Source organism: Sinohyriopsis cumingii, chromosome 2 (genome assembly GCF_028554795.1).
Source record: "Sinohyriopsis cumingii isolate HCF-2022 chromosome 2, ASM2855479v2, whole genome shotgun sequence".
Classification (NCBI taxonomy): domain Eukaryota; kingdom Metazoa; phylum Mollusca; class Bivalvia; order Unionida; family Unionidae; genus Sinohyriopsis; species Sinohyriopsis cumingii.
In genome coordinates, this window is record NC_142962.1 from 48,315,162 (window position 1) to 48,387,250 (window position 72,089).

The following is a 72,089-nucleotide window of genomic DNA, read 5'->3' on the forward strand; positions in this document are numbered from 1 at the left end:
AAATGAGAAAAGTGGGGATGTTTTCCTTCACGTACGCGCGTTGATGGGTCATGATCTAGGTAAGATTAATTTTATGTTTTTAGGGGATGTTTTCCATCACGTCCGCGCTTTCACTATAAGAACCCACCACGTTCGTCGTTCGAACCATTCTACGGAATAATAAAAACGAAGATGGTGGTTGCAAGTGGCTTGTTCAACAATTTGGTACATATATACAACTGGATAATAGAAGGTATCTATGTAGTGGAGAGACTGGAAAAAGAATGGAAGATAGCAGAGTACCTGGACTACGCTAAATGTCTAAACATAGCAAAAGAAGTGATAGCAGGAATGATTGAAGAGGAGGAAAAAAGATTGAGAGGTATGATAAATCCCACCTATGTCAGAGTGGGAAGCCTAAAGGAAGCACTTGACAATGCAAGCAAAGTCAGGTGCTTTCTTGAAAAAATGTCACATGGGACAGAGTGCTCTTATGTGGAAAGAGGCCAGGAAAGACTGAGGAAAGGAGAGGAGTTGATGAGAAAAGTGATGGAGGTAGAAGTCAAGAAGATTAAAGAGAGATGGTATAAAGAAAGAAAAGATCAGGAAAACAAAAAGAAACAGGCTGATTTTGAAAGGCTAAATCAAAATTGGATCAAAGTCCAGGAAAAGTTTAGAGCCTTGGGCCATCCAGACTGGATGCCAGAAAAGGAGAAAAAGAAGACAGGAATAGTGACAAAAGTGAGAAGATGGTTGAAGAAGTGGAAGTGTTAGAAGAAACCCAAAGGCCCTTTTCAGGGCCAGCCATATTTCTAGAAAAGAGATAGCCTTTCCATTGCCTACCCCCTTTTTTTTTTTTTTTTTTTTTTTTTTTAAAAATCCCATGTTCAATTTCCCTTGACGCTATAAAGGCCCACTTTAGTGAAAGCCCTTGACGCTATAAAGGCCCACCCTGTTTAATTTCCTTTGACGCTAAACTTTCCCACGATTTTTTCTTTCTCCATGTTAATTTCCCTTGACGGTAATCTTACCCACGATTTTTCTCCATGTTAAATTTCCCTTGACGGTAATCTTGCCCAGGGGTGTTTTTAATGCTAATTCCCATTGACCGTAAAGTGCCCCCCTTCACTACTAGCGTCAGGAAGTCAGAGTAATTTAAAAAAAACCACTAGCTAAAGAAATTGTATGTAACATTGGGAAGTCAGAGTAACTTAAAAACGCTAGCAAAAGAAATCGTATGTAGCGTCGGGAAGTCAGAGTAATTTAAAAAACACTAGCTAAAAATTGTATGTAGCGTAGGGAAGTCGGAGTAACTTAAAACACTAGCTAAAGAAATTGTATGTAGCGTCGGGAAGTCGGAGTAACTTAAAAACACTAGCTCAGAGCGAGCTATATTATAAAAGCAGTCTCAACAAAGACGATCAAAATCATAGCTATGGAAGCGGACAATTAGTTATCTGAACAATAAAGAAATAAAAAAAAATTGTGAGGGATAAATTCGTAAATATTTCGTTTATTCTCATCTAATACGGATGAGAGAGCATGTGACTGGGAGATAACTCGTCAAAGTCTTATGGGGTCCTAAAGAGTAATTTCCCATGCAGTCCCTGTCGAGAAATTGGGAGAACCGGTAACCTTTAATCAACAATTTTAATCGATCAGTGCAAATATGGGTGACGGGTAAGTTCTGTGGTATACTGTGGTAAAAGATAACTTGCTCACTTATTAACCATAACGACTTTGTTTTGTTACGTTACTGCTTAGTACACCTGAAACAGCTTTTTCAGCTTCCTGAGAATTCAAGACTCAAATCATCGATAATGTTATTCATTTTGGCTGCAGTTCGTGTTTTTTACCCAACATTTCTATACACGTTATTGTATTTTCCATTTACATTAGTTGCATCTAAAATAAAAGAATTGCGAATGTTTATAACTATGTACTTTTATTGTTAAAATGAAAAAGAAGTAAATTTTTTAAATTTTTGCAAGATAACAATGAAATAATAAAATTCACAAACATACATATTAAGCGGTCCAAGTATTTACCGGAACAACCCGGAACAAACTGAAATTATCGGAACAAGCTGAACCGGAACAAAAATAAATACAATAAATAAAGAGTGGAAAACACTCACTATTTTACTGTTTCCTGACATATATGTCAAATCTAATTATAAAAGGTTCTGTAATTCTGTCTTATTGGTATATCACACGAAATAATCACAAGATACTCTTGAAGATTCATCTAAATAATCGACGTTGTTTTGCGTCGATTTAGCATTTTAAATGTTTTTGCGATTATTTTATTTTTCTACAGGAGATTATTACTAATAATTGATTATTAGCATCAAAGATAATACTGTATTTCACAGACTATTTCTTCGCATATATATTCATCTTGACCGACGCTTTTACATAAGAAAAACCGATGAGACATAATAAAAAAACGGAGCATTTCATTTTCAATCTTTTTGTAGGTGAAATGCCATTGCAGCCGAATTATAATTTACCTGACGAAAGCAAAAAATGTCAGTTACAGTGATTATTTTATCAGAGAAGAAACTGCTTTCCTTCTGTATGCCCCTTTTTCTCTCTAAACGGCACAGATAGATCTCCTACAACAGATACCACCGTTTGTAACTACATCTGAACAGAAAAATAATAAAATTGATATTCCTTGTTTAAAGAGTGCCTATCAAAACAATATTTTATTAAATAGGGGACACTCACACTATTATATAATTACAGATGTGTTTGAGATAATGCTGAATAGCAAAAAATGTCAGTGAAAGGAAAGCACCACGAGACAAAGAAGTGTGTTGTAAAAGTATGCACGGATGTGAGAGCACTGCTTATCATTTGTGAGTTTCATTTATTTATATGAAGTAAAGATTGCTGTTGAGAAAACTTCATATCTTCAAAGTAAGGATGTTATTCCTGACTGAAACGAAATTTCTATAAACTCTATACATGTTGCATTCACTTAATGTCTGCACCAGATAAAATATCTAAATATTATAATTACAGTAATCAGATCCTTGCATTTTCAACACACACACACACATACCGGGTTGGATCAGTTGCGGGGGCCTCCAGGTTGTCTGGTAACTCCGGCCTAAAAGAAATATGTACACACACAAACATACTGTCACTTGTTACTTGAAAGTTGACCATTGTTTTATTCTTGCTCATGTTTATTGGGTATTATGCATCTTCGGAGTAAAGAGACACATAGACTTTAGCTTTGTTTCCCTTTTGAGGTTTTGTTCCATTTCTTTCATCATGGCCCTTTAGAATTTTGGACCTTCCTACCCCCTCAACAATTTACCTGATCTGACCCAGCACCAGTATTGGTAGTGAATTCCATGTGAGTATCTCATTTACGTAACCCTTTTAGATTGATCTCCACACTTAGTTTCTGCTGGCACATGGTCATCATTTGTACTTAGAATTCAAAGCTAAGCGACTACAATTATTTACCTTTGCACTCCACACTTTTATTTTAGGTAAGACTAAAACTTTGCTTACCAGTAGCTTCTCGTGGGTCGGTGGTTCTTTCTGGGGTTTTCCCGGGTTCTTCCTCCACCATTAATACTGGCCGCCATGTATAGCCTATCGTGTGCTGAAAAATGGCGTTAAACCCTACAACAACAACAACTACAACTAAAACTTTGTGAGCAAGCTTTTAGTCATAAATGTTAGGCCATGCTCAGTTAGTTTCCATCTGCTTAAATTTACTTAATTATGGTTGTTTGTTCCATTTCATTCCTCACCCAAATACATTATATCTGTCCTATTCAGTAGTAGAAGTTAAAACATTTACATCATTAAAGGAGATAGATAATACCCTATGGTCTGCCAAGTTTACTCATTATAGTGCCAGTTATTTCAGGTGTCCACTGTCTTTGGAGAGACCTTCTGATTGTCACACTTAAGGAGATGCTCTGTTCTGATTTATTGTTTTGAGTTCTTTTTTAAAAGCCTATAAGATCTCAGAAAAATCAAACCGGACACATTGTCTTTCTGTGCAAAGATGAGCGAATATCCATGTATGGTTTGCACTACAGAGTGCAACAATGATACAATACAATGTAGTAACTATAAAAGATGGGTACATAGAAATTGCACTAATTTGACATAGAGCGACATGAAGAAAGGTCAGACAAGGGTTTGTGGTTTTGCTGCAGGACTTGTACATTCGATGGAAACCAGTTTGATGCCAGACAGAGCCTAAAGAGGTAGATATGTGCCTTGCAAATTACCTAGGCTTTTCTTTCCCTTATGTATTTTTTCTGATATATTTAATTAAAATTAATTAAAGGAGCAACTTGTACTTTGACATAATTTTAGTGTAATATTGTGCTAATTTTAATTTCATAATTGTGCTAATTAGATGTTAAGTATAATGCTTAAATGGCAGTCACTTAATACGTATTTGAATCATGATATTTTTGTTAATACAAAATGTCAACAGCATACTGAATGCCACATTTTTGCAACATGTAAATACAATTTCCAACCATACCTAGTTCTAGTTTTCACTTGTTGATAATATTTATTTATTTTGTTATTTCCTTATTAAGAAATAAAATTAAAATGGTAACTACATAAGCATTCCGTTTCATGTCTTATAAAAGCATCTCTATATGCATTTAAACATTATTTTACTTGTATTCATTTGATGCATATTTGCATCAATACATTAGAGCTGGTTACTGCAAACACTTTTGTACCACGGTATACTGTTACGAGTCTATGCTCTTAAAATAAGTAACAGAAAAGAGTGAAGACAACAAGCTTTGAAAATAACAAATAATTTTTTTTCCCAAGACTACAAAGTACAAAAAATAAAAAAAAAGAACTTATGTATTGCAAATTAAATCCAAATTGTAATCCAAGAATTAAAACACAAGTCCTGTCAATGAAAAGTTCTAAGTGAATCACAGTTCAAATCCCGATGAAAATCCAAAAATGGAATGGAATGACGTACAGAACAGTCAGCATTATACTAATGTGTCAACAGTCTGTTGTTGAATCACAGAAATTATTCCAGTTTTTGAATTCCATACAAATTCCAGTAAATGTCTTTGTCCAAGAATTATCAGAGCACTTTAGTATTTCCAGGGAAAACAATCACTAAAATTCAATAATTTTAAGAAAATAACAATTCAGCTGGACACAACATAAAACAACTTGATGTCTCAAGTGTTAAGGCATGACTGATAGAATTCTTATCATAACACCAGTTATAAGACTAACTAAAATGCAAAAGAGATTCCCTGATGGGGGTCAAGAGTTCATCCTTCTGGAAAAAATAGAAGTTTGTTTATGAATTAACATGTGCCTTGTGTCACATAGTCTAGGTATGACCTTGACTCAACTAAATGATTCTTACTGTGGTGTACTTCACAGGTAAACCCATGTGACATCATACACAATTGATTTTTGCATCAGTTGAAAATATTCACGTGACCTTGCACAACCAATGGGCAGCATTATTACTAATTGTCAACACATATGTAAACAAATCCTATGCAATCACAAACCTTTCTGCTCCAGTGGCCTTGGTGGTTTTAGCGTCTGCCAAGGATGCATTAGGTCACATTAGGGTTTGAATCTGAACCAAGTCATACCAAAGACTTTAAAAATGGTTCTAACAGCTGCCTCGCTTGTTGCTCAGCATTAAGAGGTTAGTGTTAAGACTGGTCGGCCTGGTGTCAGAATAACGTGACTGAGTTGGACATCAGGCTGCATGTCTGATGCATGATGCCTCAGTGCTAGGCATCACTATAAACTGCTACACTGCAGACGTCATAGCAATATGACTGAACAATTGTTAAAGCTGTGCTAAAAATCCAATCACACACACACACCAACACACAAATTATAAACTTAATTGAAGCAAACACTAATTGATTTCACATAAATTCTCATGTGTGTAATTGAATTCATTAGATAAATAAGAGAAAACTTAATAACAATTCGAGATGATGTCCTCATCATCATAAAAAAATGCTACATGTCTGCAGCATGATGCCCCAGTGCTAGGCATTCCTATAAATGGACACACTGCTAACATAATAGTGATATGACTGAATAATTGTTAAAGCTATGTTAAAAAATCCAAATCACATACACACACACAACCTAAGTAAGTATAATCACTTTTTACCCTTGATTTTCTCGCAGCCTAAAAAGAACATATGCAACTGGCATTTGTTACTCTTTTTGTATTAAATTACAATATTAGACTTATCTGTTATAGTTGTCATGTACAATTCTTTACACTATCTGTGAAATTCATTTCATGAATTTTGCAGTCCCTTTTCTGTTTCTGATATGATTAGGAGGTTGTATGTCCATAATAATTGACATATCTTTTCATTATGTAGTTAAACATATGTACATGTAAGCAAGGAGCAAAGATAAATGTTAAATAAGTTAAGGCTGTGATTATCAAACTGGTTTACACCAACATTAAAATCTTGGTTGTTTACAATGTAATTATGTATAGTTTCAGAGTGGAATTTACCAATGCTTAGTCACACTAATTTGAAAAGTTGTCATTTTCTTGGTATACTGTCAAAAATTTTCAAAAATTATTTATAATTTCTGAATGTAAACATTTTTTTGGGTTATATTTGTTAATTAAGGTTTTTATGATACACAGATTGTCAGCTTGGTCCCTTTCCGAAAGCCCTCCCCCCGCAATTGTTTGCAATAATGCAGTTCTGTGCCAAGTAGGTACTAAGCCCGTTATTTATAATGGCTGTAAATAGTAGCTCATACATGATACATCCAGAGACAGTGATTCCATGAAAGTTGTTTGGGTCTATTTTTTGGGAACCTTTTTTTTGTGTAGTTGGGGAATACCGTAATACAAAAAAAAAAACCCAAACTTCCGGAGGCATTCCATTTATTAAACTTTAATTATAAAGTTTTGTGATAACGAAACTTGATTAATTTAGCATCTCATTTGTTATCAGGTCTTATGAGCATGACTGGTTATTTTGTTGATAGGTTTTTGTACTTTATTAGTTTGACTGGGTTGATTCAGTTCAGCGATAGAACAGTGCTCAGGTATTTTTCTCTGTCATAAGGTTCAAAATTAAGTTTGTCAGAGATACTGTCTTGGTAATCAGATATATTTTTATAACTAAATTCTCCAAAAACATGTTTTCTTTTCTTTAAACGTATCATTAGGATTTTTGTCATTTATCACAATAATGTTATTTTGTTAATGGCTATCCAAAATGTGTTTCAGTCACAGTCTGGTAGCATTTTATTTGTACAAATTTAAATATAATTACTTGAGTATTCTTGTTTTTTATCATTGAGACTATGTTTCACAGTTGGGACAAAGCCCTTAGTTCAGCCTTAGCATTGCGATATACACAGTTATCAATGTTACTTCAACTTTCCTATGGACATATAAAATCATATTACCTGAGCAAGTTCACTATTTCTGGGTTGTCAAAAATTCTACCAAGATCATCTACATTTCATGAGATAAAAATATGTTCCTGGATTTGGATCTTACATAGTTACAGTTAATATCTGAAAGAACCCTTACTTATGCAAAATTATATAAACATTGATGTGAACTACAGTATTTATTTATCACATATGCTAATTTTAATTTGAAAATTTCATCACTTTATTTATATAAAGAAGGTGATGAAATTGTCATACATGTATATAGATATATATGCACATACATGCAGACACATATTGACACAAAATACACTTGTAGTTTACATATTGGGATATTTTTTATTCATTATTTTACTCATGTTTTGCAGATTTTCTCTGACATTCATAGCTGAGGTAAATTGTTCAGGTTCTCTCCTGGCTTTTGTGTTATGTTTGTTTTGTTATTAATTGGTTCCCTTGATGAAGAGTTTGATGTTAACTAGCTTCCCTGATGAAGAGTGTGATATTTATTAGCTCCCGTGATGAAGAGTTTGATATTAATTGGTTCCCCTGAGGAAGAGTTTGATATTAATTGGTTCCCCTGAGGAAGAGTTTGATATTAATTGGTTCCCCTGATGAAGAGTTTGATCTTAATTAGTTTCCATGATGAAGAGTTTGATATGAATTAGTTCCCATGATGAAGAGTTTGATATTAATTAGTTCCCCTGATGAAGAGTTTGATCTTAATTAGTTTCCATGATGAAGAGTTTGATATGAATTAGTTCCCATGATGAAGAGTTTGATATTAATTGGTTCCCCTGATGAAGAGTTTGATCTTAATTAGTTTCCATGATGAAGAGTTTGATATCAATTAGTTCCCCTGATGAAGATTTTGATATTAATTAGGTTCCTCTCATGAATGGTTTGATAGCTTGAAGTTTTAGGAAACTGTTTTTAACAGCACCAATATCAAATTTTTGGTTCTGAATAATAGAAGTTGTTCATTTCAGAAATATTTGAATGAGTACTTATTATTAATGGAATTAAGTAGCATTAACTACCCAGTAAGCTCTGTCAATGTATGGAATTCAGTAATGTTAACTATGCAGTTAGCACTTATTAATGAACTGAATTCAGTAAAATTAACTACTCAAGAACCAAATTAACGAGAAGTTCAGTTATGGGCATGAACAGGTTCAGTGCCAGTTGAATGTAGTGAGAATGACATATTAGACAAATATCCTCTGTCCATATTATACAAGTGTCCTTTATGTAGAAGTCCTGCAGTAGAAGTATTCTTAAGGAAGCTGTGAATACTTAAGCTTATATTGATATATTATTTTCTTTTTTATTTACTTCAGAGAGTTTTGGTAAGATTTTTGCATTTTTTAAGTCTGACAGTTCTTTCCATTACACACATTTGGATCTTTTGCTTATGATTTCTAAATTCATTTGATTTCTTTGATATTCAGTTTTATTTTAAGACATGTTTGGTTTCATTGATGTATGAATTGAACCAATAGGATCATGAACTATAATTAGGTTTAAGACCAGATTTAAGTTTTACAACCACAGCATTTCTTTTTTACCCCAGAGAGAGAGTCACTGACCTCAGAAATGGTTGAAAACCTATTTGGCATTTCCCACGCTTTGAAAAGTTATATCTGGGTAGCACTGGGACTCATGATAGGATTCTTGGATATTAAGTCTTGGGAAAAACTCCTGAACATGCATAATGTATTAGTTTTGTAAGTAAAGAGGATTTTAATGCTGTGCTTATTAAACTGAATTTGAAAATTAAATCCAGCTTAGGTGTCTTCATGATCCTTAGGTTGGGTTGATGGTCTTAATTAGGTGTCTTCATGATCCTTAGGTTGGGTTGATGGTCTTAATTAGGTGTCTTCATGATCCTTAGGTTGGGTTGATGATCTTAATTAGGTGTCTTCATGATCCTTAGGTTGGGTTGATGATCTTAATTAGGTGTCTTCATGATCCTTAGGTTGGGTTGATGATCTTAATTAGGTGTCTTCATGATCCTTAGGTTGGGTTGATGGTCTTAATTAGGTGTCTTCATGATCCTTAGGTTGGGTTGATGATCTTAATTAGGTGTCTTCATGATCCTTAGGTTGGGTTGATGATCTTAATTAGGTGTCTTCATGATCCTTAGGTTGGGTTGATGGTCTTAATTAGGTGTCTTCATGATCCTTAGGTTGGGTTGATGATCTTAATTAGGTGTCTTCATGATCCTAAGGTTGGGTTGATGGTCTTATAGTACAAGTCACATGGGTTAATATAGACATTCAGGTTGGGTTGATGATCCTAGGTGTCTTCGTGATCCTTAGGTTGGGTTGATGATCTTAGGTGTCTTCATGATCCTTAGGTTGATGAAATATTATTCTTGTCCTTGATTAATGCATAATATTAAATTCTTGAATATGAATATATGCTCTGACCTTTTTGTACAAGATTACAACTGTCAATGAGTGTGCACAGTGAAAAATAAAGAAATAATCAGGAAGAAAAGTGATATATATACTTTTCTTCCTGTTTATTTCTTTGGATGGTTTGACTAATAATGATACTGTTCTACTTCTTCTTTTACCAGATACTTTTTTGTACTTTTATGACCTTTCTAAGTTTAACACTGAATTTAGATTCGATCTTTAAAATCTGTCATTTGGTAGCTATGATATATGTGGATGTGTGGGTGTGTGTTATCTATTATCTAATCAGTGTAATTGTATTCCATATAATGTATGACTATACATGGGAATTTAAACTTTGTAGTTTTCTTGTCCATCATAATTATTTTCATAATTGTATTGAACATGATACCTTTCTCACTAGAGATTTAACGATACAGACATATTTGGAATGTTTCTATTGTTATGGTCATACACTATTATATCACTACCTTTACTGTGGTACACATGATTCAGCATAAGAACTAACTGTACTTAATAATAATAATAATAATAATAATAATAATAATAATAATAATAATAATAATTCTATAATGATGGCTAATAGCATGCAATTCTGCAAAATTTGTGCAATATTACAAGTAATTCACATTGTAAAACTTTTTCAAATTGTTGTATATTATAACTAGTTTTGCCCACACTTATATTGTGGTACAGTCTGTCTATATGATCATACTCTGTGTAATGTCCATCAATTCTGTCACCACTTAAGTGATACTTCTCTTGGTTTTGGCTATGCCAGCAGTTGAAATTAAGCTGTACTTGTGAGTTGTTTAACATAGGATACCAAGGGCAGGGGGGATACTGTTCCCCTCCTTCTGAATCTGGGGAATACACACCATTTTAGAGGGACAAATGACAATAATGGTACAATATTGCACTAACAGAGAATCTTGGTTGCTTCAACAGTTTTATCACCTTAACTTTGTGGTATGCCCTGTACTGTCCTATTTACTATGAACACTTAATGTTTTTGCAATAAAAGTGTTATGTGCTCAAGTAACTGATTAAAACATTATCTGGTTAACATGAAATGAGCTGCACCATGTAATTTTTCATTCTTGGTCTTGCCCTCTTATGGGACTTTAGTATATACTCATTATCTACCAACATTTATTATAATAAATACATTTGTTGCCTGAATTACTTTTTTCCTAAAATTACAAAATCATTAATTACATGGTAAATTGTGTATTTGCATACATTTTTTTAAAATTTTTGATCAACTTCAGAATAAATCTTCTTAGCCATATTGGTGAGTGTAACCTCAAAAACGTGTTATGGTAATGGCCATCAAACACATTACATTGTAGCCTGGCAAGCTATCACAACTTTTAAATGTTTTCATTGCCACATTTTTTTAAAGAAAGAAAAAGATAATCAATTGTCATCTTACAGTTTTGTCACTTGTTGCCACTTTGAACATTCTTAGGATGAAGAGAGACATGGATTGACATCCACTAATGAAAGGTTTTGGACATATTTTACAAAATATTTTTGAATGAAAAAACTCACATGGGAGGGTGCACAGGGTGAAGATGGGGGGATATAGGACCCAAGCTCAATGTGCAACACTGCTCGAGTGAAGTAAGACCGCTTCAATGGCCTATTGGTTAGAGCATCCACCTTGGATGCGGGAGGTTCCGGGTTCAAACCCTGGCTGAGTCATACCAAAGACTTACAAAAATGGTACTAACAGCTGCCTCGCTTGGCGCTCAGCATTAAGAGGTTAGTGTCAGGACTGGTCGGCCTGGTGTCAGGATAATGTGACAGGGTGGGACATCATGCTACATGTCTGTGGCATGATGCCCCAGTGCTAGACATTACTATAAACTGTCACACTGCAGACATCGTAGTGATATGACTGAAAAACTGTTAAAGCAACGTTAAAAATCCAAATCACACACACACACATATGCTCGAATGAAGTATAAAAGATTATGTGTGTGTGTGTGTGATTTGGATTTTATCAAGGCTTTTAATATAGTTTTAGTCTTAATATTCCATAAAGGAATTGCCTCTGTAAATCTTGTTAACAAGTATTGGTTGCTCAACTTGGTGTTAGGTAAGGATCTACACAGTCTACCATTATTCTGCTAAATGGTTCGTCAAATGCAGGAATATTTTGTAAATAAGTCTAAGGTATTTTCTGGTTGGGTTTCCATACCATTTGACATATGTGACAAGATCTACAATATTGACAAACTTCACTTTTAATTTTCTGCCAATAAAAACGATGTAAGATCTTATGATAAGTCTTAATGACTCCTAGATCACCAGCCAACCAGCCAACCAGCCAACATAGTTTCATTGGCTAAACTAGGAATTTCCTATCCATAGACTTAGGAACAACAATTTGATTGGTCACTGACCACTCATCATTATTGGGTACATCAGCTTATCTCTATTTTCTGATCAGGACCCCATTTTTATCAAAATAGCAAGTTGGTACCTCAGCAGAGTGAGTTTTGCTAATAGCCCTCAGAAACAAACAGAAGATCTCAGAATCTTTTTCCTGTTCAGTGATGGTTAATTGTCATTTGTCACCCTGATTAGAGGTAAGAGAATGAGTAGTAAAACGAAAAGAGGATAACAGTGATCAATACCTTTTGATTAATCAGTACCAGGAGCAAAAGTGACCTCATCAAAGACTGATCAATAAATGTATGAGCTAAAGGAATAATTTCCTGATCAACTTCATTCTCAAGAGCCCTTTTTGCTATAACTTTTGTAACTGCACAAGTAGGGTATAATTCAGGGATTTCATTTTGAATAGGATGAACTTTTTGATTTATATAAGGCCTGACAGCTACAAAGGATTAAGCACAACCTTATCTCCTGCTAAGTCATTGCTAGTGATAAATGAACACACTCAGTGAGCCAAGAATTCACAATCCCAGTAGTTACTGGTCTTGAAACTAAGTCTGATGACTAATGAACATAATGGAGTGAAATTTGAATAAAGCCACACTCTACACTCTGAAAAAGAACATGAATTTTTCAGAAGAAGACTTCGCAAAGGCAAAGTACCTGATAAAAGACTGAGAAGCTCCTGTGTCCCTAAATATTTCAGTAGGGATAGGATTGGCCAAATCACCAATAAGTGATATAGAACCTTTCAACATGAATGGTGCATAATTCTCCATAATATAATCAGCCTGGGTTTTGTTTGACCCAACAAATATGTTGTTTCCAACACATGACAATGACCTTGACCTCTGAGAAACAAGAGTATTTGGAACAGCTGTGTTTATTCTATTACTTATTTTTTTAAATTGAAAACAAAGAATGTACACTATTTTCTTTCAATAAGTGCATTAGGAAGAGATAAGAATTGCTGATCAGTCTTGTCTGAAATTTGAGTCTTTTAAGTTGTGCCAGATTTAAATTTTTAAGTACTTGAATGAGACTGAGTTGGGTTGTTACTAAGAACCTACTTAGTGGAAAACTTATTGAGAAATGAAACTTTGTGCGTCAAGGAATAGTCGTTAGCTTTTGCAAAGTGTCTGTGGTGTTCATCAAGGTTCGTCTTGATGTCACTATGGATGAAGTTCTTGAACTTTTTTACTAACATGAGTTGTCTAAGATTGTCTTAATCTTTAACAATCTGTATAGATGCACACCACCTGTCAAAAAGTCTTTTTCCCTAGCAAACTTAACATGGGTTTGGCTATTTTTACATTTCCTAAGCCTCTGTCAATATGCCTCAGGTACCAACTTGTACATGTAACTCTGTCAATATGCCTCAGGTACCAACTTGTTCATGTAACTCTGTCAATATGCCTCAAGTACCAACTTGTACATGTAACTCCTCAAGATCCATTCCTTGACCAAATCTTAATCAGTTCTACTGACAGTGAAGTATAAAGTTCATGAGCGTTGCCCACAAGTACACTCTGTTGTAACAAAGTTCAGTGCTCTCTTGGCCAATTCCATTTCTCATATATTTTGTCACAATGAGAAAAATATTGATTCACATATTTTTCTTTAAAAAGGGATATTAGTCTAATATTTTTGGTAACATCAAAATTAACTTTAATGAGGAGAGCGCTTGCCAGTTCTAATTCTTCTAATTTCACTTGCATTGGAATTCCATCTCTTGTATTTGCAGTTTCATTTGCATCTCTCTTCTTTTTATATTTGCATTTACTTCTCTTCCTTTTCCCTTTCTTCCTTTTACATTTGTATTCTTCTTTTTACATTTGCAATTTTGTTTGCATCTCTCTTCTTTTTGTATTCACATCAATCTTCTTTTTAGTTTTGAAACTGAAGTTTTCTTAGCTCCCTTTCCATCTTTTGTTTTAATTTTATTTTATTACTTTCATTTCAGAGCCAGATACAGCCAACAGTATTTGTTAAAATTAAACTCAAAGCATTTGAATATATTCTTTTCTGCTAAATATTTTATCAAAATATCTTTAATTTCCTGTTTTAACAAAGGTGGTTTTACATCTGACAGAGATTAATGGTTTCAAGCTCCAGATTTCATTATTTTTTTGTTGGTTCACTAAGTGAAATAAAAAACACGGACTACAAAGATTCAGAAACAAAATTAATTTAAATTACAAAAACCAATTGTATTTTTTCTGACATATTTCTGAAATTCATATCCCAGACAAGCCCCAGTTTTTATTATGATTCTGTGGTCAAAAACGTAAACTTAGTAACAGAAAGAAGCAAAACCAACAAGTTTTGTAAAACTTAAACAAATCATATAATATATATATATGGGCCCTGGGTGACCAAGTGGTCTAAATAGCCCCTTTGCTGCAAGGGCTGAAGTATCAGCCTTTGTGGATATGTGAGAATGCTTGCCAGTAGCTTCTTGTGGGTCAGTGGATCTTACGAGGGTTTCCCTGGGTTCTTTCTCCACAAATATCTTGGCAGACATGTATAGCCGTGTTGAAAAATGGTGTTAAACCCAAAACAACATACATATGTATATGTATATATATATATATATATATATATATATATATATATATATATATATATATATATATATATATATATATATATAATTGTTATTATTATTTGTAACCATTATTGTTTTATAAGTCAGAGTCATGCTGATGTTTTTTTGCACATTACATAATGTGAAAATTCTTATCTGTGTCAATAAACTAAGGTGTTTGTTTCACAATGTCTTTGAAGTAGTGGTGTGATATTTAATCAGAATAATCAAAGACTGACAACCATGCATTTGACTTTTATTTTAAATAACCAAATATAAAAACCATTTAAGTTTTCTTTTATTTATATGTGTGATTTTTTCCAGTCCTAGTTATGATGACATACAGAGAATTGCAGCATTTATTCTCCATCGAACTGAACATCGGCCAAAACTGGGCATTGTGTGTGGGTCAGGACTTGGAGGCCTCGGAGAGCTAGTAGAGGATACAAATGTCATCCCATACAGTGAAATACCCATGTTTCCTGCCAGTACAGGTACTTCTCAAATGTTGTACAAACATCATCCTCAGTACAGTGAAATGTGTTTCCTGTCAGCATGGCCATTTCTTAAAATGTTGTACAAACATCATTCTTTACTGTGAAATACCATGTTACCTGTCTGCACAAAAATGTTGTACAAATGATGCTTCATCATGTTAAAAAAGTCTTTTCAGTATCAGCAGATGATGAGAAAAATAGAAGTTAGTTCATCAGTCTGAGTACATTAGAATGCTTAGTTTACTTGACAGGAATATTCGATGACTTGACATGTACTTAATAAATCCAGATTTCCCTGTGGGTAGATTAGGTCATATGTACCCTATGAATTCATTACCCCACATAATAAATCTAGTTTACCCTAGGGGTAAATAAAGTCACATGCACCATGTGATATTATTTCAGCACCTAATGAATTTAGTTTGCCCTAGGGATACATTAGGTCACATGCACCCTGTGACTCATTTCAGATTTATTAAATCTAGTTTACACATGGGGAAAATTAGGTCACATTCATCCTATGACATCATCTTGCCAACTAATAAATCTAGTCTGCCAGTGTTGTAGATTAGATCATGTGTCTCCAGTGACATCATTCCCCACTTAATAAATCTGGTCTACCCTTGGGTTAAATTAGGTCACATACACGTGACATCATTGTTCCACTTAATAAATCTGGTCTACCCATGGGTTAAATTAGGTCACATACACATGTGACATCATTGTTCACTTAATAAATCTGATTTACCCTCTGTTAGGTCACATGCACCCTGTCCCACTTGATAAACCCAGTCTACTCAGTAGATTAGGTCACATGCATCCTGTGGCACCATTGCCTCAAAATCATGAATATTCTATTTATGCACAAAGTACAAGTACGATGTAATTTGCATGGTGTCACTGCTACACAGTACACATTATATGCACACATACCGCAACAATCTGTTTTACTCTTGGGCTAGATTAGGGCACATTCACTCTGTGACATCATTGCCTCACTTAATAAATCTTGTTATTACTAGAGTAGATTTGTAGTGACATCATTCCCCATTTAATAAATCCAGTTTACCTTTGGGTAGATTTGGTCATATGCACCATATGACATCATTCCCCACTTAATACATCTAGTCTGTCCTAGGTGATTTTTTTTATAAGTGGGGAGCTAATAGTATCAGGGTCAAAGTATGAGACATTAAGTATATTTGTCAAAAATAGAAAATTACATATTCTCATATCTACATAATAAACAGAATACACATTATTTTCACACATTTTCTTTTCAGTGTTTGTTTTTTAACATAAAATTATGTAATCTATGTTCCATTCAGTGGTTTGTTATGAAGAATTATTTAGCTATTTAGTGGGTGGGGTAATTTAGTCTTTAAATATGCCTTAGTTTTCATGAAACTATTACATTTTCAATTAAATGTTAACATTTATTAAAGTGATACAGGGAGTTTGCTGTTTTACTGTATAGTCAAATGAAGAAGTTGTGTGTGCTTAAATGAACTTTTTATAAAATGGCAGTCATTCAGATTTTTGGTGGCTAATATTAGACCTACAGCAAAACTATAATGAATGGTCTTATTTTAAAGATTATTATTTATGATGCAAATATTCAGAACAAATAATGTGTGTGCACTGTCAGATTTGATATTGGGACTTTTAATTTTTATTTCAGATTCCCAACAATGTTTGTGTTTCACGTTCAAATATAATTTTATGATGAGATAAATAAACAGTATTTAATATTTTTCATAACTATGAGCAATTTGATCAAGACTTTATATAATAGAAAATTATGTCTGCTTTTGTCCAGATCTTTTTTACTTATTAATTATTTAATTTTATATTGTTACAGGAGACACAACTTTGAAAATAATTTGGGGCTAAGACTAAGATAGTATTATTATTTTTATGGTGAAGGTTATGTCTTGTTTAAAATTTGTTTATTGATTTGATATTAAACCCATAAGCTTTTACTAAATTTTGTTTTCAGTTGGTTTAACATTCCAGGTTATGTAAAACAGTTTCCTAGAGAGATGATAAAGAGGAATCTGGGACTTCACTATGCTTAATTAATATGACAGATAAGAAAATGAAGTTGATAGCATTAAATTTTCATGCATACTAGGATGGCAGAACAGTTTGAGACAGGAGTCCAAAATTATTAAGCTACATATAAACACTTTTTTTTAAAGTAAAGATATAAGTAAAATGGCAATGCCTTCTGTTGCTAATGTAGTATATATTTTGATTCACCTCAAATAAGTCATTATTTGTTTTCGTTGTTACACTTATTATGAATCATGCATCCTTAGGGATAATACCTAAATGAAGATGGTACTGATCTGGGTCCAATATGGCCACCATCTTAGCTATCTTGAAAATGTTATCACTTCTCCTACATGGATGGTCATATTAACCTGGGTTTTCACCAAAAGACTTCTTATGATGTCTAATTGGTCCTAAATAAAAATGATGGGGTTTTGAAGTCCAGTATGGTCATCATGGCAGCCATCTTGAAAAGCTTTATAATGCAACTCCTGGACAGAAAGTTATATTGACCTAGTTTTCACCAAAACACTTCTTATGCTGTCCAGTTGGTCATGTGTGATCATGGTGCTAATCTGACATCCAGTGTGGCTGCCATATTTTGGCCATCTTGAAAAAAATTTTATTACTACTTATCCTGAATGGATGGTTATATCAACATGCAGTTTTCACTAAAAGACTTCTTATGATGTTAGTTTGTCCTAAATGGAATTGGTACCAGTCTGATGTTCAATATGGCCATAATAGCAGCCATCTTGAAAATCTTGTTATTAGTACTCCTCCTGAATGGAAGGTCATATCTTGAAAATATTGTTATCTCTACTCCTCTCCAAATGGATGGCCATATCAACATGGGATTTTCACACATAGGCTTATTATGATACCTAGTTGGTCCTAATAGTGCCAATCATACATCTGGTGTGGATGCCACAGTGACTGGCTTACAAATCTTGTTCTCATTATTCTCACTGAATAGATGATGATTATAAATGGGGTTTCCACAAAAAGGCTTCTAATGATGTCTACTTTATCCTACATGAAAATGGTGCCAACCTGACATCCAATGTGATGTTTTGCAACAGCTAATTTGAAAATATTGTAATCACTGAAGACTATCAGAGATGGTTTCGACACTCGATAGTGAAAAGGAAGAAATGGTCTTATCTTGAATTCCAGGAAATTCTTTTTACCCAGTGGAGCATCAGCCCCTTTTAAGCATTCTGGTTGTTTTTTAAAATCTTTTTTCAGAAATTAATATATCGCAGGATGTGGTCAAGAAGTTCCAGTGGGATGCAGACACAACCTGCCTATCATGCACTAGTTGCATGGATGGATGTCCAATAAATCACCTATGGTCACATCAAGTGTGTGGCTTCAGGAGAAGGAAAGGCCATGTTTCCTTCTTGTCATCACAATACAACCCACTCCATTCGCAGGAGTCATCTGGATTCCCCCTGTGGAGAGGAAGCATAGTGCAGTCTTCTTGGTTCAGAGATCATCAATAGGACAAGGATTCCTGATGCTTAGTCTGATGCAGTCATTGCCAGTGAAGGGTGTATCCTTCCCTGTTCCCAAGGGAGGAGAAATTCCTGAGAGCAAGACACACTTTCCCAGCAAGGAAAAGTAGTGCCTTTCAAGGTAGACTTAGAGCCAGTGACTGATGACTTCTTGATCATAGAGTGGAGCAAAAGTCTCTATCTGATAGGTCAGAAGCATGCTTATCTATCAGTGTCATATTTGACTGGCCACCAATCACTGGGCATTGGACAATTGTCAACTACTGCACATTGGGCTTTGAGCACCAGTCACCAAATACTGATCACCAGATCACACCTATTGCACAGCCAGACAATGGTGTTTGATTGTCAGTCTGGGGACAGGAAACAGATCAATACACCCTGCCCCCACTATGTCATCATCTAATTTATATGAGATGGGAAATGGTGTTTTGCTCACCTGTCATGGTGAGGGTTTGGATTGACATAACACCCTACTCTATGTTCCTATTTAATCCATGCAAGATTTGAGGACCCCTTTTACCTGGCAGCAAGTCTTTTCCCGTGATGACATAATGGATGTTCTTGTTTTAGTTTCTCGGTATGGCAGATGTGACAGGCCATGGTGTCACTTAGTTACCTCCAGCCTCTTCTAGCAATAAGGAGGCATGCCATTTCTCTCCTTTATGACTGTCAAGATGGGATATACAATGCTGGATTAGTCACATTATCCCTTGTGAACTGTTATGGGATGGTGCAAACCATGATGTGATGTCTCCCTCTCAGGAAATGGATGCCATGGAGGACAGCCCTGTCTTTTCACAGTATAGTGTTTAGGACAATCATACTCTTTCCATTCTTGTGAACTCAAATGAATTCCTAGAAGAGCCACATGTAGCAGGTGTTTCCCTTCCATTCAGGGCCCCAGCCCCTTGAATATTAAAACGAATCCTTTTATACTTTAAATGTCATAATGTACTTGCATTTTAAAGGTATCTTTCTTTTATAGTGCCTGGTCATATGGGCAAGCTAGTATTTGGGATACTAAGAGGGAAAACTGTGGTTCTCATGAGGGGAAGGTTCCACAATTATGAAGGATATCCAATGTGGAAGGTAATTTACTAACTTGTCTTCCCTTTCAGATTGCTTAAATCCATTTTTATCAGGCTCTAGCATGGCAAGAGGTGGGTATCACTTTTCAAATGGTGGTAGCTTTGTATAGATTCATGTTAAAGTGTTTGAAAGTCATATAACTTCAACATCAGTTGTGGATGAAACCTTGAACAGTATATTACTGTATGCTTTAAATACTGGCTGTATTCAGCTGAAACTTTGGGACAGTATATTACTGTATGCTTTAATTATTGGCTGTATTCAGCTGAAACTTTGGGACAGTATATTTCTATATACCTAAATCATTTGCTGTATTCAGGTGAAACTCTGAGACAGGATATTACTGTATGCTTTAATTATTGGCTGTATTCAGCTGAAACTTTGGGACAGTATATTACTGTATGCTTTAATTATTGGCTGTATTCAGATGAAACTTTGGGACAGTATATTACTGTATGCTTTAATTTTTGGTTGTATTCAGCTGAAACATTGGGATGGTATATTACTGTATGCTTTAATTATTGGCTGTATTCAGATGAAACTTTGGGACAGTATATTACTGTATAGCAGAGATCAGCAATGTGTCATGTAAATGTGTTATGTGTATCACGTGATACACAAAAGTGAAAATGTAGGACAAACAATGACAGCCACTGATAATATAATGTATAAAGAAATACAAAACAATGGTTTGGAACTGCATTTTTATTGCTGCTTTTATCTTACAGCCTTCAACAATGGAAAATTTATATCCATAGTGTACACACACAAATATATATATATATATATATATATATATATATATATATATATATATATATATATATATATATATATATATATATATATATATTTATATGTGACAGAAAAAAGATATAAATATAATGAAGTAATTGACGTGTTTATATTGAAGACAGTTTTAATTCATGTTTCTAAAACATTTTGAAGAGTTAATCTACATGTATCATTTCAGAATAATAAGTTCTATATTCTTTTAGTGATAATACACTTGTACACACAAGATGTTTTAAAACTGATGACAGTGTAGAAATGTTAGCCATTTAGTAAATAAAATGCCATCTTGAAATATTCATGAATCCTTTTACTTTTAGATAGAATATCGAAATAAAATATATTGGTAATGCAACTTATGTCTTTTTTTAAAGGAAGTTTCCACCGTTTTGGAATCATTGTTTCCTTTATATTTTTATTGACAACCACATCACTGCCATATTAGGTAGTTTATGTCCCAGATCACAAACAAGGGTTGCTCTAGTCTCTATACATAATGGCCTCTTCTGATATCTACAAAACGAACCAGAAGACATAAGTAAATGTTACATTTCACAGTTGAATTATGAATGTGTGAGATTTATAAGTTGGCTTGCTCATGTTTTTATTTTTACCCTTAAAAATAAATATCTGAATAAAGGTTCCTACATATTAAATAAGCTGCCATTTGAACATTAACATTGTCTTACTGTGTTATCTATAAACTGCAAATTTTTTTAATACATAAATTATACCTCATGGGTCCTACTGCTAGTTTACTTTTTGTATATAAACATGTGTGGATAGTTTTGTATATCAGGCCTGTAGTAATCTACCATTATTTTGACACCTGCAAGGATGGCATTTGAAAATTTATTGTTAAAATATTCTTTTCTTCGGATATCTGAGTTGATGGCAGGACCCTAAGTACCCCCCCCCCCTTACACTGAGCAGACCTGTATATAATTCTCAAGTATACAAATGAGTGAGGAGGTAGGACTCCATATATATATATATATATATATATATATATATATATATATATATATATACTCTTTAAAGTTTGAGCTCTTGTGTACTTTTTTAAATTTATTTATTAATCTAGACCCCCTCTGCTTCATTCTTGGATCTGCCCCAGTATCATGGAACTGAAAGGCTTTGCATTACTAGCACATCTATTGATTAAAAACATCCCCCACCCCCGATGTTAATCGAACATGTTCTAGTTTCTAAATAGATGTAAATGACGAACCTGATTTGGTGTAAGTGTTGCTGGGATAGGGTTGGATGATCTGTCGTCGGTCTATTCCCACCTATGACATGTTTACTGCAGATATGTCAGTGTTGTGATTTTGTCAGTAGTAAAAGTTCCCCTTCCACAGGCACGCACCTAACGCCAGCACTTCTAAAAATTTTATTTCAGTTTTAGAAATGGATTCCCAAATACACACGTCTTATGTTCACGATCTGAATATCTACTATCGCTGTTACAAAGTCCAAAACAACAGTGTCTTAAAGCACTGCGATTTTTTCGCTTTTAATGGATAGATGCATATTCTTTAGTGTGTTCCACCATTTATATTGCAGTACAAAATCTGGTTTATTTGTCCTACATTCTGCAGCTAAGTCTGCGAGCTATAAACAGGTGTGCTGTTTTTAGCAATTAACAGTGTCGGTCGATCCCTGCTATACCTAAATCATTTGTTGTATTCAGATGAAACTTTGGGATAGCATATTACTGTATGCATATATCATTTGCTGTATTCAGCTGAAACTCCGAGACAGTATATTACTGTATGCATATATCATTTGCTATATTCAACCAGTTGTTTTTTTTTCAACTGAAACTTTGGGACAATATATTACACTATGCCTTATCATTGTGAGTGACACATTTATGGTAAAAGGTATACTTGCTTATTTACTTTGGAGAGTTTGAATACTAATATAGGGTTTAATATTTATATTTAAAAGACCTTTTCCCATAGACTGGTGGCTTTAAAAAGTATTTGCCATGCTCTACAATCACAGTGAAGTTTTTTTCTCAGAAATTAATACAAGTCCCTTCTGGATTTTTTCTTTGCTACAGTTTTGAAAGTTTATGTATAACAGGGATCAGTCGTGAGTTTTTTTGACCGTTAAACCATGTTCTTGGTGTATCTCATTAGTATGTCAGCTTAAAGGCCACTTGTTCAAGGAAAAAACAGATTGAAAAACTACATGTTCCTTTATATTAAAAAAAATATTTGTCCCTTGATAAAAAATACTTTTACCTTGTGGCATATGGAAAATAGATTTTGGTCTACACTATGTGTATTAGGGTGTGTTATATGCATGAGTAAACACAGTATGAAGAATAAAGTTAGTTTGAGTCTACTCTGTGTGTGTTAGAGTGTTTGATATGCATGGGTAAATACAGTGTGAAGAATAAATTTGATTAGGGTCTACACTGTGTGTATTAGGTTGTGTAATATGCATGGGTAAATACAGTATGAAGAATACATTTGATTAGGGTATACAATGTGTGTATTAGGTTGTGTGATATGCATGGGTAAATACAGTATGAAGAATACATTTGATTAGGGTCTACAGTGTGTGTATTAGGTTGTGTGATATGCATGGGTAAATACAGTATGAAGAATACATTTGATTAGGGTCTACAGTGTGTGTATTAGGTTGTGTGATATGCATGGGTAAATACAGTATGAAGAATACATTTGATTAGGGTCTACAGTGTGTGTATTAGGTTGTGTAATATGCATGGGTAAATACAGTATGAAGAATACATTTGATTAGGGTATACAATGTGTGTAGTAGGTTGTGTGATATGCATGGGTAAATACAGTATGAAGAATACATTTGATTAGGGTCTACAGTGTGTGTATTAGGTTGTGTGATATGTATGAGTAAATACAGTATGAAGAATACATTTGATTAGGGTATACAATGTGTGTATTAGGTTGTGTAATATGCAAGAGCAAACATAGTATGAAGAAAAAAGTTGATGACAAACCCAGTCTTCACTCTGTAATGTAGCTGTTCTTCTTAGTCATTGCCGTCCAATACTTTTTATATGTGCCTGCCATATGGCAAACTATATTATGTTATTTTCTGTTCATACATCATCTATTACCATTTTCATTTGTGTGCAATAACTTAATTTGTCCACCATACACACTTACCAAACTTTGTGGTGGGGCCCCCGAGTGGCCGAGCAGAATAAAGCGCTCTCCATTATGGATCATTGCCATATCACCTCTGTCTGCGTGGGTTCGAGTCTCGGATTTGGTTAATGTGGTTATGTGAGAAAGCTTGCCAGTATCTTCTCATGGGTCAGTGGTTCTTCCCGGGGTTTTACCGGGTTCTTCCTCCACCATTAATACTGACCGCCATGCATAGCCTGTCGTGTGCTGAAAAATGGCATTAAACCCCACAACAACAACAACCAAACTTTGTGGATGGCATGCACTTGGAATAAGGAAGAATGTCATTGATTTTGTTTCAAAAGGCAAGGTCACTGACAGAAAGAAAAAAATTGTTTTTCACACAAATATCCAAGTTCTCCATCTTTCGCATTTATCAGTCTTTGTGGATGACTTGCACTTGGTATAAGGAAGTCCATCAGTTTTGGCATCAAAAGTCAAGACTACTGACTGAAAGAAGAAAAATGCTTGCTGTAGATAAATTTCAGGTATCCACATAGGTACTGCTAAACAAAGGGTAGGCATATAATGTGATGTTCACAGTACCCATGTCAATAACATCTTTGTGTTGAAGAATTCAATGTATTGTTCACAGTACTCACGTCAATAACATCTTTGTGTTGAAGAATTCAATGTATTGTTCACAGTACTCATGTCAATAACATCTTTGTGTTGAAGAATTCAATGTGATGTTCACAGTACTCATGTCAATAACACCTATTTGTTGAAGAAGTCAGTGTGCTGTTCACAGGACTTGCATCAATGAATGTACATTATTTGTTTTTATTTCTATTACCAGACTACAATCCCCATAAGGGTCATGAAAGCTCTTGGAGTCCATACTCTGTTCCTGACAAATGCAGCCGGTGGCCTGAACCCCGATTTTAATGTTGGAGATATCATGATCATTAGGGATCACATCGACCTGCCTGGTCTCACAGGAGAATGTGTCCTGCGGGGGACCAATGATGAGAGGTAGGCAGGTTAAAGGTCATTGCTTGGTTGAGTAGTCCCCTTCATCATAAAACTAAACTCCAAATCTTACTGAAAACATAATTTGAATAATTTGAATTGAAAATAAATTACTGGTATGTAAATGAAGTCATATCACTGAATACAGAACTGATATAAACTTTGTCAAATTTATTTGTAATTGTATGTGAGCTTTACTTCCTGGAAGCCTCCTTCATACATACAGCAAAAGTTTTCAGAAGAAACAAATATTTTATTGATAGTAACATGTTAAATGTAATAACAAAATTATCATTTATATAACATGCAGTAAAATTCAGTGTGTAAAAATGACGGGTGTTGATTAATTCCTTATGCTTTTCTTAGTCAGACTTGTGAAAATTTGATTCATGCAGAAAATTAAACAAATTGTTTAGGAAGAAAATGTTCGTTTCTCCTGTACTGATTTGGACTCCATGAAATACATTACCTGATCACATTACATTAGGGTAAAATTTCTTTGCTACCTCCTAATCCAGCCCTCTGTGAAAGATAGATAAATGTTTGCCTATATTGATATTGATATAGACGAAGGGAAATAGTACAGGTTAACTCCCCTTTCTACCGGCTCTGTGACTACTTGTATACATGGTTTACATCAGTACTTTCTCTTGCTAGTCATGAGGTAAAGAGGTCCACCAGACAATCCAGTTAAATTCTTTGACTTATGTGACATAAATTTAATCATGATGTCCTCCACAGTGAAGAGGGTGTTCCAGGAGGACACATTATAAAGCCATTCTGTAAGTATGGTTTTGTTAATATGAAAAACCTTACGTCCCTCATTCAGGGGAGATAATCAATGCAAAGAAATTCGACCTTATCCCTTCTCAACATTTTGTAAAAACAATCTTACTTCCATCTTTGCAGTTTAGGGGGGATAATCATTATGGAGATGTTGGACCTTATCCCATCTCAACATTTCGGGGTGGGGGATAATCAGTGTAGAGAAAATTGGACCTTATCCCTTCTCAACATTTTGTAAAAACAATCTTATTTCAATCGTTTGCAGTTCAGGAGGGATAATCAATGTAGAAAATTGGACCTTATCCCTTCTCAACATTTTGTAAACAGGAGGGATAATAAATGTAGAAAAATTGGACCTTATCCCTTCTCATCATTTTGTAAAAACAATCTTACTTCCATCATTTGTAGTTCAGGGGGGTAATCAATGTGGAGAAGTTGGACTTTATCCCTTCTCAACATTTTGTCCATCTAGATATTGAACTCTTAACACATATTAACATAGTGTCTTTTCTCCTAAACACATCAAATGTATAGCTTACATGTTGGAGAAAGCATCAAACAAGACATTTTTTATGCAGGGAAGTTTCTTACAGATCCTTTGCCTAATTAGTGCTGGGTTGGACCTTTTACAATGCCAGTTAACTAATGGACCTGTGATGATCAGTGGTATATTAATTCTTCAAGAAAATGTTTTACATTTCACCCATTGGAAATGAAAGCCAGTCTTGGTGCCTTCCACACATAAATGGAAGATATCCATGAAACACACGCCTGATCTTGTCAGATGATTCAGTTGTGGTGACATACCTCTGCATGGGGTGGGGGAGACAATCACCAGAACTTTGCCTCAGAATATGGAATACCTTCCTGTATACCCCCAATATCGGGTAATTGCCAAAATCATCTCGTCCATGAAGTCTGAATGTTTTATTTTTGTCTAAGTGGGTTGGATTAAGAGGTAGCAAAGAAAGTTGTCCTAATGTAATGTGAGCAGGCAAGTATTTTTAAAGAAACATCGTTTACTATCCCTTTCTCCCTCTTCCACTATCTGGTTAATATTTTTACGTGCCTACCAAAAGGCAAAGGACATGATGTTGATATCTGTCTTTCATCAATACATGCTGTATTTATGTCCAGCTGTTACCTTTTTCATTTCTGCACAGTAACTTTTTTTTACACCATCTGCTCTTACCATTTTTTGTGGCTGACCTGCATTGATGTGATAGGGAATAAATCATTTCATTTTCGGGTGAAAGAGGTCAGTGTCACAAAATGGAAAAGGAAAAATGGTTTCTGTACAGTAACATTAGTTTTTCATTAGAGACATGGACCATACTTTGTAGATGGATTGCACTTAATGCAGTGAAAAAGTCTTTTAATTTAGCCTTTTTATTTTGGGTTGAAGGGTCAACAGACAAGGTAACTGACTAAAAGAAAGAAGAGAAATGGTTTCTGTACAATAATTTTAGTTCTGCATCACAGATTTGGACTAAATGTTTTAGATGTCGTACATTTGGAGTAATGAAGATGGAGTAATGAAGATGGTGTAAGGAAGATGAAAGTTGATTTTGCAGTAGAAAGGTCAAGGTCATAGTGACTGAAATATGAAAAATGTATTTTGCAGAAAATCTTATGAAGGTCACTCAGACTTAAAGAAGAATACAGGTTTTCACATAATAACTTTACTTTTATACAGTGTACATTATAAAGTTTGCAGTTGGCTTGCACTAAAGGCAGGGAGGAATCCTACTGAAAAATGGGTTTTGCACTGCAACTTTTGTCTTAGATTAAGTTCCTTGACTAAAGTTTTGTGGATGGTTTCCACTTAGGGTTAGAAAGAAACTTTATCTATTGGAGTCTAAATGTCAGTGATCATGGTCATGGTAAAGCTAGTAACAAAATGATGGTTTCAGCACATTATACATAGTTCAAGACCAAGTACCCTTTGTCTGTAAGAGAAATAGTGATTCAGCTTTCATCTAGCAATACGATGCCTGCTATTGTTGCATTGCTGTATTACTTCCTGACACTTGTCGCTAATGCTTCTGATTAGGCGGTCATATCAACATAGTTTTCACTAAAAGATTCTTATGATGTCTAGTTGCTGCTAAATTATAATAGTACCAGTCTGATGTCCAATATGGCTTCCGTCTTGAAAATCTTGTTATTGCTTGTCCTGAATAGAAAATCATATTGACATGGGGGAGTTTTGCCAGAAGACATCTTATGAAGTCTGGTGGATTATAAAATAATAATGATGACACATGCAAATCCAACAAGGCTGCCACTGCTGCCATCTTGAGAATGTTCTTGTCGCTACTGCTCTTGAACGTGTTAGTACACCTCCTGAATGGGGGGTTGTATCAGCATGTTTTGTTTACTGAAACACTTCTTATGGTGTCTAGTTTAGTTCTAAATGAAAATGGTGCCAATCTGACCTCAGTATGGCCATCTTGAAAATCCTATTATAACTCTTTTTCCTAGATGGCTGTTCATATTGACATTGCATTTTCACCAGAAGACATCTCACACTGTCTTGTTGGTCCTAAATGGAAATGGTGCACATCTGTTATCCAATATGACCACCATGAAGACATCTTGAAAATCTTAATATTGTTAGTCCTTCAAAAGAAAAAGTGATATCGGCATGGAGTTCCCACCAGAAGACATCTTATAATGTATTATTGGTTCTAAATTAAAATGGTGCTAATCCAGTATACCCTCCATGGTAGCCATCTTGTTTTTGCTGACATCCAATGTTATCGCAGAAGAATATCAGAGATGGTTTCAACACTCAACAGATTAAAGGAAGAATTAGTCTTAGTCTAGAATTCATGGATTTTTCTCATGAAATGGAGCATCAGTCCCTCTGAGGGACTCTTGTTTTATATGCGGTACAGTTTATAAATTCGAAAACCAATGAAACAACAACCCTTTTGTAGAGATAATAGGACCCAGTCCATCAAACCCCAATGGAAAATCACCCTTCTGTAGAAACAATAGGACCAAATTGCATTAAAATCCAATAAAAAAATTGCTTTTTTATAGAGACAATTGGACCAAATTTTAACCCTCAAAAAATGAAAAATTACCCTTTTATAGAAGCAATAGGACCTAGTCCTCAAATTTAAGTACTGAAGATATTGTAATTTTGTAAACCTATTGGTTGTTATTTCTATGAAAAGAAATAAATGAATTTGCATTATTAAAACATGTTAGTAAAATATTTATGGTTAAACCATGTACAGGATTTGCTATGGTTAAATGGAGAAGAATAGATAGATATTGTGATAATTGTTTATTTACCTAGGTTTGGGCCACGGTTTCTAGCAACAGTGGATACATACGACAGAGAGCTAAGTGAGCTGGCAAAGACTGCAGCAACAGAATTGGGGCTGCATGAGATCCTCAGGGAGGGAACCTACATTATGATTGGTGGACCCACATTTGAGACTGTGGCTGAGTCAAAACTCTTGCGCAGCTTTGGAGGGGATGCAGTTGGTATGCTGATAATGAATTACAATTTAGCCAAATGATATGTGTACCCATATGTAATCAGTATAGATAAAGATCTATCATCAGAGAATTGGGCATGAGATCAAAATATTTATTGTTTGCTTGAAATAATTGATGGAAGAAACACTGTCTGCTGGCACATTATTTGATAGCAGATCAGGGTCTGTGTTGATCAAAGCAGTCAGCATATCTGACAACAGAACAGGGTCTTTGATGCTGAAAGTAGTCGGGCACAATCGTCACCAGAAGATCAGGGACTATCATGACCAAAATATTCAGGTGAATACAGTTAATACTGGCTGAAAGTGTGTCAGTTTAAATGATACAATTAATACTTGCAGAAAATATGTCAGTATAAATTACACAATTAATACTTGCAGAAAGTGTGTCAGTATAAATTACACAATTAATACTTGCAGAAAATATGTCAGTATAAATTACACAATTAATACTTGCTGAAAATGTCAATTTAAATTATACAATTAATACTTGCTATAATGTGAAATTATTAATTAATAATTGCAGAAAGTTTGTCGCTTGAAATTATGAATTTAGTACTTGCAGAAAGTATGTTTAAATTGTATAATTTATTTTCACTTAAATAATTACTACTCACAGAAAGTGTAAATTTACATTTATAATATATATAATTCTTGCAGAAAGTGTCACTTGAAATTTCATGATTTTAATTCTTAGACAAAGTGTCACTTGAACTTGAATAATTAATTCTTACAAAAAGTGTCACTTGAAATAATATTGTTAATACTTACAGAAAGTGTCGATTCATACTTGCATACAATGTCAATTTAAATTATGCATTCAAGTACAGACTTGGGGAAAAGTAATATCTTAAGTATAAAACAGATACATTAGATTCAAAATAAGTTTTAAAATGTGTTAGTCATTATGGACGGTTATATTAAGATATTATGTTTGTGTAACTTAGTGTTTCAGCTATAATCTGATAAGGCCAGGACACCTTTTCCTTAAAATGGCACAGAGTACATGAAGTTCTTGAGAAAGAGTATTTAATTTTGTTTCACTGTTCAGATGACAGTGTATATCCAGCCATTCAAATTTACCATTTGATATTGATATAGTGGCTGTTTTTAATTACATTTACAACATGCTGTTAAAAACATATGTAAAAGCTTGTTTACATCTGCAGCAATTGGATGTAAGAAGGCTTAACTACTTCATATGTTGCATCAGTTGGATGTAAAAGGCTTAACTACTTTATATATTGCATCAGTTGGATGTAAAAGGCTTAACTACTTCATATATTGCATCAGTTGGATGTAAAAGGCTTAACTACTTCATATATTGCATCAGTTGGATGTAAAAGGCTTAACTACTTCATATATTGCATCAGTTGGATGTAAGAAGGCTAACTACTTCATATATTGCATCAGTTGATGTAAGAAGGCCTAACTACTTCATATATTGCATCAGTTGGATGTAAGAAGGCTTAACTACTTCAAATATTGCATCAGTTGGATGTAAGAAGGCTTAACTACTTCATATATTGCATCAGTTGGATGTAAGAAGGCTTAACTACTTCATATATTGCATCAGTTGGATGTAAGAAGGCTAACTACTTCATATATTGCATCAGTTGATGTAAGAAGGCCTAACTACTTCATATATTGCATCAGTTGGATGTAAGAAGGCTTAACTACTTCATATATTGCATCAGTTGGATGTAAGAAGGCTTAACTACTTAATATATTACATCAGTTGGATGTAAGAAGGCTTAACTTCTTCAAATATTGCATCAGTTGGATGTAAGAAGGCTTAACTACTTCATATATTGCATCAGTTGGATGTAAGAAGGCTTAACTACTTCATATATTGCATCATGAGTACGATATGTACTCACTTATAATACAAGTCAAACTACAAACTGTACAGACCCAGAAATGCCATCACATATTGTACTGGCACATCTGGGTTTGTGCATTTTGTTAGGAATATTCAGTAGATCAGCATAGAATCTGATCTGCAGGCACATCAGGATCTTTGTTGTTTGCAGTTTGACTCAACTTATAAGCAAGTATATATGGCAAGCAGCAGTTTACAAATCCTGAATTGGAATAATCCCAAAAATTCAAAGTGCTCAGAATTATTTCTCAGATGATGAGACTTTAAAAAAGTAGAGTCTATGTTTGACAAGAACTGAATGGAACACATAGATTTTTCAGGATGGACTCTCCAATTGCATTGTCATTTGTTTTAACCCAGTTGATTGAAGATCTCATCTGCTACCAGCCAGCTTTCAATTTGTTTTACCCTAGACACACATTATTACAAGACTTGTCTAACCTTACATGCACAAGGTTATTATTAGTGTTGATAAATAAAGCCATTATTTGTTTGCAAACTTCTTATCATCAGTGTTTGGGGAAGTGTTAACTGAGCATGCCATGTTGATGTGTGCTAAATGTCAGTTCCGGGTTTAACACTGAGTGAAATGGTACAGGTGCAACATGATGATCTGGAAGGAGTGCAGTACAAGAAATAAAGATAGGGCAACAATTTTGGATATGAAACAGGGATAGATGGAAATTAAAAAGCAGAGATAGAAACAGGCATGTTGAGTTGGAGGTGGGGTGCCACACCCCAGTGTACCTTCCTCACTGAAAAATGACTTTACAAAAGCACATGATTGGACAGAAATTTGAGTCAGATACATAAGTAAAGGATTCCTTACTGAATGTTTCTTTTTAGTTAAGTGGCCATGTGAGGTAAAGCCATTACCATCATATTTATGGAAAATTAAAGTGCAAGCAGGCATGGATTGTGTTTGTAATTCATATGTTAGATATAACCAAGATTCAAACCTTGAAAGAAACTATTTCAGAAATTTGATGAAAGCAGTGCAAGCCTATAATTATAGTGAAATTTTGCAAATTGTACATAAAGTATATGATTTTTTACATTGTGCAGAATTGTAATGGAAACGGCATTTTTACAAATTTCTTTAGAAATATGATCGTAATTATTTTTTAAAAATTGCATTCCACAATTGCTATTGGAGTTTTGTGGTGCATTTTTATTGGCCTGCCATAAGGCAGAGCATATCATATTGTTTTTACACACTTTAGATTTCCACCATTGACCATAACTAAACTTCGTAAATTGATTGCATTTGGATTTTGGAAGAAGCCTATTGATTTCAAGGTCAAGGTCACTATGGCTGAAAGAAAAGAAATGATCGTTGCATAATTACTAAGATCTAAATCACAAACCTGGGAAAACTTTGTGAATAGCTTGCATTTTGGGGTAAGGAAGAAGCCTCTAATATTGGGTTAAATTGATAAGGTGACTGAAAAAAGAAAAATCGTGTTTGCACACAGTAAGTTTACTTTTACATCACAGAACTGGAACAAATTTTGAGGATGGCTTGCACTTGGAGTAAGGTAAATAAGTCTGTTGATTGTGGGGTAAAGAGGTCAAGGGTTAAGGTCATAAACTGAAAAATGAAACATGATTTCTGTACAAAATTTAAGTTCTCAACTAGGTATTGTCATCAGAGTATGTTGATGGCTTATGCTTTGGGTGAGAAAGAAGCCAATAATTCTGGGGGTCAAAAGATCAAAGGTCAAGTTCTTGGTAATTGAAAGAAAAGAAAAATGTTTCCATAATAAGTTTAGTTTGAGACTATATATCTTAACCAAAGTGTATTGAGGACTTTAACTTGAAGTGTAGAAGAAGGCTATTTGAGGTTAAAGGTCAAGATATTGTAACTTGATGAAAATGGGTTCTGCACAGTAGCTTTGTTTTAGAAGAAGTTCGTAGCCAAATTTTGTTGATGACTTGAACTCCAGGTTAGAAAGGTACTGATAGTTTTAGAAGTCTTGTGGTCAAAGATCATGTCATGGTAGATCTTACAAAATAACAATGGTTTCTGTACATGAAGTAAACAGTTCACTTACCTTGATCGTAGTCAAGGTCATTGAGATCCATTGGTCAATAATCTCCTGAATCACACCATGCCATACTAATGCCTACATAGAGAACTACTAAACATGGAATGGGCATATAATGTACCTTTCACAATACTCTTGTACATTGCCAATAACCTATTCTCCACATCAGGGTAAAGTAGTAGATATTAAACTTTTTGCCTTAGTGTAACTGCAAATATCTACAGTCTGTTCATAACCCCCTGCAGGAAGCTGCCTTCCTTATGTGAAAGTTGGTGAATTTTCCCCCATTATATACAGTCCTTCCTATGGTCAGATTATCAATTTTAATTGAAATAAGGCCAGTAATGTAATTCTCACAGATATAGTTGGTTGTTTACCGATATGTTACTGACAGCAACATGTCACCACATGGTGTTTTCATTTAGACAGAATTTTAATTTGGCTAGAATTTTTTTTTTCATAAACATTTTATGTAGTGTAGTGGTTGATTTAAACAGAAAGAAAGGTTTTGTGTTTTACCACCATCTTACTCTGCAATATGTCATGTTTTTGTATGCTAAAAAGCAAGCATTGGCAAGTGCAAGGTGCAAGTTTCAACTAGTTTTAGCTGTGCTGTTCAGTGTCGACCAGTAATTTAGTGATTACAGTGGTTTACTTAAATGCATTTCACTGTCATTTCATAAGTAATATATGTAATCTGAATATTGATACACAAATTCCATATGTCTGTTTCAGGAATGAGCACTGTAGCTGAAAGCATTGTGGGAAGACACATGGGAATGCGTGTTTTTGGAATGTCACTGATCACTGACATGTGTAGCTTGAGTTATGAGGAGAAAAAGTGTACAACCCATCAGGATGTTTTGGCCATTGGGGAGAAGAGAGCAGAAGATCTACAGAAACTTGCCTCTCTTATTGTGGAAAAAATGACACTATGAAATTCTTTTTGCTTCAAGAGCTATTTAACATTTTTAGTTATTTGCCTGCATCATATGTCATTGATGTCAATCATTCAGATATATACTTAACTTAAAAATACACTTACCTCAGAATTAAGCCATCCTGGAAAGCAAGCAAGTCAAATTTTACTAATACTATTTTGTATAAACCAGTCTCAAGTTTCACATTTTGTGAGTAAATGTGGTTTTTATCTAGAAGAGCTTGTTTTCCCTTAAAATAATTACTTTTGGACTGATTGTTCTAAGTCCTGGAAAAAACATAAATAAGAATTCCAGTTTATTTCATACTATTACTTATGTTACAGTAAGATAGCAGTTGTGAGTTCTAACACCAGACTGTGCCAAGGGAGATAATTTCCTCCGAATGCAGTATGTGTATTACTCTTCATATTGTTCTGCCCCATTAAGTATGTGTGCAGGGTATGGAAGAAGTTAATACAGAACACACATGAAACATGGCAATATGTTCATTGGGAACTTTGTTTTGTTTTACTGTTGTGAAGCATGAATTGCAAAACATAAAGACTCTATAAAATGTAACAAAAATATTCATTATATACAATGTAGGTTTCGTCCTGTGAAAAAAGAGACATACCAGAGAAATATACTTTTGTTCTAGTTAACTGAGAACAGTATATATATATATATATATATATATATATATATATATATATATATATATATATATATATATATAAAAGCTTATTCTGATACATCCAAATTTATTCATTTGTAGTTCACAATTTTTTTCATCATGGATTTAAATATAGCATAGGATATCAGATATATATCCATTAGTAAATATCTTGAAAACATATCTGTTAGTACAGTATTTCATACATATCTGTAAGTACAGTATCTCACATAATTATCTGTTAGTACAGTATCTCACACATGTTGGTACAGTATCTTGTTCATATCTTTAAATATAGTATCTCGCATATGTTAGTGCAGTATTGGACATACATTTCTGTCAGTACAGTATCTTGCATAAATATTGTTATTGCAGTATCTTATACATATCTGTAAGTACATAATGCATAATTGTCTTTGATGACATATTGTGACTTTAGTTAACCTAGTTTACATGTTCATAGGTGCCAACCTCTCAAAAATTAAATAGGAATGGTAACATGCAACAATTGGAATCTTGTCATAAAAAAAGAATACTTAAACTTGTATTGCTCAGTTTATTTAAGCATTATTGATATTTACAGTGATTTTTCCCCACTATGTTAAGTCCATTGAAAAATAGACTGGTATTTGACCTGTGTTGATACCGTGTGTAATCCATTTAAAATGTCTGTGGCACACATTTTTCAACTAGATATAATCCTCATCAGCTTTGTTAAGATCAGTATCACTCTTGAATGTTCTCAGGCAAGTCACAGTGTTAAGCTAGTATGATTTCTGATTAGTATTCATTTGCATTTTATAACGAGTACTTAGGTACATTCACAGAAGAATTGCAGTCAGAAATTACAAGCGTTTTTGTGATCCAGCTGTACTACTGATTAAGTTGTGGTTTTCCTTTATAAAGTTATACTTGACCTGAAAATAAGAATCTTTAAAGCAATCATAATGACATCATGTATGACTAAAATAAGTAATGAGTCAAAATTGTAAATGATTGACATCTTTGCATGTTTCACAAGTGTATATTGTAGTTTTACACAAAATTTTCATTATTTCATTGCTCTGTATTTGGATAATCAACTGAATTTATTAGTATTGTAAGTTGATCTTTACATTTGACAACTCAAAATACATTTCTTTTTCAACTTTCAAAGATGCTGCATATTATGTTCGGTTTTGGGACATTTATATTGATGTAGATGTATAAACAATATTACCAAGATCTGTCATTAAACTGGCTGATTTTTTAAAATTTTTTACCTGGACAGGATATAATTGATCTATTTATTCAATAATCCAGATTCATACCAGAAAAGAGAGGAAACAGACTTCCCATTTTAAGAGAGCTGAAATTGTAATCTTAAATGAGTTTTTTTTCTATTCAGTTTCAGTAGTGGATTTATGGTGAAGCTAAGGGCACACTTGTCCCCATTTCTTTACAGCTGTTGGAACTTGATAAAGAAATTGGAGAGGATACATGTTGTTCATGTCCTCCATCCCCACACGTCAAAGCTGTCAAAGCTGTCTCTAAATCTGCCTCATTCATTTTACAAGATAGTTATGCTTAGGTTACCTGAAATGATCTTGTATCATGTATTTTTGGGATTCTGCATTGCAGCTTTCTTCGGTTATGTGACTGTAAAATGTTTCTCCACAAGCTTTTAAAACCCAGGTAATGCCCAAGCAAATGCTTATCTGTATGGAAATCCGTTTTCAATTAGCAAAATAAAAAAGGATGAATCTGTGGATTCTCAGTAGTCGACATTGTGCCCTTCTGTCCTTTAGCTAATGAGAAATAATTGTTACAAAAACAAATTTTCCAGAAAATTTAAGTTTTAATCAATTTATAGAGCCCACAGATGATTGTTGTTTATATGTAAATAGAATTTAAGTGTAATTTATGCATATAAATTGTAGTAACGTTAAAACATTGGAGACATGTTTTTGTCCTGCTTTGTTCAATGTTGTTTTATGGCTTTTTGTTTAGTTACAACTGTATTGTACCATGATATATAACAACTGTATCGTACCAAAATATATAACAAATGTATTTTGTCACAATATAATTGTATTGTTCTGTATAGGTGATGCTCGATTTATGCCATAGATACATTCCTGAGGTTATGGTGTAAATCTAAAGTAATTTTCCCATAGGATACATGCAAATTAAGGAATTTTCCCATAGGATACATGCAAATTAAGCAAGTTCTGAGGCAAATTATACCTCAAAGTTCTCAATTAATAATTATTCATGTATAATCTTGAAACAAATTTATACATATAATTCGTAAGTAAATTATACCTCTAAGTTTTCAAGTAATATTTATTTGTGCAAAATTTTCAAAAATATACATATAATATGTATGGAGACTGCATGCAGGTCACAGCATGACACCAGTGATAGCATAAAAACAAGCACAGTAGTGCAAATTGAATGTTATTTCTTCATTATAAAATGGTGTAAAAATGAAAGTACATAAATCAAATTGGCATAAAGCAAGCATAACCTGTAACACATAATAACTGTATTGTGCCATATAATAATTGGAATGTTCCAGAATATATAATAATTAGAACTTGTCATAATATAACTGTATTGTGCCATCATATATAAGAAATGTATTGTGCCATCATGTATTATAACTGTATTGTGCCATCATATATAATAAATGTATTGTGCCATCATATATAATATCTGCAGAGTTCTTACAGGATTTTTGCTATTAACTTTAAAACCCTTTAAATACTTTTAACAAACTTTTTAAAACCTTTAGCATGTTTTATTTCATAAAACTTTAGACCTGTTTACCCATACATTTTCTTGTCAGTATTTTAAGTAATATGTCAGAATTTTAAGTAATATCTGTCAGAATTTTAAGTAACATCTGTCAGAATTTTTAGAAGCCAGTCAGTATTTGCATTAAGTGTTTCGAACATCTTAACACAGCACACATCACCTGTGAAACAGCCCACAAATAGTAGATACTGTCAATACACTATAATTACCATTATGTATGACATACCAACTATACAATATTCTGTAAATAACTCCTTGTTTGTATAGATGCTGGTATTCAGGCAATTCTATGTTTCAAGGCAAAATTTGCAGAAATTGAAAACCATTGGCTTAAACATCCTGTTTATATTATAGTGATAAAAACCACAAACGAATACCTCCACACACCCAGATTCATTCCATTATTTACCTTTCTTACTTTCTCTAGAAAATCTGTTTTCTCAGCTTCACATATCCATAATATTTTATATAAAGCCAGTTCTCTACATTATACATGGTTAAGGAAGACTTGATACAAAACATTCTGATACACACTGTTACCACCAATCCACTCAGAAAATAATAACTTCATCTAGATAGGTGAAGGCAATCTTATTTATTTCATAATATCTAGTATCAGATTTGCCAACATTTACTAGATACAAAATGAGCTTCATACATTTTTTTGGTACCAAGTTTGTCAACAATATCAAACTGATTCACTTGGAATTAATGTCTTAATGAAGGCTTAGTCTATGGGTCCACTCTTTGGTAAACGAAATATTGTTTCTAAATACCTTGTACAATTTTGGAATCTGGGATAATATTTTCATTCCTTCAGTTAACTTGTTGGTAGTGCTCAATGACGAATTCATATTTACGATCAACTCACATAGAATCACCTCAGCATGTGTTATTTGTTTTTGAAGTATGTTTTGATCACTGACTTCCTTTCCCTTCATCACTGACAAAATATTTATATTTCCCTTTACTAATTTTTCCAGTTTTACATGATTTTCTGATTCTATGTGCCATGAACAGTCATTCCTTCCAACATGTGCACAGGAAAAGTCTTAAGTTGCAAAGAGTGCAGAGCACAAAATGTTCTCCTTTAGACAATGGTTTAAGGCATGGCCACAGAGTATTATAAAGTGGTAGAAAATGCTGCTTTCTGTGTTTAGACTCTCCATTTTCATCACTAGTTTCGTGCTGAAACTTTCTTGTCAGTGGCATTTTCTTTGTTTAAACAATCTGATGTTGAGAATGTTAAAATCAGTGACGTGGCACAGACTGCAGACATGGACAGAACAGACAATACAGCGAAACAAAACAGAATAAAATTGGCTTAAAAATTAATATAAAAAAGTTAATAAAAATTGTAATCTCCGATCGTATTTTCAGGTCAATGGGCTTTATTCCGTACAAATACAGTAAAATACAGATGGGTAAACAGGTCTGAAACTTATGAGAATAGCATGAAAATGATGGTATTTTTCAAACTGAGAAGAAACTCGAAACCAAATGAAACATATACAACAATAAAACTTTAATATTCTTAGTATTTTCTATCATTAAATCAACATCAGCTTAAGTAGGCAAACACAAAAGAGGGCCTTTGGAAACAGCATGATGCCTGAGTACAGTTTCAATAAGAACCTCTCACCACATGGCCTTATCAAGCACTCTTAGTCAATAAGAAGTCAACAATTGATGGTCACTAGAAAAAAGCTAACTGTTGGGCCAGTAAAGGAAGGGTTTGAAATGTGGTGAGGCGTGGTCACTAACATCTGTTCTTTTCTTCATCAGTGAGCTGGTCCATCTCCTTCACAGCAGTCACCTTGTCCTGGATACTTTTTCTTAGTGTATTCTACTCTGCCAATAGTATAAAGTGACCATACTTCTCTGTGATGTAGTCCTTTATGTTAAAGTTGGTCGATGCAGTTTATAACTAAGATTCCTTGAACGTGATGTGGTATGACCAACAAAGTTGGTAATAGATGTAAGCAATGCAACATACTTTTTTGGCTTTGCTCCAGAAATCAAACATTAATGCATTAAACACATCTTTAAGTTGATTCGTTTTGCTCTTTTCATAAGCAATGCAGGTACAGCTCTACCACGATAACTCACGCACATCGGGGTCAATGTCCAAAAACATTGACCGCACTGCACTATAAGTGAGGCGCGAGATATCGAGGGATCTATAAAGAAAAAGCCAAAAACCAATAAAGGGATCCACGTAAAGGCAAAAGGGGTGGGGGTGGGTTGGCAGGTTATAGTGTTGAATACTCAATTTATAATCATGCTCAGATTAACTGTGAATAAATATCTCTTCATAATGGTGTACTTTGTTTATTTTTTCCTCATAGAGCAACACTAATTTCAAGATAAATTATTCCACATGATTTCCGTTCGCTTAACACGTGTACCACTTCACACATTGTACACTGCATCACTAATTTGTGTGTTTAATTGGATACATTCTAGTTTTATTGTTTTTGAGAAACATTGTTGATCGAACGAATGAATGAATGATAGATAGATTTGATTGTGGTAGAAGTGAAATGAAAAAAAATCACAACGGTTAATAATTACCAACTCGAATTTAATGGGTCTACAAATTTAAAACAATGTAAATTTGAACACGATAATGCTTGCCGTTTGTGACACGCTTGACAAATATACAAAGCTGGTAACAGATATAAGCAATGCAACATACATTTTGTTAAAAATATCACCACTCAAGTGGCATAAATTGTTTGAGCATTCATCTCCGATACAAAAGGCCACAGGCTCAAATCCCAGTCAAGTCTTATAAAAGACTTAAAAAATGGTACTAGCAGCTACCTAACTTGGCACTCAGCATTAAGAGAACAGTGTCAGGACTGGTTGACCTGGAGTGAAGATAATGTGACTGGGTGGGACATGTTACATGTCTGCGGCATGATGTCCCAGTACTAGTTGTTGTTGTTGTTGTTGTGGGGTTTAACACCATTTTTCAGCACACAATAGGCTATAATGTGGGCCAGTATTAATGGTGGAGGAAGAACCCAGGAAAATCCCGGAATGAACCACCGACCCGCAAGAAGCTACTGGCAAGCTTTCTCACATACCCACATTGGCCGAATCCAAGACTCGAATCCACACAGACAGAGGTGAGACGGCAGTGATCCATATCGGAGAGGGCTTTAGACCACTTGGCCACTCGGGACTCCCCCAGTACTAGACATCACTATAAACTGCCACACTGCAGACATATTAGTAATATTAGTAAAATTGTTAAAACTACATTAAAAATCCCAAAACTCAAAATATATCTTTCATAAGGTCACACTTTTGTATCTTTATGTAAAATAACTAAAGTTCTATTGAATTTATGCAAGTTATCAGGTATGTGTAATGATGTGACTTCCAGGCTTTAGGTATGAGACTTATAAATGTTGGATCTTGGAGGTCCAGACTTCCAAAAATGATAAATTAATAAAATCCTTGTTGAATACATAACTTTGAATAATACAATTAAATATGTCCAAGGTTTTAGAAATGCATACCAGTAGTTTCTTTTGTCCAAGAATAAAAATAGCTTGGAAAATGATCATAAATTTTGTTTAGCCAACATTTTTCATTTCAAAATATTTCAAACCAAAGTTGATTTTTTTTGTTGATGAAAATATTGCCAAAGCAAGGAAACATGGAATGCTAATTTTACTCCAGGTTGCAGGTAAAGACATATCATCAAAACCACAAGTACAAATAGATCCAAACTGATTACTGGGCGAAATGTTCCAACTAGTTACTGGGTTAAATTTTTGTCACTCTTTACTGAAAGAATGCAAGCAAATTTTATATGAGATGCAATCTAGTTACTCTAGGTTAAATATGAGGTAAACAAAAGACGAATGAAAGCTTTTAGGAAAAGGTTGTCATTAAAATAGTCAATTTACATAAATATACAATAGATTTTACAAAGTGGTAACAAAATCCTGATACTGGAGAGTTTTGTATTAAAAAGACATTGACACTGGATAGTTTTCTGTTAAAGAGACTGATATTGACACTGGATACTTTTCTATTAAATTGACTGATATTGATACTGGATAGTTTTCTATTAAAGAGACTGATATTGATACTGGAGAGTTTTGTATTAAAAAGACTTGTATTGACACTTAATAGTTTTCTATTAAAGAGACTGATATTGACACGGGATACTTTTCTATTAAAATGATTGATATTGATACTGGAGAGTTTTCTATTAAAAGGACTTATATTGACACTGGATAGTTTTGTATTAAAAAGACTTATATTGACACCGAATAGTTTTCTATTAAAATGACTGATATTGATACTGGATAGTTTTCTATTAAAGAGACTGATGTTGATACTGGAGAGTTTTGTATTAAAAAGACATATTGACACTGAATAGTTTTCTATTAAAATGACTGATTGATACTGGATAGTTTTCTATTAAAATGACTGATATTGATACTGGATAGTTTTCTATTAAAATGACTGATATTGATACCGGATAGTTTTCTATTAAAATGACTGATATTGATACTGGTAGTTTTCTATTAAAATGACTGATATTGATACTGGATAGTTTTCTATTAAAATGACTGATATTGATACTGGATAGTTTTCTATTAAAGAGACTGATATTGATACTGGAGAGTTTTCTATTAAAGAGACTGATACTGACACTGGAGCAAAACCGACATTGTAAAGATTTTACTTTCATACAAAGTAAAGATATAAGACAAGTTGATTCAGTTGATTGATTTTAATGTTATGATTCTGTCAAAAATAAAAGTGTCTTTGACAACATCAGATTTTATTCTACAAATAATGATAATTTCATTATAAATGTCATAATAAGATACAAAAGTAAAACAAATAATTTTGGTGCATATCATTTTTAGGTTCTGAATATGAAGTTCCCAAGTTGAGCTGTCATCACATCCCTGACTGTTCATTGTGCCAAAATATCTCCTGATACTAAAATAATTCCGACTGGGTTTTTTCCATGAGATTCACTCAAACTGACTTCTATTCTTCAGCAGATATGCAGCAAGGAATTCTATTGGATTTGGGGGCCTGGAAAAAATGATCAAGTGAACAAAATCAATGAAACTAACCAGTATAAGCCTGACATACACATGCACCCACCTACCAACACACACATGTATGCATTTGTTAGACTTGCAGCTAAAGACCACAGCTGTGTTCCCTTAATTAGTTTATTATTCTCAGATACTCATTTCCAGGGAATAAAGTCCATAAATGCAACTGAGCACCTACTGTATTATTGTTGTTGTTGCTGTAGGGTTTAACACCATTTTTCAGCACAAGATAGGCTATACATGGCGGTCAGTATAATTGGTGGAGGAAGAACCTGGAAAAACCCCGGCAAGAACCAACAACCCACGAGAAGCTACTGGCAGGCTTTCTCACATACCCACATTAGCTGAGCACGAGACTCGAACTCATGCAGACAGAGGTGAGATGGCAGTGATCCATAACGGTGGGTGCTTTAGACCACTCGGTCCCCCCCACCACTGTATTCTTTTTAATTTTAATAATAATTATTGCATTAATAATAATGATTTCACTGGCAAAACTGATTTGTCCTAAATCATTTAATAAAAGAAAATCTTGATAGTCCAAAGACTGTAGTTATAAAGCTAATATTGCTGGTAACAAGTTATGACAAGAGCTCTGAGTTTGTAATGGATATTTATTTCTTCAAAACAGTACATGTGTGGTGAAGGCTATTCCATTTAAATGTACCTGTGGGCAGGTGGTATTTTAACTTTTTTTCTGTACACTGCAGTCAAAACCTTTATTCTGTTTTTTTCTATATAATAAATCTTTTCTCTGACAGTACCCTCTCCAGGATTCTAGGTCATTTAATGTTATTTCTCATCAAACTATAACTGGAGCTATGCTTAACATTAAAACAAGAACCCCAAAACAAGCTATGACTTTTTGTTGGGACTAATAAATGAAAATAATCTTTCGACAATGTTTTGAAATTCTGGGGAAAGTGTGTAACAAGACTGTGAGCTGACTTACCGTTCCTTGGCTAGAGTAGACATTCCCTGTAATAAGATGGGTACCACAGTCTGGTCCAAGTATGCTCTAGTGGGTAGTGACTGAAGATCTACCTTAGGCCGCTTAGAGGGGATTTCTGTTGCCTCTTTCTCAGCTGAAATTATTTTCTGGAATAAAAAGATACCATGAATTTTTATTAATTTAAATTATGATCTGGTTTATCAGATTTAGCTCATTGGTTTCAATTATGGACCTTTGTATTTAGAAAATATATGACACTAAAGCTTAAGTACTTTTTTTAAAACTAGGATATAAAATATGTATTTAAGTGATGATGATCTCTTAAATAAATACCAGTGCAGAGTGTCAGTCAACAGACAACTCAGGATGTTACACACCTGACTTCTCCAGGATGTCCAGAACTCTATCATTTCGTGGCCAAGGGTCTTCCCCTTTCTCTACCTGTACACTCAGAAAATCAACCCCCATTGTCCCAACTATTCTGAAATACATCCCATCTTGGCTAACAGAGCCAGTTAATTGTGCCAATCATTTTATTTACAGTATCTAACAAGAAAAATGTTGACTAATGTGTCATTTCCTGTCTAATTACAATTACTGAATCAACCTGTTCTGTTATTGAAAAAATTCAAAATTCTTTTTAAGTTAACAAATAATCTGGTTTGGTGTTCTGTTGAGGATTAATTTACATCCATTTTGGGGTAGCAGAGATGGCCACCAATGGGGCCATATTGATTGTTAGTCATTTTCAATTAAGGATGAATTACACACCAAAAGAACTCTTCTGATGAAAACCACATTTCAAAATGACTTTCAAGATCAACACAAACAAAATTTTCAAGATATGGATATGGGATCAGCACCCTGTTAGCTTATGATCAACAAAACATTATAAGAAGTATTTTAGTGAAGACCCCATGCTGATACAACCATTCATTAGAAGAATTAAGGACAACAAGATTTTCAAGCTGACCACTGTGGTAGCCATATCAAACAGAAGATGAGAACAATTTTCACTTAGTTTAACTAGTCAGCATAAGAAGTCTTCTCGTGAAAACACCCTGCGGACACAACTTTCCATTCTGGTGAAATAGTGGTAACAGCATTTTAAAGACGACCCCTGTGACAGTCATTTTGGACCTCAGGACAGTACCAATTTCAATTTGGACCAAGTAGATATTATAGGAAGTCATTTGGTAAAAAACCCATATCAGTATGACTTTACCATTACCATTGTCCCGCTGTTTGTACTCAGACTCTAAGAAAAATATACTGCTGTATTTGTTTAATGAACAACACAAACAAATATACTTACAATCGCTGGTCTGATCATCTGACATGTTTAATATTGCCCAATGGACCATCTGACATGTTTAATATTGCCCAATGGACCATCTGACATGTTTAATATTGCCCAGTACACCATCTGACATGTTTAATATTGCCCAATCACTTAAATATTTTCAGGCAGAGGCAAATATATCTTATTTTCAGCTTATTCAAATACAAATTCATCTGTTACAGTACATTCTGCAAGTCCAATACTGCAGAACTTTTCCTGAATGTCTAGAGAATTTTGTTTACTATCAGTTTAGTTACTAACTTGTAACATTTTGACTCAGTAATCCTTTGTAAGAAGTTGGCATGAACAAAAATAAAACATTTTGTCACCAATGAAACAAAAAAGTATATATTTAGACAGGGCTTAACAATTAAACTAACAGTGGGAAATATATAAAATTATGTCCTTAACTGCCCAAATAGTGTCAACTCTTTAGGAACAAATAGTGTCAACTCTTTAGGAACCAAAACAAAGTTTAAAGTCACAAGAACAAACTGTGGTTGTCAAAGTTGAATAAAAAGCAATAATACTCAGTGGTTCAATGTCAGAAGATATGAATGTAAACAACACAGGAAAAAAATGGTGGAGTTAGTACTCGTGGAAAAATAGAAGTTTTGTCAACAATGTAGTAGCAGTTAATTTCTCATAGACATCCATGAACATCTACTGGACATCTTATAAAACTGAATGGAAATGCTTACTACAATGCAAGGACAGTTGTGTGTTGTGTGTGATTCATATTTTTAACGTAGCTTTACCAATTTTTCAGTCGTACTACTACAATGTCTTTAATGTGGCAGCTTATAGTGATGTTTAGCACTGGTGCATTATGCCGCAGACATGTAGCATTATGTCCCACTCAGCCACATTTTCCTGACACCAGGCCGACCAGTCCTAACACTAACCTCTTAATGCTGAGCACCAAGTGAGGCAGCTGTCGGTACCATTTTTGTAAGTCTTTAGTATGAATCAGCCAGGGATTGAACCCATGACCTCTAGCATCCAAGGCGGATGCCTACTATTCTATGCAAGGACAGTTGTAAAATACCTACTACTATGCAACGGCAGTTGTGAAACACCTAGAACTATGCAAGGACACTTGTGAAATACCTACTACTATGCAAGGACACTTGTGAAACACCTACTATGCACGGATAGTTGTGAAATACCTTTTATTATGAAAGCTTAATTCTGAAACATCTATTATTATGCCAGTTTAATTCTGAAATGCCTACTATTATATATGCAAGCATAGTTGTGAAATACCTACTGTTATGCAAGGTAATTTGTGTAATGCTTATAGATGGTATATGAACTAAACTGTTTCTTTCCAAATGAATTAACACTGACAACACGAGTGCATCTATTTTTATAAAGGGAGGTTTTTGTAATGTAACCACTCACTTTATAGCTTCATTACAACAGTCCACTGATAGGATTGCAAGTTTATATTTTTATTATTGTCTACATACTTGTAGTAATGTTAGTCATTGGTTAAACAATATTTGCTTCACAGTTTTTCTTTTCTTTCATATTTTCATAAATACAAGTCAATTCAGGAAACAACTTTTAACCTACAGCATTTCTCAAAAATTTAACAACACAGCACTGACCCCTATGTTTCTGACCTACATAATTACATTTTAAAGCTAAATCTTCAATAACATAAAACCTTGACTAAGAATTATATATTTTTCTGAACATATCTGCCAATCGGTTTATGAAAATAGTCAGTCGAAAAAAGTGGTACTCCCCAAACACAGCAATGTCCACCATTATTTCCCTGTTTCTGGTTCACTTTCAGTTTCAAGCTGATTTTATGAAGAAATAGTGAACAAGCGTCAGTTAAAATATCTAGATAATCAATTCTGTTCTTAAAACACATAGTGCTATTTACATACTATTGTTAAAGTTTCAAAACATAAGTTTGAATGTTTTTATCATCGAAGGATAACTTGCGGAAATCGGGCAGTGATAGTTGCCAACTTACTCTGGGAAGTGATAATGGTCAATCAGCTATAAAAAAAAACCTCTGAATGTGCAAGAGACTGTTTGTTGGCACAATTGATATCAACACTGGCTACCTGATGGCTTGATGCTGACATTTTGCCTTGAGCTATAACACAACACTAAAACTAACCTGGCCAGGGCAAGAGGGCATCTAAAAAAATATGGTGACTCAATGTACCTCTAAAAAATCTCATTGCAAAGTGGTTTTTACTTTCCTAAGAGAAGAAGGTGAAGTCTACATTTTTTAGGCAACTTAGTCACCTATTCCACCTGGTATCATCACCCCTGGTGTAGTAGAACTTTAATTAATCTTGTCATAGCTATGTGCTATTTACAACAGAATTTCATTCTATATACTGCATTGAAGGAATAATGTTGAAAATAATATTTGTTCTATAGTCTGCTTTGCATCCTGCTAGAAACATATCTGATGGGTATTTGGTTTGTGACAAAAAGAAACATTTGTAGTCAATAGATAGTTCTATTTTAAACATCGCTAGCACAATGTTATGTATATTTGATTTAATTATATCTGATTTAATTGTTTGTAAGTTTTTTTATAAAATAATTTTTTTTAAAATTTCATTATTTGTCAATACATGTATAATGTTTGCTAGGAACTCATACTTTTTCCAGAAAATAGTTTGACCTTGATTTCATTTTAACAAACACCAAATGTTGACCTAGATCCTGACCTTGTCAAAATTAGTAGCAGCCACATAAGTAAGTTCTGTTTTTATTTTAAAATGATTGGTTGTTAACAAGGTCATGACGGGACTATGTGGTTTAAGATGTAAGCAATTTTTTAATTTTATTATTTAGAGTAAAATGATTGGTTTTCATCAGGGTCATGTTAGGTAAACATGATATAAACATGATCACATGACTCCCCCCTTTATGATACTGCGACTTGAGAATTTTCGAAACTGCGTTTTAGAATACAATAATAAACTATGTTTTAGAGAAATAATTTCAGTTGAGCTTTTACACTGGAAGGTGTTGTCATTTGGAGTTATTTCAAATTAATTGGATTCAATGGATTAATTCTATTTTTTCCTGGAGATATACGCGTACTAATATGAAATTCTTGTACAAAGTCAGCTCTTTAAAAAATTTATTTGGATTTCCAAAACTGGAGTAATATTTCTTGTTTCTACAAGGAACTGAAGACTTCAACACAATACAGGTTACAGCATACATCATTGTCTTCCATCTTGGATTCTTCACCGGGACTTGAACTTGAAATAATTAGAACATTTTCTTATTAGGGCTTCTAAAATTTTATTCGTGGATTATTCTTGGATTGTTTTTGGATCTGATTCTTAAAACCGTTAAGTTAATATTTGTTCATTTTGACAGTATTTTTCCAGGGAAATAAATCATTATATTTTTCAAAGCTTGTTGTTTTCATTCTTTCTTGTGTTACTGTTTATTTGAGCCTAAACATGTAACATATGAACAACAATGACCAGAGTATCACTAGAAACTGTTCCAATGTACAGTGTAAGTCATTCAAATATTCCACTATGTGTGCTTATTATGCTAGGGTGGGTAGGGGAGATAGAGTGAAAGAAAGAAAGGACAAAATACGTTATGATTTTTAGGAGAAAACAAGAACAAATTTTAAATCTAAATCAAGGCCATTACAACTTCATTTTATTATGTTTAAATGGTCGGTCACAAACTGGGAAAAAATTATATGATTTGTTGTACGTACCACAAGAAAACAGTTTTATGCAATAACTATAACCTACTGTCAATGCACTTCTTAATCCTAACTTGTTTTTCACCAAGTGTGTCATTTTGTCAACAACTTTTTCTTTCAATAGTTAATGTACATTTTTAAACATCAAAGCACAACACTGAGTAGAACTTTTCAAACTGACCATTGTTGACTTGAGACAGGAAGCTGCAGCAAGAGGCATAGCAGCTGACTTTAAAGTAAAAATGTCACTTTTTGGTCATTGCCTGGTTGTAGATTCAGAAAAAAATGTGACGAAAAAGATACATTTCTTCATCAAAATCACACTGTTCATGAAATGAATGGCTTCTGATAGAGCACAACAGTCAATACATTTAACACAATTCCACACATTTAAAAAAAAACATATACTCTCCGATACACAAATTTAATTTCAAAGTTTGAGTTTAAGCTATGGAAGAACATTTTTTAGTGTAGTTCAGGTATCTTATTTTATTTATGTAGTATACAATGCCATGTTATTTTTGTTTAATAAACATAATATCACATGTACTTGATCACACATAAACAGTAAAGTACCGTTTGTAATCTCTTTTTAAGTTGTATTTGTATTACTGCATTCATTAACTTGTTTAAACTAGATCTTATAAATAGTATGGAAATTAAAGGGGAGGCTATGACAAAAATAAGAGCCAGTAAAACGTGCATTTATGAAATATAACATATTGAAATAGAACACTGAAGGAATTCCCTAAAGCAGAGCGGAATGTACATATATGTAGTCAATCAACTAGAATATATTTTTCAGCTAGGCAATTTATCTGATGTATGATTTGCCATGGGACAGGGATGTAGGGACAGTCAAGAAATTAAAAATGTGGTATCCTGTCTATGTTAAGCACATTTGTTTGTGTGCATGCCCTAAGACCTGATATGGTCAGGATCACAGCAGTGGTTTCTCCCATCTGTTTGCTTAGCATGTCTACACGCAGAATGAATGCAATAAAATCAGCAACCCATAAAACCCACAATGGTCGCAATAATAACCGTGATGGAGTTATATTATAATGAGTGGATATCAACCAGGCTTTGGGGACATCCACCTTACATGGTGCAAATACATTATTTTAGTGGACACTTAATCCCTTGTGCCTGTGTCAGTGTCCACCAGACTGAATTGACAATCCATAATACATGATGCATGTACTGATGTATATCTGCTGAAATAAAATCACAATACTGCTAAATTCTACATCAAAATGACCAAATTCTTTTAACTGTTACAAAGTTTTAATGCAACCCTCCACATCTCCATGCAAACACTACTGAATGGCTCTGCTAATTTTAATCTTGCACCATGAATCTGGAACCCACAATGCCTTTTGATAATATTGACTAGCTAAATTAAAATGCACCACATGATGCAGAATGAATCTACTTTTTTTTTAGAAGAGGTGAATTCTATTTGAACAACCTATTTTGCTTCACAGTAGGTTAGGGAGCTACATGAAATCAACCAACAGTATGAAAGAGCACATGCCAGTTTATTAGCCTAAAAGTTAATGTACATGAGGGTTCATTGATATCAACAAACATCCATGTATCCTGGACAAAGATGTTACAGGATTAACATTACCCAAGCTGTTCAGATGGAATGGAAATAGACACGATCATGTTTGCTTGGAGATGCACAAAGATGATGAAAAACTTAAAAATATTTGAAAGAAATTAATCATTTTCACATGAATTTTAGCAGCATTATGCTTTTATTTATATTCAAATGTAGATAGGAATGCAAACAATACAGGATCCCTTTAAAAACTGCATGCACATGCACCAATTTTTCTTTGTTATCCTTTGTTCTAACTCTGAGAAAGCTTCCACCCCCTTCCAATGGATTAAAATCTGAAACCAAAGTGCCATCTACAGACCGTTCTGAATCATATCCCAAGGTTGACATTTTCTGTACTAAATTATGTTACAAATGACTGGTGAAATTATACTAAGATGAACAGACAGTATCACATAATCAATGAGTCCCCAGTATGCAGAATAAGGCCCCAAAAGTTACGATCAAGTAAGAATATGGCGTATATGTCAATTTTTAGAACCAACAAACTGTTGTTAGACTGTAAGCTACATAGTAAAATACACAATAAAGTTTGCAACTACTGAAGAGAGGTCAAGGATTGATTTAGACTTCATGTGACTGCATTTTTACTCGCAAACAAATTCTCATGGTTGTGAGGACTGTTTCTTTTATCAGCTAACATAATCTAACCAACACATTTTCACAAAGCTCTCCTTCTGGGATCACTAAATGTTTTCAGAGATTACCTGTATATTCTCTGGTATTTCTGGCTGTGGAGTTCCATCTTCATCCCCCAGAGTAGAACCAGCTTTTTCTTGGTCTGTAAAGAAATACAAAAATGTTACCAGAAAACAAAGGCTGTAGATTGTCCTTTACAGCATCCAAACTAGATGTTTAGATACTTGTGCATGATCTGTTAGAGCACAAGCACTGATAGATTAATTGTTCCATTTGTATGAAAATTGTGGTCAACATCATTGTAAACTATACACAGGTTTGTAAAAAAGGAAATTAAAATAAAAGAAGCAAAATTTCACACATTTATGCAAGAAAGTATATACAATCCCAGCCACTACTGTATATTCTCACTAATAAGTCAAGTCAAACTGAAAACAGCGAAGATCCTGATTAGCTGGGGCAAAATATGCCTGCAGATCAGGGTCTATGTTGTTTATTCCACTGATTGAACATAACAAACTGCACAGACCCAGATCTGAGAGTGCACTGTGCAACATCAGATCTGGGTCTATGCAGTTTGCATTTAGACTCTTTTTAAAAGCAAGTGTATACACAAATTCAGAACAAATGAATCTGGAAATGATACTGGTCCTGAACAACTGTTTTCTTCTCCCATTTTTCCGGTTCATATTTTGTTCATGTTCCAATGTCCAATATATATCACGTGTCTTATGGCAGCATATGTAAATATATACGACTATATTCTACTCTTCATTATTAGCTATTGCCTTAGGCATTGCAGTACAATGGAGATGTCTTTTATGTGTGATCTGTTGTCATATACATGTAATTTATATTTTTAGAATGACTAACCTGTTCATTTTACTATATTCTACTCATCATCATTAGCTACTACTTTTTTTGAATATAAGAATATACATAATGATTAAGCAACAGTTCATCCCCACTCATGACTTTTGTTTCTTCAATGTCTAAATGTGCATGCAATGAAGAAACTGTATATGATTTACCACCTAAGAAAACTATGGACTTCTTGAAGGGATGCAGTTTGAACAACAAATTTAAAAACTATTATTTTAAGGATTTTATGTCTTACATTTATCTTTTATTTTATATATCTTTTACAGTAATTTATTCCATTTATCCTTTATATTCTATCTTGTTGTATTTCATGCTTACATTTATTTTCAAGAATATATCTTCCAACGTTTTTGCACCATTCCTTACTTTTACTTTATCACATTTTACTTTAAGGGGGCACCACATAGCCCCATTGTGCTGAGGTGCTATTACATGCTTCTATATACATATATACATACAGATAACTGCTGAGATAAAGTAACTGCTAAGATATGAGAAAAAATATAAATAGTGAATACTATACACAAAGACCTTTATTACTGAACATTTTGCAAAACAAATCACCTTCTTGCTGGCCTGATATACTTAATGTACATGCAGTTTAGAAGAACTCTGTACAAACATTACTAATGATCAGCTGACGTATCTGTAATTTAGTGAAATATTTATTTTGTTCTAATCATGATAAATAAATTCATTCTTTGTCTGTGAATGAAATGTCATTTGCTGATGCTTGGAAAGAATATATATTTATATATATAATCTCAGACAAAACTGTTGATCCGTTGACTCCAGAAACAACTATAACATTCAATCTTGCATTACCTGCAATCTGCACTTCAATACACATCAACCACAATAAAAGGCAGATTTATTTGGAATTATCTTTTTGTCCCGACCTGAACCTCAAAACAACTGTACTAAAGTTAGGGGCAGCATTCTTTGGAATTATCTTCTTTGTCCATAAGTTTTGGACATAAAAAAGAACTAGTTTTGGACATCTGAAAACATAGGGTGAAGATGGTAATTTGATGGAAAAAACACTATGTGCTGATTGTTGACTTCACTAATATCAAATATATGATAATGAAATGTTTTATGATTCTATTAATGCTGCAACAATTATATGCTTGGGCAGTTTGGTGCTCTATTAGTGTTAACATAAAAGTATGCAATAAGCTAAAGAATGTACATTACTGACAGGACAACGCTGTCAAATATTAATAAAAGGATTTAAAGTTTATAATTGGTCAAAAGTACATCTCTAAATACTGTGGACATGGTAAGCAATAAGTGTTCTGTGTAATGTGGGAATAAGCTTTATGTATACTGTAGACTTGAAAACCATTTTGCATCCTATGGAGATGACAAACTTTATGTACACTGTAGACTTGATAAGCTTTTATGTATACTGTAGACATGACAACATTTCTGTATATTATGTTGATGACAAACTTGATGTATACTGTAGATTTGATAAGCTTTATGTATACTGTAGACATGACAACCTTTCTGTATACTATGGAGATGACAAACTTTATGTATACTGTAGACTTGATAAGCTTTATGTATACTGTAGACATGACAATCTTTCTGTATACTATGGAGATGACAAACTTTATATGTTATGTATACTGTAGACTTGACAAGCACTATGTATGCTGTTGACATGACAATCTTTATGACAAAAAAAAACAACCTGACACAAAACAATCTGAATAATTTCGCTTTCATCTCCACAGTTCATAGTAAAAGCACACACTTTTCAACTAAAAATCATAAAAGTATCCCAAACACAAGGTTGAAATATTTAAGAACAAGTTTTACATACAGTGGTGTCTTAAGATGAAATGTACCTAATGATATTATTTACAATGGTTGCTATCTGAAGCACAAAAGAAAATATTCCTTTAACATACAATAATGTTCACTTTTTTTCATGAACATGACTAGTATAATGCCTGCAACCTGTGAAAATACTTATCTTGTAAAGTTCATATATTTATTTTACATAATGTGAATATTGTACATTTTCTTGATCTTATGTAAGATTAGCCATAGGGTCAATAGTACACTGTGTAAGATGAACCTTTAGGTCAATGGTACATTGACTTAAAAGTGCCTTCAGGTCAATAGAACTGTGTAAGATGAATCTTCAGGTCAATAGTACACTGTGTAAGATGAACCTTCAGGTCAATAGTACACTGTCTTTAAAGTGCATTCAGGTCAATATTACACTGTCTGAGATGAGCTGTCAGGTCAATAGTAAGTACCATGTGTAAGATGAGCCTTCAGGTCAACAGTACACTGTCTGAAAACTGCCTTCAGGTCAATAGTACACTGTGTGAGATGAGCCTTTAGGTCAATCGTATACTGTGTAAGATAAGCCTTCAGGTCAATAGTACACTGTGTAAGATGAGACTTCAGGTCAATAGTACACTGTGTAAGATGAGACTTCAGGTCAATAGTACACTGTGTAAGATGAACCTTCAGGTCAATAGTACACTGTGTAAGATGAGCCTTCAGGTCAATAGTACACTGTGTAAGATGAGCCTTCAGGTCAATAGTAAACTGTGTGAGATGAGCCTTCAGGTCAATAATACACTGTCTGAAAAGTGCCTTCAGGTTAATAGTACATTGTCCAAGATGAGCCTTCAGGTCAATAGTACACAGTGTAAGATGAGCCTTCAGGTCAACAGTACACTGAGGATAAATAAAGTCTAGTACTGTTATTGTTACAGTTCATTCAGCTCAGCTGTATAATATCCATATCTGTTGCTAAAGTGAATTTTCATGTGTCACAATGTTGATAGAATTGCCTAATACATTTAAGAAATTAAAAGACTTCAATATCATTTGTATGAACAACTACCCATTAGATGCATGATGAAACTGTGTGGTCTGTTTACATGCAACTTTTTCAATTCTGCTATGACATGATGAAAAGTCAATTATTGCTTAAGGTTGATCTGCTTTCGTATCCAGCTATCTTCAGCCACATTGTAGATGCCTTGCTTCTAATCACTTGGGAGTTGCATCTATTAAATTACTTAAATCATGTCAGATGATGTGTTTCTCACAGGTAAGTGCCTTTTGTTCAAATTAAATTATTGATTTTATTATTCATTAGACAAATTAAATCATAAAAGACATTAATAGAAAATTTAAGTAGCTTAAAGAAAAACAGGTGATAATAATAAAAATAATAATAATAATGAGGACTTTGTATAGCGCCTAATCTTTAGAAGCTCTAAGCGGTTTACAACTTTAGACAAAACCTATAAGATAAGAAACATAATATTATTACAAAAACAAACAACATGAAATTAGAAAAACATTTAAAAAAATAAAAAACATGCTGAGAATATTTCAGGTAGGAAACATTATTAGGTCTTTAAGTTTGTTCTTGCTGAGTTTTGAGAGCCCTCTTGAATGTGATCACTGTGTCTTTGTGTCTAAGTTCAGTGGGCAATTCATTCCACGTTGCTGGGCCCTAGTATGCAAAAGAACGCTGTCCATATGACTTTGTTTTCATACTTGGAATAATGAGTATACGATTGTCAGAAGAGGAGTTCAAGTATCTTGCTGGTGTGTACACATGAGTGAGGTCAGATAGGTATGTTGGACTAGAGTCCGACAGTGAAATGTAGCACAGAGAACAAATTTTGTGTTTGATTCTGGATCGAATGGATAGCCAGTGTAGGGTACAGAGGAGTGGAGAGGTGTGCTCTGATCATGGTACTCTAAGTATGATCCGAGCAGCTGTGTTTTGAACTTTTTGAAGTTTCTGGAGTAGATATTGAGATGAACCAGACAGAATTGAGTTACAATAGTCCAGTCTTGAAAGTACTAATGAACACACAAGTGTTTTAGTGGCATCAACTGAAAGATATTTGCAAATTGAGCTGATGCGTCTCAGCTCAAGATATGCAGCCTTGCATATGTTCATGACATGTTGGTGCAATGTGATAGTACTGTCCAGAGTAACACCTAGGTTTCGTACTGATTGTGTGAATTTAATGTTGGCATTGCTGATATTTATTGTTTTAGGTAAAGGATGTGAATGAGAAAGTCTCTGTGTTGTGATCAGAATCACCTCAGTTTTATCTTCATTCATCTGCAGCTTGTTACAAGTCATCCATGATTTCACATCAGAAATGCACCTCTCTACACCTTGGATGGTAGCATCAACTTTAGTTGGGTGGCTGGTTTTGTATATTTGCGTGTCATCAGCGTACAATTGATGAGACACTGGATGATGATCTATGACACTTGAGAGTGACTGAGTGTACAGAATGAAGAGAACAGGTCCAAGAACACACCCCTGTGGAACACCACGACACAGATCAACTGGGTTGGAGTGTATTCCAGTTGCAGATACAATTTGTGTCCTGTTGACCAAGTAGGACTTGAACCACAGTAAGGCTGTATCATGAATGCCAAATACATGCTGGAGATGGTGAAGTAATATATCATGGTCTATTGTGTCAAATGCTGCAGACAGATCAAGGAGGGTGAGGACTGTAATCTTTCCGCTATCCAATGCAGAGAGAATGTAATTAACTACTTTTAAAAGAGTAGTTTCAGTACTGTGGCAAGGGCGATATGCAGATTGTACATTGCTAAATGGACTATTTGAATTTAGATGAGATACAAGCTGGGATAGAACAATCTTTTCTAAGATTTTTTAAATGAATGAGAGATTAGAAACTGGGCAGTAGTTCTTTAAATCGTTATGATCGTGTGTTGGTTTCTTCAGCAGAGGCTTTACAATGGCAGTTCTGAAAAATGATGGGAATTCCCCAGATGAGAGAGAGGTAATAATAACATCAGTTAGTGAAGGCAATACTGGATCTAAGCACTCAAGCAGCAGTGATGTTGGAATTGGATCAAGTTCACATGACTTTGGTGCACTCTTCATCACGACTGTACATACAAAATCCATAGAGACAGGTTCAAATGCTGCTAATGGTTGCCACTCAAATTCTGTATCCCAACTGTTTGGTGACGATGAGTCAATTGAAATTGTGGTGTCAAACTTATCTCTAATGGTGTGTACTTTGTCACGGAAAAAATCTGCAAACATGTCCGGAAGGTCGACTGGAGAGAAGGTAGTTGGAAGTGTGTTGATTTGTTCCTTGACATTAGCTTGTTAGTAATCTTGAAGAGCTCTTTGCAGCTGGGACTTTCCATCATCTTATTAGTGTAGTGGGCTGATTTCGCTGCATGGACTATATTTGTGGCGTTCTTCTTAGCGACTTCATAGATTTGCTTATGAATAGTGTGTCTGGTGGAAAGCCAGAGCCTCTCAGCTTTACGGCCGTCTCTTTTAGAAGTGCAAAGCTGGTCCCTAACACTGCTATACCATGGAGAACACTTTTTAATTGATACTCTGCACTTGGTGGCTGGGGCATGTTTGTCAAGTAATGAACGCAGACAGTTATCGAAATGTTCTGCGGTAGGTTAGCTTGGATGTCGTGCATTAATTTGATGTAGATGATGTTTATTTACCTATGGCATGTGATGATTCCCATAAATGTTTAGCCCTCAATAAAAAATGGACTCTTCCATACCTCCATGTCCAACAGTACAGTTTATATGTACATGGACCACCCTTTTCTAGCATGTACCAAATTAGAGGTGTTGCTCTGTATATTGATAAGAATAATGTTGACATCATTCATATGCAGAACAAACTTGGCAATCTTAGCTATCTTTTGAGATGCTCATGTAAAACTTCAATAAGTCACAGATGCAGAAATCATTTCCAATGCGGAGTTGAATGAACTATAATATTCACACACCTTCTTCCTTGTTTGTACCCTCTAAGATTTTAAAAACAAAAGGCATCGCGATATAAAAAATACAAAAATCTCAGTCATTTCCTTCATCAATTTATAATTTCTAACCTGATTATCACCAGGGGTTCCAAACACTGACAACTTATTAATGTTTCAAAACAAACAGGAAGTTCTTTAGTAATATGGTCACCATATTTGCATTGGAGAGTCCAGGTTTTCAAGCAACTGATGTCATGTAGTACAGTTTTTGATGATCTCAATAATTTTTTAAATTTTTGAGTTTCATTTCTTTGAATACATGTACACAAAAGTTCCTCCTTTTTATTTGTTTAATTTGTTTTATATACATGACAAATATTGGATGATGTAAACAACACAGTTTTTATTGAAACAGACTGTTCAAGAAAGAAAAGAAAAAAGGACAGTGTATAGCCTATCTGCTTGTTCCAATTCAAACCATATTTCTGGATTGAAACACTAATAAGCTGAGTGTTATGGACCCAGTGGTGACATTCGGTTAACCATTAGAAATAGATGAAAGAAACTATAAGGTTGAATGCATTTTTAACAAAAAATATTTGATGCTTTTTGTTATTAAGATGGGGAGAGTACAAATAAACGGGAGGGTATGCGATTATTATTTATTATTAAATCTGTCATGGTTCAATTTACAAACCTCCTGCTTGAAAAGATTCCGTTCAGGAAGTGTAACAATTTCCGTTGGGAGTCTGTTATACTGCACAACGTTCATAGTAAAAATAGTCATATTAGTATTAAGCCATAGCAGTTGCTAAATGAATCTATTTGGCAAGGTAAACAAACCACAACAAAAGACTGGAATAGAGAATGTGTCGGGGTTTGTCACTGGAGATAGGCTAAAAGGCATGCCATTAACATATTTTATCTGGAAATTCCTTAAATAACCTATTTTAATGCAGTCATGCATCAAATCACTGCAACACTTATTTGGAAGCATGATACGCTGCCTACTGTAGAGCAGACATACTTCGTTCAAGAATTATGCGAGTAGGAGTTTTCAGAAACATTATCATCATTTCTTTGGGGTAATTAGCATGGATTTTATATTTTGTGCATATATAGTTAACTAAAATATTACTAGAATATGCCTAATATTACAAAAGTCACGACATTTTCACTTTCAATCAAATTATTATGAAGCTGATCTACAAATTACCGTCCATCTTGGTTTCTAAGGTTGTTTCACATAAATTGTTGTCATGTTTTGTATCTCAGACTATCTATGTGATGTGTAATAAATGCAAACCAGTCCAACCATAAAGGGGCGTAACTGGAATAGTGATTAGTTCCCCTTTATATTGACCAGCAAGTTCTCGAGGATCATGCTCTGATAACAGTGCCAGTTTGTCCAGACCAATTCGAAAAGTGAAAAGAAAAAAACAAGATTATATAAATAAAACGAAAGTCTTGCAGTCACTTTATACTGCCTATTCTTTAAAGGTCAGTATTTATTTAACATTAATCTGTACTGAATGTCCTCTCCTTTGAGACCTCTCCGGTAACCTAGTGATTAGAGCGTCCGTCTCGGATGTGGAAGGTCGCGGGTTCGAACACCGGCCAAGTCATACCAAAGACATAAAAATGATACTAACAGATGCCTCGCTAGGCGCTCAGCATTAAGAGGTTAGTGTTAGGACTGCTCGGTATGGTGTCAAAATAATGTGACTGGTTGGGACATCATGGGTGAAGGGCTGATTTATCGGCCTAGCTACGTGTCTGTGGCATGATGTCCCAGCGCCAGACATCACTATAAACTGCCACACTGCAGACATTGGAGCGATATGACTGAAAAATTGTTAAAGGTTCGTTAACAATCCAAATCACACACACACACCTCTACCCCCTTTACTGTTTTAGTTACATAACAAAACTATTTATTATTCAACGTAACCGCCTTTTCTATCAACAAGAGATACGTTAAGGCTAAGATTGTCTAGTAAGAGCAATCACTCAGAACGTCACCAGAAATGATTATCGCACCAGAAATACTGGTTTTTAATGTCAATATGTAACATCCCTTGTGTTGCATATCGAGAAAACCAGAGTTCAAGTCTTAAAAAAAAGCCTTTTATAAATAATAAAGGCGAGAAAGAACTCGCCTTTCAATATCGCTTAGAAACTTTACATCCACAGTGTTTGTCACAACAGTATCAACTTATGATACCATAGAGCAGTCTTGTTTGTCTAAATGCCAAACGACGACGTTGTAATACACCATATTATGGTGAAATTAATTGTCTTTTTAAATTCATGCGTATATTAACAGCTAAATTGATTAGATTGACTATAAGACATTCTGACATAGTCGCGCGATCTCAATGGAAAAAAATAATTTTAGTACTAGTGTACTTGAGCAGTGTGGTGAGAGATAACAACGGCTTTATAAGAATTATATAATAATCATAAAGCATTTAAATTCAGTAGCAATCATGTAATAAATCTATTTAAAATTTCTCATAATAATTTGATTCAGTTTTGGGATTTTAAAGTGCTAAAATTAGTATTGGTTTTGTAAAAAATGTATACTTGATGGTTTTAGAATGCATCGCCGAAATTCTTTTCTACTTACATGTTCTTACTTTGCCGCTCTGACAGCTATCTGCCAGTGCACTGTCTGCACTCGTATTTATAAAAGTCCTAGTCATGTCACATGACCTTAGTTAGCCAATCAATGTTTCCCTTTCTCAGGGTTAGCCATGGCGTAACCGATTCAACTTTTCGAACTGCATGGAAAAATCCCTCCGCACACAAAATTTAGACAGAATTAAGTTGTCCTCTCAACGTCCGTGGTGTGCGTTTTTACGTTTAATCTTATCTATATATTCATACCTATGATTAAGTAAAAATGAACGAAACGGACAAGTGAATTTCGATGCGAATCGAGCGAGAATACAACGTACTGTCAATGCAGTGAGTCGTAATACGGTTAGAAATAGTCCCTATCAAATACATACCGGTACTATTTCGCACATTAAAGTAAAATAACAAGTTCTACATAACCAAGAACTTACAATAATGAACCGTAACATTAGTTATTACTTATTATTCAAGAAAAGTCTGACAAGAGAAATTTGATGCTTCGGCTGGGCACATTGATTCCATCACTATCCTGCATCTCCGCTGTTTCGGCAATAAACTCCACAGGATGGTTGAAGTCACTAATTTATGAACTAACATGATGTTTTTGGCTTTGATATTCCAAAATTATGGAAGGTAAGATAAATCATTTCCTAAACTATTCATGTGAAATTCCAGCACGACACACACATGGTTCAACATGGAAATGAATAGGGCACAATAACGGCTAACATGCGAACTTCTTTCTTCATAATGTTGGTGTCCCAGGGCTTGTATAACTGTTGATGTCTTTATATAAATTCCTTGACGAATTCATTAATACTCATGACAACAGCGTAACATTACGAGGACCAGAGCAAGGTTGTATGCTCACATTTAGCATGAAACACAGAGTACACATTTATAAGAGATGCCGATGGCGATCTAAATAAAGGTGGGTAGGTGGCATACGTTCAGGAACGGAAGAAGTAATTCACACGTGGTAGATGTTTTCAGTGACAGATAAAAATAACATGATTAAATATGCCAATGTCTCTTTGGTCAAACATCATCTCACATCTCAATGTTTAACATCAAATAATCTTCACACATTAATTGGACAATTTTTATGCATGCAAAACTCCATTTACAATACCATTAAGGCAGGGCCGGCGCTACCATAGAGGCAAGCTAGGTAGCCGCCTAAGGCGCTGATTTCAAGGGGGCGCATTTTTAAAAATAAAAATGTATTGTTTGTAAATTTTGAAATTGATATTTTTCGGGGGGGGGGGGCAGAATCTAACCTTGCCTAGGGCGCCAGATAGTCTGGCCGGGTCTGGCGCCGGCCCTGCATTAAGGCATTACAACATAGTGAACTGCCTCATGTTTTTTTTCTGACTTTGTTTCATGTTTTTTTTTACATTATTCTTATGAGTATTATTAGTGTAAAAGGAATGCAGTTTTTAATAAAGCCAAGTATTTTGGTTTGTTCAGTTAGGTATTACAATATTGAGATATTCTGTTTCCGAAACAAACAAACAAATAAACAACTAACATCACCACCACCCCCCAAAAAAACCAGAAAAAAACACATATTGGTATTTACGAAGCATATGCAACTTTGTTTATAAAAAGTATATCGGGTTTCTAACTTCGATAAGAAAATAAAACTGTTGAGAATCTATTGCATTTATTTTGTAATAAAACTGCATAAGTTGTTGCGCGTTCTCTGAACGTTTGCTTCATGGTACGTATCTTCAAATAACAAATTAGCTATGCAGAACAGAAAGTGATCCTTACTATCGCATGGACCAAGTTCCAAAATAAAAAAAAAAAAAACTAATTTCATATGTAACAGGGAAATTGCACGATCGAACCCCCTGTTGCCGACGTGCCCAGTTGAATCCGCTCAACGTCTCTGCCGTTTTGAGACATGTCGATGTGTCTCAGCTTTTAAGTTACACTTAACTGCACCCGCCGCAGCCAACTGGAGATGGTGCGGGCTTGGAATCTTGTCAGACGCCACAAGTTACGGGGAAAATGACGGCCAGACCCGTGTTTAAACCTAACTCCAGATGGACGCACAACCACTTGAGCCATCCGTGTGACAGTTCTGACGCGCCAAGATTTTTTTCCGCTACACTTACATTCAAGGCAAATACTTAAATAATTTAAACGTTCTAAGGCGGTCCATAAGATAAGTGATATAACATTACAAGAATTGTACCTAACAAAACTACTATATTAAAATTTTCCATCACACAAATCTCAATTCTTTAATATATATTACAGTATAAAACCTTCGTGCTATTTCACCTGATAAAAAGCCAGCTCATATCCTTTAATTTCAGTGTTTTAATCCATTTACCATATTTCCATGGTTACCTTATAAAATGAAAAGAAACCAATAATAATAATAATAATAATAATAATACTAATTAACGCAGCCTGACTGGATGTAATTTTGCATGTAAATTGTGTGGGTTTGGGTCTGTCATATACGTTAAATGATACATACATACATACATACATACATACATAGATGCATACATATATATATATATATATAAATATATATATATATATATATATATATAGAGAGAGAGAGAGAGAGAGAGAGAGAGAGAGTCTGTAACTGTATCATTGAAATACAATGAGATGTGTACATTTTTCATTAAAAGAAACGAGGCGTGCCGAGTTTCCTTTTAATGAAAAGATTATGCATATATAAAACTAGTAGAAAACTTATAAAATCAGTGGGATATAAAAGATATAGAGAATATTTTTCGCTGGTATCTTTCTACGATGTTTCAGAGACAGACACGCAGACAGACATAAGTAATGTAGTGGGGCTTTTTAGGGTTAATGGAAAACCCAGTCAAAAAGGTCGTAGTTACGTTTAGGGTCAATACTTTTTAAATTACACTGGGCACGTTTAGGGTCAGTGATAAAATACATTACAGACAGTACAGACCCCCATTGGGCACGTTTAAGGTCAATATTTTTTTGTTTGTTAGCAGAGCCTGGGCACGTTTAGCGTAAAGGGAAATTGAACGTGGGGAATATTTGTTTGTACAGCGACAAGGGAAAGTTGGGTTGTTGTATAGGGTAGCGGGTAAGTTCTGCTAGTTCAGCGGGTAGTGGGTGGCAGGTGACGGGAAAGTTCAGCTATTTCAGCCGGTAGCGGGTGGCGGGTAAGTCCAGCTAGTTCTTACACATTTCCATTAAAACAGCGCTTGGCGGGGCGGGACATATAACTTCTTTATAGACAGACATAGATATACGACACATATATTGATGAACACCAGTCTATCGCATAAACAACTATACAACCGACTAAAAACTTTTTAGGCAAGAAAGCAAATCTTTACGAGGCACACGAATGACCTTAAAAAATATCCTTTGGTTTTCTTCGTCTTGTTCTTCTAATTTCTTCTTTTTCTCCACCAACTTTTTAGTGTTTGTCCTTCTTTCTTAACAAACAAAAAATCAAACCCCAAATTTACTGTTCACACACGAAGAGAAAAAAAACAAATATACTATCCACACACGGGAAGAGGAGAAAAAACAAACCACAAATATACTACCCACACACGGGAAGAGGAGGAAATAAAAACACAACCCCCAAATATACCATCCACACACGGGAAGAGGAGGAAAAAAAACAGACAAGAAATATACTATCCACACAAACGTCCGCGAACTCATACAAACACACGCTCTACTATCCACACACGGGAAGAGGAGAAAAAACAAACCCCATATATAGTATCCAAACAAACGTACAGAAACTCATGAAAACATGCTCTATTATCCACACAGAACGGAAAACTAAAAAGCACAATATCTACTATCAAAAAGACCCCAATATTTACTATAAAACCCCCAATATCTACTATTCACACAAACGATCGCGAACGCATACAAACACACACTTTACTAGATACATAAACACACATTATATTATCCACACAAACACATTCTACTATCCACACAAACCTACGCGCACGCATACAAATCCCAAAATCTACTATCCGCACAAACGTCGCGAACGCATACAAACACATACTCTAATATCCACACAAACACACACTCTACTATCCACACAAAAGGGAATGGTAAAAAAACCAATATCTGCTAGAAAATATGTCCCAATATTTACTGTCAAAAAATCAAATATCTCCTATCCACACAAACGTACGCGCACGCATACAAACACACATTCTACTATCCACACTAACACTCTACTATCCACACAGACGTACGCGAACGCATACAACCACACAAATACACACACATATCAGTAAAGAAGTGAGTGTTTATAGTCACACTACTCCACACTCAAACCAATTGTCAATTTGAATAGTCTCTTTCTAGAGTATTGGGGTAGCCCTGAAAAGGGTGTTTTTTATGGACGGGGAGTTTTGGCAATCTGATCATCTAAGATTAAGTCCCCGTCTGGCAGCAGGCTTTCTCACAGGATAGGAGGATGAGTCAACAATGGATGGTAAGATTGGAGACTGACTCGCTTTATATGGTTCAAGCGTGGACGTGATAGAAAACCCTACGATTTTTTGTTGGATCAGAATACTTGAGAGTTGAGTTTAGGGTGAGGGATATAGAGAAAACAAAGAGCATGTATAATGATAAAAATTGAAAACAAACGACAGACAATTTTTTCAAAACAACATTTTTATTCAAACAACTAAAAACCAACAATTAACCACACAACATTTTTTCAAACAAACAAATAAACTATTTTTGGCAAGGTTGACAACGTTGTGAAGTGAAGTGACACTTCCACTGTTGGAAGTCATTGGGCCATTGATGTACACTAAGTTTCCTAGCTAAAGACAAGAGATAACCATAATGGTCACAAAACAATCTATCTATTTTGTCATCGTTTCTAGAAGAGTGACGATCAAAATAAGTCACTAAATGTTCTAAAGGATTATCAAAAACTGCATTGATGAAGAAAATACACGCAATACACCACACACCATGGAATCTGGGCCTTGTTATTTCACATTATTGAATCCTGTCGTCTGGGCATTTTTTCTCAGAAAGTCGATGATGTCGTCTTCCAAAAGTGGCAATCAATACGAATCAAAATACTCCACACAACCATGCCGGGGAAAGTAGACGGTCATCCAGTGGGTTCCTGGGAGATGACTGTCGTCCGTGTTGATGACATAAACTTTGATCTTCTTGAGGTTTGCGATGAGGAAGTCATCTTCAGCACGCATGACAGGATTCCAAGAAGCAGTGTACGAACTGTTATTCAAAAGGTAATACAGTTCCCATATATCCATATTTTTCTATTGTTTTCTTTTTCAGTGGTTATTTCATAGGTAATGATAAGTCATCAGTTCAATCCTGACGTTTTGCTTGAAAATCTCTGGCAAGGATCAGCTTCTTCCCTTCGTCGCCGCACTCTGAGCCAAGAGAGCTTCGATGTGATGGATCTTTAGAGCAATCAATGGATGGGAGGAATGATCACGCAAGTCTTAATACCACTGATGCAACACGGCTTCTTCCGAGATGAGATTCCAAACTTCGACCAGATACTCGTCCAATTCTTCTTCTTGACTCAGCATCAGACATTTATCGTGTTGAATTTGACTTGGATTATCGTTTTGACATCCAATCTTTCTTGATCAATTCCGTAATTGTTTCTGCCAGCTGTTTGGCAGAACAAGAGAGTAAATGTTGTTTTTGTTCTGGCCATGTGGACTTCATCACTATATCATCTTCGTCTTTGTCTTTGGGTTCTACTTTCACGGTATCCTCCCATTCCATTTCCATAGATTCTCTGCCATTCAAAGAGGGAATACAGTCTTCCATTGCTTCTAATAGTAGAATGACTTATCTCAAAATATTGATTTCTATCGTATTATCAAACATGGCACACAGAATGACGTTCGCCGTCTCAGGTAGAGGTTTAGCAAACTGAAGTTCCATACGAATCTGGCCGAATCTTATAGGGTGGAAATGTCCCTCGTCACTGCCTTGGTCTGGAGTGAAATCAAAAGCCCACAAAGAATAGCATCCAGCATAATCTTCGTACGTAATGCCGTGACTGGTTTTGGTTCCCAACTTTTCCGGTGGCTTCGTACAGGGATATGTACGACCTCAAATAATTCCTCTTGACACTAAAGTCAGGTTCGAAGGGTTTGGTACACAAGGTCTTGCCATCGCGACTGATTTCCATCTTGGACACGCCGTAGCTCTGAAACTCGAAAGGATTTTCACTGGGGGCTCCATTGAAGGCTGCATTCTTAACGGTATGAATGATGAATTGCTTGGGTAACTGTCCTTGGAACAGATGATCTTCGATCTTGGTTCGGAGTCCAGTGCCAATGGTGAAAGTTTTCACTTGCACGCGTCGTATCGGATACTTGACGGTCGTTCTGCTCAAAGTGTGACTGATGTCGTTTCCCACTTTAGACAACACTTCCAAGCGCAGAATGTAGAGTTTGGTATCCTCGTTGTAGTTTTGTAATCGTCATCACCAGCCATCAAATGGAAAGCGGTACTACTGAAACTGAGTCTCAGTCGAACAGTCACACCGTTCAGCGAATATTTCTGTTGTAACCACATGTCCAAATGCAAGCGGTCCGTCAGTTCTATATTTCGGCTTTCATCATGTTTTTGGACCTGCGTATGCTCCTTATTGGTGCAATCTTTATTTGCCACCTCATCGAACTTGCCTGCTGCTTCAGGTTTCCATACCACGCAAGCATCCAGATGGGTTTTTGGCTTCTTTTCCGTACGTCAAGAGATTTTCCAGGTACGCTCGATAAAGCTAAATATCCATGCTGCTGCTGACCAGTTTGTTATTTAAGTACAAATCCACTTTGCTGAACAAGGAATACATGAAATGTTAGACGGGAGCTATTGCCTCATCGGCATCTAGATAGGTACCATCCGTTTCGCTCACTTTGACGTTCAGGTAAAGTAACTGCTGATCACATAGATTTATTCTTCGGGATGTCCCTTGCTTTCAAATTCAGTGGGAGCTGAGGCCGTCAAAGAGGAGATGGGATGAAATTGGACATATTGGGATTCTTGCCTCGCCATCATAGTGGGCGGCATGGCAAACAGATCCAGTTCCGATTTGGAACAGACGCAGGACCCTCGGTGCATCATTTTCTTTTTTCTTTCTATGTCATTTTTTTTAAATAATCAAATCGGACAGTTCTTCTTTTCTTAGTCTTTCTAGCTCTTGGAGTGGAAAGTCGTCTGGAAGGGTGTCGTCGTCGTTTCTTTCTGCCTTTTCTTGCTATGGTGTCAGGGAAGCAGGAATGCCTGCCTCGGTAGTGTACAGGGCATTCATAGAAGTTTTTCGCCGACCCAAAATCTCTTTACCTGTTTCAAGCAAGACATTTTTGCCTGCTCTGAAGAAAGCTTCTTTAGGGTTTTGTTTGTCCATGATGACATTTTGGAGAAATTCTTTGCCGTGAGTCAACGCGGAATATTTCAAGGCGTGCAATTCTCGTGTAACCACCGGTTTCAAAACGGGGGCCACGGAACAAAAGGCCGATTTTAACATATCTCCTGAACCATGTCCTCGCTGTCGAGCGACTCCTCGGTACACTGGATACATGACATACAACTCGTTAGAGAATCGATTTCGAAAACGGCGCTTCACCGTGACTTTACCTTTGGAGAATGGAATATTATGTCCCAGATCTCCTTTTATAGCAATCTTGACAGTGTAGAAATACGACTCACTGACGGGCAGATAGTGAGGATGTACAAATTCGCGGTGAATGTGATAGGTGTTTCCACCTTCCTGGTCAGTGACCGAGGTAGTATCCACTTTGATAGGAATGACACGCAGTAATGGTAGAGATGTTTGTCCCATTACATTGTACTCACCACATCGGAATATACAAAGATTAAAGTGAGTCCTTCGTTCAAATTCTGTGCTGCCAAGTGTGGATGTCCACCCAAAAGTTTAAACAAAATATAATTAAACCTGATCGACAACGTTTCGGTATCCTAAAATTTCATCAGTAGACGACGATCCACTTCATGGTACTCAATCTTAAGACTTTTTTGCCTCTGTTCAAGCCTTTGTCAAACGCTGTCTCGAACGTGTCAGCAATTGTGTCCACCAAATGTTCACCGCTAAAATAATAGCCTGCCGATATTTTCACAGTATAGATGATTAATAACGATTACTTGCTGACTTTGTTCACCTGAAAACCCGATTTTATTCATCTCCTTTTGCAATTGAACGTTCAGGATTTCTACCTGGAAAGTGTTTTGAGTTTCAGTGATGTTTTTGATTTGTGTAGGGTAAATCATTTACACCAAAGTTATTTCCCAATGGGTTTCCTGGTCTAATTGGATGGCCTGAGCTAATTTGGCCGGGTAACAACACAAAGTATTGTTGGGAAACACCTCCATGGAACTGTCACTGGGTAATGTTAAGTAAAATTGATTATTGTTGTTGATAATCCCAAAGTTCTACTCCTGTCCGAGGAGGTACTCCAAAATGTTGTTGTTGGCGTGGTGACTGCTGCAGTGGTGACTGGCGTTGGACGCAAGACTCCAGTTGAACCCGTTTGGGGAGTATTGCAGGGAAGGATTGGGAAAAAGGTAAACGATGCAACTACTCAGTAAAATGGTCCACAATTGTTTGCCTCCTTGTTGAGAATTCAAATTGGCAATGGCAGCGTCGATGACACAATACACCACAAAGATTTGGCAGAAACAGACGATTTACGTTTTAGGCACACGTTCTCCACACCACACCCACAAGGGTTGCTTTTGAAGATCTTGCAGAGAGGAAATGGGCGAAGGAGTGGTTGTGGTTGTAGTGGCAGCCTGAGTATGTGTTGAAGGACATGATGGTCACTTCTTTTTATAGTTGCAGACGTACAAAGCGTCGATCCAAGAATCAAAACTGGGTGGATATCCTTTCCAAAGTACTTTACTTCTTTGACACTTCGTTTTCCCACTTTTCGGGTTCTTCGTTCGAGAATGCTTTCCATGTCGTACACTTCGTCTTCTTTTTTGGTCACACGTTGTAACCTGGGCAGGTAAAAAGTTCCTTTTAACACTTCCCCGTTTATGTCTTCCAATTTATAGACGGCAGGATGACGGCCACGCACTCGTCCAGTGACACGAAACAATTTGGTGGTCCAGTTGGGTAAATAAACTTTGTCGTGTGCGTTTGATTTTGTCAATGGGCACCCAATCTCATGCTGCCAACATTCCACCTTTCTTGGGGACAATCATCGTCAGGGAAGTACTAAACAGGCGCTCAAACACTGTCACTTGTTGTCGGGAGTTACTTCTTGGGGGTGGGGTGGGGTGGGCACGTCCGATGCTCCGATGGTAAGATTGGTTGTGCGCTTGGGACAGGTGCGGTAAGACGTCGATGTACTTGAGTGTTTTGATGCGTACAATATTTCCACATGTCACATGTTCCTTTAAGGTGCGTTGAAAACGTCCCACGATACTGGCTTTGGTTTCGGGATTCTCGGTGGTGACAAAAATGAATGCCACGTTTCTTTAATTCTTTTTGGAATGCTTGGTTCAGAAATTCGGTGCCTTTATCTGTTTGCCACCGAAGAGAGTGACAACCACTTTGTTTTAACACCAGTTTGAGGGCTAGGACTAACTCACTGCTCGATTTGGAAGTCAATGGCACGACCCAGATAAATTTGGAAAAGACGTCGATGACAAATATTTGTAGCCACGGTTGTAGGTAGCCATATAAGATACATCGGCTAAATCGGCTTGCCATTGATGATTGATGCTTTCCACTCGGATGCGACTTCTGGAAAATTTCGTCGAATGAGTTTGTGTAAAGTGTACGTGGCTTGTTCTTGTAACCATCGTTGCACTTGAGGTGAACGGAGACTTTTCAGACGGGTTTTCGCAGCACGATACATGTTCTGAAATTCTCCATTTCCCACAGAATGGGATGGGTCGTAGTAAATACTGACTAATACATTTATTCTGTTGATAAGGCGAGCGATAGGTGTCGAGGAGGAGGAGTATGTCTGAACATGGGTGATCGGTTCTTGTTTCACTTCTGTCTTCACCTTCACTTTCTTTTCTGTGTAAGAAAGGGTGGCCATCATCTTTGAATCCATTCAATTCTGGATGTAGGTGGTGTTGTTAACTTGAGTACTTTCTCTGGTGGTGTTCGTAACTTGCGTACTTTTTCTGGTGGATTTTGAAACTCTTCTTCTCCTTTTTCTGTCTTGTTCACTGGGGGTAGTGGTGGTGAACCTTTCACAGCGTCATACAATCTTTCAGAGTTGGCTGAGCTGTTTCGTCTGAAGCTCTCTGGTGAAAGAGTTGCGTCGTTGCAACAGTTGACCGTACCTTTGAGATTTTACTGTTTCGGACAAATCGATGATATCCATCAACAATTTGAATTCGTTTTGTAACTGGGACATCTCGGTCAAATGCTGATTGGGAGGTTCGTTGTTCTTGCAATCGATGGTATTTCATCCATCGTTTGTAAGGCACTAGAGCCAGTTTTCGTCCTTCCTTTCGATTCCAAAGGTCACGTCTGAGATATTTTAACTCCAGATGTCACTTTTATCTTCTTGGTCCTTTTTTTATCTTGCTGACATGAGTCCTCCTAGCAATGTTCCCAATACACCTTTCAGCAAGTGTCCTAACAACATGTGCAAAATTCCTTCGCGTTGTACCAACATCTTTTGACGGATGGGTATTTTCTTTTGAACCATTTGGCGCAGAACTTGTCGATGCTTGGCTAAGCATTCTTTCTGGTATTGATAAAAAGGTATCGTTCCTTTCAAGACGTCCAGGCAACATTCAAACACGGTATCGACAACGTCTTTGTAGTCTGTTTGAATGAGTTGTTTTTGGATCGGGTAAGGAGCTTTGGGCAGGACAAACAGCATGTCCCAATGTTTGGCTAAACGAGGAGGAGGTCCTTTTTATTTTACTTTCTTTTTTAGCCCGAGTGTGGTGTACACTTCATTTAGGAGACATCGTTTTGCCTCAGGATCACAAAAACACTAATCCCCATTCTTTTCCGCATATTTTTTTAATAGTGGAATGTGTCACCACTGATGGTCTTTACGTCGTATCAACTTGATGACAGGCATCACATGGAGGGGTTCGCGACGGACTAAGTCGGGACAGTTCTTGCTTGGACAAATCCAATATACCCTGTAACATGCCCGATCTCTCTTGGACTTTGTTTTTAGGGGCAGGTACTTTGTTAGCAGCTGATACTGCCGCTGTACGAGAAGTACTTGGAGACGCGGATTTCCATTGTTTCATCAAATGAAGAAGAACGGGTGACAAATTTGGCTTCGCTGGCATCACTAGCAATGAAAAAGTGGTAGAACATGAGGCTATTAGAGACGCGGTCACCATCGCCTTAGGTCGTGGTCTCTTGCCGGAAAAAGCTGTCTTCTGGGGGCTTTTCTTTTTTTTCTGTAGGCATTTCGTTTTCTGTTACTGTGACCTGCTCTTGACACAACTGCTCTTTTTCATCACCTGGGTCTGCATAACTTTCTTGGGAGTGACGTTTTTCTTGGGGAGGACTTTGGGGGCATTAGGATCCCATTTTAATAGGAACGAATGATGACACCTCCTAGGAACCTCCAGGTTTCAAAATGATTTGTTTTTTGGCTTGAGTGTCGATGCGAGGATCGGCCAGTTGCGTCAAGGCTACTTTGTTTATCTCATAAAAGCGTATGGTTTGATGTGGAATGTGAGTGATGCTTTGCAGTAATTGACGTGCTGTAAGCGTAAACAATCGTAAGACTTTTTTGAGACTGGCTTCTAAGACACGAGCACATATTTCTGGATTATTTCGCGACTGATGCCGTATAAGGCACGAATCAATTTGACGGAAAGCTGAGACTAAACGT

The 72,089-nt window shown here is 35.2% G+C and overlaps 2 protein-coding genes across 2 annotated transcripts; one reads left to right on the forward strand and one right to left on the reverse strand.

Annotated features, from left to right (window-relative positions):
• Nucleotides 1–1,578: 1,578 nt before the first annotated feature.
• On the forward strand, nt 1,579–39,879 carry LOC149804790 (purine nucleoside phosphorylase-like). The gene is made up of 6 exons (XM_089944618.1): nt 1,579–1,659; nt 15,156–15,325; nt 19,889–19,992; nt 24,766–24,941; nt 29,035–29,225; nt 33,905–39,879. Exons 1-6 carry the CDS (start codon nt 1,649–1,651, stop codon nt 34,105–34,107), a joined length of 855 nt encoding a protein of 284 aa, XP_089800744.1. The 5' UTR covers nt 1,579–1,648; the 3' UTR covers nt 34,108–39,879.
• Nucleotides 39,880–42,305: 2,426 nt separating this feature from the next.
• On the reverse strand, nt 42,306–58,877 carry LOC149804791 (protein dpy-30 homolog). Its single transcript, XM_089944622.1, has 4 exons — nt 58,814–58,877; nt 51,004–51,077; nt 43,613–43,758; nt 42,306–42,634 (listed from the first exon to the last, which is right to left on the reverse strand). Exons 1-4 carry the CDS (start codon nt 58,818–58,820, stop codon nt 42,571–42,573), a joined length of 291 nt encoding a protein of 96 aa, XP_089800748.1. The 5' UTR covers nt 58,821–58,877; the 3' UTR covers nt 42,306–42,570.
• Nucleotides 58,878–72,089: the final 13,212 nt, after the last annotated feature.

Bases quoted from the DNA above. Each gene is read 5' to 3' on its own strand.
- LOC149804791 (XM_089944622.1), bottom strand. The intron at 43,759-51,003 runs GTAATCTCTGAA...TTTTTATTCCAG, and splicing joins AAATACCAGAGAATATACAG to AAAATAATTTCAGCTGAGAA. The intron at 42,635-43,612 runs GTAAGTCAGCTC...CATTTTTTCCAG, and splicing joins TCTACTCTAGCCAAGGAACG to GCCCCCAAATCCAATAGAAT.
- LOC149804790 (XM_089944618.1), top strand. The intron at 15,326-19,888 runs GTACTTCTCAAA...TTTCTTTTATAG, and splicing joins CATGTTTCCTGCCAGTACAG to TGCCTGGTCATATGGGCAAG. The intron at 19,993-24,765 runs GTAATTTACTAA...TTCTATTACCAG, and splicing joins AAGGATATCCAATGTGGAAG to ACTACAATCCCCATAAGGGT.